This window comes from Syngnathus scovelli, unplaced genomic scaffold (assembly GCF_024217435.2).
Source record: "Syngnathus scovelli strain Florida unplaced genomic scaffold, RoL_Ssco_1.2 HiC_scaffold_44, whole genome shotgun sequence".
Lineage (NCBI taxonomy): Eukaryota > Metazoa > Chordata > Actinopteri > Syngnathiformes > Syngnathidae > Syngnathus > Syngnathus scovelli.
The window spans coordinates 11,690-82,658 of NW_026061538.1; the positions used below are offsets into that span (position 1 = coordinate 11,690).

The window sequence follows — 70,969 nt, forward strand, 5'->3', positions numbered from 1 at the left end:
TCGGTGCTCCCAATAATTCAACGTAATGGTGACTTTTATTTTTATGTGGTTTATATTTGTTTTTATGCCAGTCGTATCATTTTATTTAATCCTATTTATATATATTTATTATAAATGTAGTATTTATTTATATAGATTTATTGTTTATTTATATATATAAAGGCAGGTCCGCAAAAATATTTCTGACGCGTAGCCGGTCCGTGGCGCAAGAAAGTTTGGGGACCACTAGTCTAAAAGAATCTGGCCGTAACTGGAATAGGGTTCTACGCGAATGCCCAACGGAAAAGTGAAGTGCACAAAACCTGCATTTGGCTGTATCAAAATAAATGTCATGAAAAAGGTAAAAACACTACATGGAAGCGCAATGTGTTGTGCTGGGTTCTTTTAAAAGTAAAGACTGCTGCTTTGAGTTCACAGGGAGCCATGCTCTTTATTCACTGTACATAGTCTGTCCTCTAGCGGTAAAAACGTGAACTGCAATGCTATGGCTGTCGCCACACAATGTAGGTTTTAAACTCGTGTTGTAGTTTCAGTGTCGGAGTTCAAACTAGGCTTGCAGTTTCCGAATGCCATTCGTGATGGGTGCTGTAAAAAGTTCTTGGCTTAAACGATTGAAGTGCACATAAGAAAAAAAAAAAAAAAAAAAAAGCTTACGGTAACTGGTATTCCCAGGCGGTCTCCCATCCAAGTACTAACCAGGCCCGACCCTGCTTAGCCTCCGAGATCGGACGAGAGCGGGCGCTCTCAGGGTAGTATTGCCGTAAGCCGTGAGACCGCTCAGAATTTTTCATTTTATAGACACAATCGCCCCTGAAACCATGCCAAGCAGCGGCGGGACTTGATGGCTGTGGTAAAAGTTTCCTTTCACAATTGACGTGGGAAAAAAAAAAAAAAAAAAGGCTTTCAGCACCTGGTATTCCCGGACGGTCACCCTTCCCTTTTGTTTTTCTTTTTTTTTTTACAACCAGGGCCCCCCTCCGCGAGTCGTCACCTTATCGTGGTGGAGGGGTTTGCGTGCCCCTATGATCCTAGGAGCCATGCTGTCGGGGGCTTCATGCCCCTGGTAGGGTCACCCATGGCAAACGGGTCCTAGGTGAGGGGCCAGACAAAGCACGGCTCACAAGCCTCTTATGATGAGTAATATAAATGGACTTAGTTTTCCCTCGCCCGGACGCGGGTCACCGGGGCCTCCCTCTGGAGCCAGGCCTGGAGGCGGGGCTCGAAGGCGAGCGTCTGGTGGCCGGGCCTTCGCCCATGGGGCCCGGCCGGGCATAGCCCGAAATGGAAACGTGGGTCCCCCTTCCCATGGGCTCACCACCTGTGGGAGGGGCCGAAGGGGTCGGGTGCAATGTTAGCTGGGCGGCAGCCAAAGGCGGGGACCTTGGCGGTCTGATCCCCGGCTGCAGAAGCTGGCTCTTGGGACATGGAATGTCACCTCTCTGGCTGGAAAGGAGCCCGAGCTGGTGTGCGAGGCAGAAAGATTCCGACTAGATATAGTCGGACTAGCCTCCACACACAGTTTGGGTTCCGGTACAAGCCCTCTCGAGAGGGGTTGGACTCTCTTCCACTCTGGAGTTGCCCACGGTGAGAGGCGTCGAGCAGGTGTGGGTATACTTATTGCCCCCCGGCTGGGCGCCTGCACATTGGGGTTCACCCCGGTGAACGAGAGGGTAGCCTCCCTCCGCCTTCGGGTGGGGGGACGGGTCCTGACTGTTGTTTGTGTCTATGCACCAAACAGCAGCTCAGAGTACCCACCCTTCTTGGGGTCCCTGGAGGAAGTGCTGGAGAGCGCTCCTTCTGGGGACTCTATCGTTCTACTGGGTGACTTCAATGCTCACGTGGGCAATGACAGTGAGACCTGGAAGGGCGTGATTGGGAGGAACGGCCCCCCTGATCTGAACCCGAGCGGTGTTCTATTGTTGGACTTCTGTGCTCGACACGGATTTTCAATAATGAACACCATGTTCAAACATAAGGGTGTCCATGTGTGCACTTGGCACCAGGACACCCTAGGCCGCAGTTCGATGATCGACTTTGTAGTCGTGTCATCGGATTTGCGGCCGCATGTTTTGGACACTCGGGTGAAGAGAGGGGCGGAGCTGTCAACTGATCACCACCTGGTGGTGGGTTGGCTCCGATGGTGGGGGAAGATGCCGGTCCGACCTGGCAGACCCAAACGCTCTGTGAGGGTCTGCTGGGAACGTCTGGCAGAATCTCCTGTCAGGAAGAGCTTCAACTCCCACCTCCGGCAGAGCTTTTCCCACGTCCCGGGGGAGGCGGGGGACATTGAGTCCGAGTGGACCATGTTCCGCGCCTCCATTGTTGAGGCGGCCGACCGGAGCTGTGGCCGTAAGGTCGTTGGTGCCTGTCGTGGCGGCAACCCCCGAACCCGCTGGTGGACACCGGCGGTAAGGGATGCCGTCAAGCTGAAGAAGGAGTCCTATCGGGCCGTTTTGGCCTGCGGGACTCCGGAGGCAGCTGACAGGTACCGGATGGCCAAGCGGAACGCGGCTTCGGCGGTTGCTGAGGCAAAAACCCGGGCGTGGGAGGAGTTCGGTGAGGCCATGGAGAATGACTTTCGGACGGCTTCGAGGAAATTCTGGTCCACCATCCGGCGTCTCAGGAGGGGGAAGCAGTGCAACGTCAACACTGTTTACAGTGGGGATGGCGTGCTGCTGACCTCGACTCGGGACGTCGTGAGTCGGTGGGGAGAATACTTCGAAGACCTCCTCAATTCCACCTACACGCCTTCCATTGAGGAAGCAGGGCCTAGAGACTCTGAGGCGGATTCTCCAATCTCTGGAGGTGGTCGCGGCGCCTCATTCGACTTCCAGCGGCCGGCGAGCTCGCGCACCCGCCCGGCACATCCGGGAGGCCGTGCGCACGAGCCAAGTGGCCGAAAATAGCCCCCGCCGAGCGGATCGGCTGTTTATAAGCACCGCGGAGGTGGTCGCGGCGCCTCATTCGACTTCCAGCGGCCAGCGAGCTCGCGCACCCGCCCGGCACATCCGGGAGGCCGTGCGCACGAGCCAAGTGGCCGAAAATAGCCCCCGCCGAGCGGATCGGCTGTTTATAAGCACCGCGGAGGTGGTCGCGGCGCCTCATTCGACTTCCAGCGGCCGGCGAGCTCGCGCACCCGCCCGGCACATCCGGGAGGCCGTGCGCACGAGCCAAGTGGCCGAAAATAGCCCCCGCCGAGCGGATCGGCTGTTTATAAGCACCGCGGAGGTGGTCGCGGCGCCTCATTCGACTTCCAGCGGCCGGCGAGCTCGCGCACCCGCCCGGCACATCCGGGAGGCCGTGCGCACGAGCCAAGTGGCCGAAAATAGCCCCCGCCGAGCGGATCGGCTGTTTATAAGCACCGCGGAGGTGGTCGCGGCGCCTCATTCGACTTCCAGCGGCCGGCGAGCTCGCGCACCCGCCCGGCAACTCCGGGAGGCCGTGCGCACGAGCCAAGTGGCCGAAAATAGCCCCCGCCGAGCGGATCGGCTGTTTATAAGCACCGCGGAGGTGGTCGCGGCGCCTCATTCGACTTCCAGCGGCCGGCGAGCTCGCGCACCCGCCCGGCACATCCGGGAGGCCGTGCGCACGAGCCAAGTGGCCGAAAATAGCCCCCGCCGAGCGGATCGGCTGTTTATAAGCACCGCGGAGGTGGTCGCGGCGCCTCATTCGACTTCCAGCGGCCGGCGAGCCCGCGCACCCGCCCGGCACATCCGGGAGGCCGTGCGCACGAGCCAAGTGGCCGAAAATAGCCCCCGCCGAGCGGATCGGCTGTTTATAAGCACCGCGGAGGTGGTCGCGGCGCCTCATTCGATTTCCAGCGGCCGGCGAGCTCGCGCACCCGCCCGGTACATCCGGGAGGCCGTGCGCACGAGCCAAGTGGACGAAAATAGCCCCCGCCGAGCCGATCGGCTGTTTGTAAGCACCGCGGAGGTGGTCGCGGCGCCTCATTCGACTTCCAGCGGCCGGCGAGCTCGCGCACCCGCCCGGCACATCCGGGAGGCCGTGCGCACGAGCCAAGTGGCCGAAAATAGCCCCCGCCGAGCGGATCGGCTGTTTATAAGCACCGCGGAGGTGGTCGCGGCGCCTCATTCGACTTCAAGCGGCCGGCAAGCTCGCGCACCCGCCCGGCACATCCGGGAGGCCGTGCGCACGAGCCAAGTGGCCGAAAATAGCCCCCGCCGAGCGGATCGGCTGTTTATAAGCACCGCGGAGGTGGTCGCGGCGCCTCATTCGACTTCCAGCGGCCGGCGAGCTCGCGCACCCGCCCGGCACATCCGGGAGGCCGTGCGCACGAGCCAAGTGGCCGAAAATAGCCCCCGCCGAGCGGATCGGCTGTTTATAAGCACCGCGGAGGTGGTCGCGGCGCCTCATTCGACTTCCAGCGGCCGGCGAGCTCGCGCACCCGCCCGGCACATCCGGGAGGCCGTGCGCACGAGCCAAGTGGCCGAAAATAGCCCCCGCCGAGCGGATCGGCTGTTTGTAAGCACCGCGGAGGTGGTCGCGGCGCCTCATTCGACTTCCAGCGGCCGGCGAGCTCGCGCACCAGCCCGGCAACTCCGGGAGGCCGTGCGCACGAGCCAAGTGGCCGAAAATAGCCCCCGCCGAGCGGATCGGCTGTTTATAAGCACCGCGGAGGTGGTCGCGGCGCCTCATTCGACTTCCAGCGGCCGGCGAGCTCGCGCACCCGCCCGGCACATCCGGGAGGCCGTGCGCACGAGCCAAGTGGCCGAAAATAGCCCCCGCCGAGCGGATCGGCTGTTTATAAGCACCGCGGAGGTGGTCGCGGCGCCTCATTCGACTTCCAGCGGCCAGCGAGCTCGCGCACCCGCCCGGCACATCCGGGAGGCCGTGCGCACGAGCCAAGTGGCCGAAAATAGCCCCCGCCGAGCGGATCGGCTGTTTATAAGCACCGCGGAGGTGGTCGCGGCGCCTCATTCGACTTCCAGCGGCCGGCGAGCTCGCGCACCCGCCCGGCACATCCGGGAGGCCGTGCGCACGAGCCAAGTGGCCGAAAATAGCCCCCGCCGAGCGGATCGGCTGTTTATAAGCACCGCGGAGGTGGTCGCGGCGCCTCATTCGACTTCCAGCGGCCGGCGAGCTCGCGCACCCGCCCGGCACATCCGGGAGGCCGTGCGCACGAGCCAAGTGGCCGAAAATAGCCCCCGCCGAGCGGATCGGCTGTTTATAAGCACCGCGGAGGTGGTCGCGGCGCCTCATTCGACTTCCAGCGGCCGGCGAGCTCGCGCACCCGCCCGGCACATCCGGGAGGCCGTGCGCACGAGCCAAGTGGCCGAAAATAGCCCCCGCCGAGCGGATCGGCTGTTTATAAGCACCGCGGAGGTGGTCGCGGCGCCTCATTCGACTTCCAGCGGCCGGCGAGCTCGCGCACCCGCCCGGCACATCCGGGAGGCCGTGCGCACGAGCCAAGTGGCCGAAAATAGCCCCCGCCGAGCGGATCGGCTGTTTATAAGCACCGCGGAGGTGGTCGCGGCGCCTCATTCGACTTCCAGCGGCCGGCGAGCCCGCGCACCCGCCCGGCACATCCGGGAGGCCGTGCGCACGAGCCAAGTGGCCGAAAATAGCCCCCGCCGAGCGGATCGGCTGTTTATAAGCACCGCGGAGGTGGTCGCGGCGCCTCATTCGACTTCCAGCGGCCGGCGAGCTCGCGCACCCGCCCGGCACATCCGGGAGGCCGTGCGCACGAGCCAAGTGGCCGAAAATAGCCCCCGCCGAGCGGATCGGCTGTTTATAAGCACCGCGGAGGTGGTCGCGGCGCCTCATTCGACTTCCAGCGGCCGGCGAGCCCGCGCACCCGCCCGGCACATCCGGGAGGCCGTGCGCACGAGCCAAGTGGCCGAAAATAGCCCCCGCCGAGCGGATCGGCTGTTTATAAGCACCGCGGAGGTGGTCGCGGCGCCTCATTCGACTTCCAGCGGCCGGCGAGCTCGCGCACCCGCCCGGCACATCCGGGAGGCCGTGCGCACGAGCCAAGTGGCCGAAAATAGCCCCCGCCGAGCGGATCGGCTGTTTATAAGCACCGCGGAGGTGGTCGCGGCGCCTCATTCGACTTCCAGCGGCCGGCGAGCTCGCGCACCCGCCCGGCACATCCGGGAGGCCGTGCGCACGAGCCAAGTGGCCGAAAATAGCCCCCGCCGAGCGGATCGGCTGTTTATAAGCACCGCGGAGGTGGTCGCGGCGCCTCATTCGACTTCCAGCGGCCAGCGAGCTCGCGCACCCGCCCGGCACATCCGGGAGGCCGTGCGCACGAGCCAAGTGGCCGAAAATAGCCCCCGCCGAGCGGATCGGCTGTTTATAAGCACCGCGGAGGTGGTCGCGGCGCCTCATTCGACTTCCAGCGGCCGGCGAGCTCGCGCACCCGCCCGGCACATCCGGGAGGCCGTGCGCACGAGCCAAGTGGCCGAAAATAGCCCCCGCCGAGCGGATCGGCTGTTTATAAGCACCGCGGAGGTGGTCGCGGCGCCTCATTCGACTTCAAGCGGCCGGCAAGCTCGCGCACCCGCCCGGCACATCCGGGAGGCCGTGCGCACGAGCCAAGTGGCCGAAAATAGCCCCCGCCGAGCGGATCGGCTGTTTATAAGCACCGCGGAGGTGGTCGCGGCGCCTCATTCGACTTCCAGCGGCCGGCGAGCTCGCGCACCCGCCCGGCACATCCGGGAGGCCGTGCGCACGAGCCAAGTGGCCGAAAATAGCCCCCGCCGAGCGGATCGGCTGTTTATAAGCACCGCGGAGGTGGTCGCGGCGCCTCATTCGACTTCCAGCGGCCGGCGAGCTCGCGCACCCGCCCGGCACATCCGGGAGGCCGTGCGCACGAGCCAAGTGGCCGAAAATAGCCCCCGCCGAGCGGATCGGCTGTTTATAAGCACCGCGGAGGTGGTCGCGGCGCCTCATTCGATTTCCAGCGGCCGGCGAGCTGGCGCACCCGCCCGGCACATCCGGGAGGCCGTGCGCACGAGCCAAGTAGACGAAAATAGCCGAGCGGATCGGCTGTTTGTAAGCACCGCGGAGGTGGTCGCGGCGCCTCATTCGACTTCCAGCGGCCGGCGAGCTCGCGCACCCGCCCGGCAACTCCGGGAGGCCGTGCGCACGAGCCAAGTGGCCGAAAATAGCCCCCGCCGAGCGGATCGGCTGTTTATAAGCACCGCGGAGGTGGTCGCGGCGCCTCATTCGACTTCCAGCGGCCGGCGAGCTCGCGCACCCGCCCGGCACATCCGGGAGGCCGTGCGCACGAGCCAAGTGGCCGAAAATAGCCCCCGCCGAGCGGATCGGCTGTTTATAAGCACCGCGGAGGTGGTCGCGGCGCCTCATTCGACTTCCAGCGGTCGGCGAGCTCGCGCACCCGCCCGGCACATCCGGGAGGCCGTGCGCACGAGCCAAGTGGCCGAAAATAGCCCCCGCCGAGCGGATCGGCTGTTTATAAGCACCGCAGAGGTGGTCGCGGCGCCTCATTCGACTTCCGGCGGGCGGCGAGCTCGCGCACCCGCCCGGCACATCCGGGAGGCCGTGCGCACGAGCCAAGTGGCCGAAAATAGCCCCCGCCGAGCGGATCGGCTGTTTATAAGCACCGCGGAGGTGGTCGCGGCGCCTCATTCGACTTCAAGCGGCCGGCGAGCTCGCGCACCCGCCCGGCACATCCGGGAGGCCGTGCGCACGAGCCAAGTGGCCGAAAATAGCCCCCGCCGAGCGGATCGGCTGTTTATAAGCACCGCGGAGGTGGTCGCGGCGCCTCATTCGACTTCCAGCGGCCGGCGAGCTCGCGCACCCGCCCGGCACATCCGGGAGGCCGTGCGCACGAGCCAAGTGGCCGAAAATAGCCCCCGCCGAGCGGATCGGCTGTTTATAAGCACCGCGGAGGTGGTCGCGGCGCCTCATTCGACTTCCAGCGGCCGGCGAGATCGCGCACCCGCCCGGCACATCCGGGAGGCCGTGCGCACGAGCCAAGTGGCCGAAAATAGCCCCCGCCGAGCGGATCGGCTGTTTATAAGCACCGCGGAGGTGGTCGCGGCGCCTCATTCGACTTCCAGCGGGCCGCGCACTCGCGCACGCCGCCCGGTTCAAATTTTCTAAGTGCAACGCACAATGAGATGCATGAGAAACGGCCTTGGTTACCATCACATTTGAAGCGATGAATACGAAGTTAAATTTTATGACTCGGTGTATAAGTCGAGGTCGATTTTTTTCGGTCGATTTTGGATCGAAAAAGGTCGACCAATACACCGGCAAATACGGTATATATACTTATTATAAATGTAGTATTTATTTATATAGATTTATTGTTTATTTATATATATAAAGGCAGGTCCGCAAAAATATTTCTGACGCGTAGCCGGTCCGTGGCGCAAGAAAGGTTGGGGACCACTAGTCTAAAAGAATCTGGCCGTAACTGGAATAGGGTTCTACGCGAATGCCCAATGGAAAAGTGAAGTGCACAAAACCTGCATTTGGCTGTATCAAAATAAATGTCATGAAAAAGGTAAAAACACTACATGGAAGCGCAATGTGTTGTGCTGGGTTCTTTTACAAGTAAAGACTGCTGCTTTGAGTTCACAGGGAGCCATGCTCTTTATTCACTGTACATAGAGGTTTTGAACTCGTGTTGTAGTTTCAGTGTCGGAGTTCAAACTAGGCTTGCAGTTTCCGAATGCCATTCGTGATGGGTGTTGTAAAAAGGTCTTGGCTTAAACGATTGAAGTGCACATAAGAAAAAAAAAAAAAAAAAAGAGCTTGAAGTGCACATAAGAAAAAGAAAAAGCTTACAGCACCTCGTATTCCCAGGCAGTCTCCCATCCAAGTACTAACCAGGCCCGACCCTGCTTAGCTTCCGAGATAAGACGAGATCAGGCGTTCTCAGGGTAGTATGGCCGTAAGCCGTGAGGTGACCCAACATTTTGCATTTTATAGACACAATCGCCCCTGAAACTAGCGAGCAAGCCAATGAAGCCTTCAAAACTGCTTCGGCACATGGAGACCAAGCATCCTGCATTAAAAGACAAACCTTAACCACTTCGGGTTTCATTGTCTCCGATTACGCCTGGATGGGACCGGCTCGTTTCTGAGAAACAAGCTCGGTGCTCCCAATAATTCAACGTAATGGTGACTTTTATTTTTATGTGGTTTATATTTGTTTTTATGCCAGTCGTATCATTTTATTTAATCCTATTTATATATATTTATTATAAATGTAGTATTTATTTATATAGATTTATTGTTTATTTATATATATAAAGGCAGGTCCGCAAAAATATTTCTGACGCGTAGCCGGTCCGTGGCGCAAGAAAGTTTGGGGACCACTAGTCTAAAAGAATCTGGCCGTAACTGGAATAGGGTTCTACGCGAATGCCCAACGGAAAAGTGAAGTGCACAAAACCTGCATTTGGCTGTATCAAAATAAATGTCATGAAAAAGGTAAAAACACTACATGGAAGCGCAATGTGTTGTGCTGGGTTCTTTTAAAAGTAAAGACTGCTGCTTTGAGTTCACAGGGAGCCATGCTCTTTATTCACTGTACATAGTCTGTCCTCTAGCGGTAAAAACGTGAACTGCAATGCTATGGCTGTCGCCACACAATGTAGGTTTTAAACTCGTGTTGTAGTTTCAGTGTCGGAGTTCAAACTAGGCTTGCAGTTTCCGAATGCCATTCGTGATGGGTGCTGTAAAAAGTTCTTGGCTTAAACGATTGAAGTGCACATAAGAAAAAAAAAAAAAAAAAAAAGCTTACGGTAACTGGTATTCCCAGGCGGTCTCCCATCCAAGTACTAACCAGGCCCGACCCTGCTTAGCCTCCGAGATCGGACGAGAGCGGGCGCTCTCAGGGTAGTATTGCCGTAAGCCGTGAGACCGCTCAGAATTTTTCATTTTATAGACACAATCGCCCCTGAAACCATGCCAAGCAGCGGCGGGACTTGATGGCTGTGGTAAAAGTTTCCTTTCACAATTGACGTGGGAAAAAAAAAAAAAAAAAAGGCTTTCAGCACCTGGTATTCCCGGACGGTCACCCTTCCCTTTTGTTTTTCTTTTTTTTTTTACAACCAGGGCCCCCCTCCGCGAGTCGTCACCTTATCGTGGTGGAGGGGTTTGCGTGCCCCTATGATCCTAGGAGCCATGCTGTCGGGGGCTTCATGCCCCTGGTAGGGTCACCCATGGCAAACGGGTCCTAGGTGAGGGGCCAGACAAAGCACGGCTCACAAGCCTCTTATGATGAGTAATATAAATGGACTTAGTTTTCCCTCGCCCGGACGCGGGTCACCGGGGCCTCCCTCTGGAGCCAGGCCTGGAGGCGGGGCTCGAAGGCGAGCGTCTGGTGGCCGGGCCTTCGCCCATGGGGCCCGGCCGGGCATAGCCCGAAATGGAAACGTGGGTCCCCCTTCCCATGGGCTCACCACCTGTGGGAGGGGCCGAAGGGGTCGGGTGCAATGTTAGCTGGGCGGCAGCCAAAGGCGGGGACCTTGGCGGTCTGATCCCCGGCTGCAGAAGCTGGCTCTTGGGACATGGAATGTCACCTCTCTGGCTGGAAAGGAGCCCGAGCTGGTGTGCGAGGCAGAAAGATTCCGACTAGATATAGTCGGACTAGCCTCCACACACAGTTTGGGTTCCGGTACAAGCCCTCTCGAGAGGGGTTGGACTCTCTTCCACTCTGGAGTTGCCCACGGTGAGAGGCGTCGAGCAGGTGTGGGTATACTTATTGCCCCCCGGCTGGGCGCCTGCACATTGGGGTTCACCCCGGTGAACGAGAGGGTAGCCTCCCTCCGCCTTCGGGTGGGGGGACGGGTCCTGACTGTTGTTTGTGTCTATGCACCAAACAGCAGCTCAGAGTACCCACCCTTCTTGGGGTCCCTGGAGGAAGTGCTGGAGAGCGCTCCTTCTGGGGACTCTATCGTTCTACTGGGTGACTTCAATGCTCACGTGGGCAATGACAGTGAGACCTGGAAGGGCGTGATTGGGAGGAACGGCCCCCCTGATCTGAACCCGAGCGGTGTTCTATTGTTGGACTTCTGTGCTCGACACGGATTTTCAATAATGAACACCATGTTCAAACATAAGGGTGTCCATGTGTGCACTTGGCACCAGGACACCCTAGGCCGCAGTTCGATGATCGACTTTGTAGTCGTGTCATCGGATTTGCGGCCGCATGTTTTGGACACTCGGGTGAAGAGAGGGGCGGAGCTGTCAACTGATCACCACCTGGTGGTGGGTTGGCTCCGATGGTGGGGGAAGATGCCGGTCCGACCTGGCAGACCCAAACGCTCTGTGAGGGTCTGCTGGGAACGTCTGGCAGAATCTCCTGTCAGGAAGAGCTTCAACTCCCACCTCCGGCAGAGCTTTTCCCACGTCCCGGGGGAGGCGGGGGACATTGAGTCCGAGTGGACCATGTTCCGCGCCTCCATTGTTGAGGCGGCCGACCGGAGCTGTGGCCGTAAGGTCGTTGGTGCCTGTCGTGGCGGCAACCCCCGAACCCGCTGGTGGACACCGGCGGTAAGGGATGCCGTCAAGCTGAAGAAGGAGTCCTATCGGGCCGTTTTGGCCTGCGGGACTCCGGAGGCAGCTGACAGGTACCGGATGGCCAAGCGGAACGCGGCTTCGGCGGTTGCTGAGGCAAAAACCCGGGCGTGGGAGGAGTTCGGTGAGGCCATGGAGAATGACTTTCGGACGGCTTCGAGGAAATTCTGGTCCACCATCCGGCGTCTCAGGAGGGGGAAGCAGTGCAACGTCAACACTGTTTACAGTGGGGATGGCGTGCTGCTGACCTCGACTCGGGACGTCGTGAGTCGGTGGGGAGAATACTTCGAAGACCTCCTCAATTCCACCTACACGCCTTCCATTGAGGAAGCAGGGCCTAGAGACTCTGAGGCGGATTCTCCAATCTCTGGAGGTGGTCGCGGCGCCTCATTCGACTTCCAGCGGCCGGCGAGCTCGCGCACCCGCCCGGCACATCCGGGAGGCCGTGCGCACGAGCCAAGTGGCCGAAAATAGCCCCCGCCGAGCGGATCGGCTGTTTATAAGCACCGCGGAGGTGGTCGCGGCGCCTCATTCGACTTCCAGCGGCCAGCGAGCTCGCGCACCCGCCCGGCACATCCGGGAGGCCGTGCGCACGAGCCAAGTGGCCGAAAATAGCCCCCGCCGAGCGGATCGGCTGTTTATAAGCACCGCGGAGGTGGTCGCGGCGCCTCATTCGACTTCCAGCGGCCGGCGAGCTCGCGCACCCGCCCGGCACATCCGGGAGGCCGTGCGCACGAGCCAAGTGGCCGAAAATAGCCCCCGCCGAGCGGATCGGCTGTTTATAAGCACCGCGGAGGTGGTCGCGGCGCCTCATTCGACTTCCAGCGGCCGGCGAGCTCGCGCACCCGCCCGGCACATCCGGGAGGCCGTGCGCACGAGCCAAGTGGCCGAAAATAGCCCCCGCCGAGCGGATCGGCTGTTTATAAGCACCGCGGAGGTGGTCGCGGCGCCTCATTCGACTTCCAGCGGCCGGCGAGCTCGCGCACCCGCCCGGCAACTCCGGGAGGCCGTGCGCACGAGCCAAGTGGCCGAAAATAGCCCCCGCCGAGCGGATCGGCTGTTTATAAGCACCGCGGAGGTGGTCGCGGCGCCTCATTCGACTTCCAGCGGCCGGCGAGCTCGCGCACCCGCCCGGCACATCCGGGAGGCCGTGCGCACGAGCCAAGTGGCCGAAAATAGCCCCCGCCGAGCGGATCGGCTGTTTATAAGCACCGCGGAGGTGGTCGCGGCGCCTCATTCGACTTCCAGCGGCCGGCGAGCCCGCGCACCCGCCCGGCACATCCGGGAGGCCGTGCGCACGAGCCAAGTGGCCGAAAATAGCCCCCGCCGAGCGGATCGGCTGTTTATAAGCACCGCGGAGGTGGTCGCGGCGCCTCATTCGATTTCCAGCGGCCGGCGAGCTCGCGCACCCGCCCGGTACATCCGGGAGGCCGTGCGCACGAGCCAAGTGGACGAAAATAGCCCCCGCCGAGCCGATCGGCTGTTTGTAAGCACCGCGGAGGTGGTCGCGGCGCCTCATTCGACTTCCAGCGGCCGGCGAGCTCGCGCACCCGCCCGGCACATCCGGGAGGCCGTGCGCACGAGCCAAGTGGCCGAAAATAGCCCCCGCCGAGCGGATCGGCTGTTTATAAGCACCGCGGAGGTGGTCGCGGCGCCTCATTCGACTTCAAGCGGCCGGCAAGCTCGCGCACCCGCCCGGCACATCCGGGAGGCCGTGCGCACGAGCCAAGTGGCCGAAAATAGCCCCCGCCGAGCGGATCGGCTGTTTATAAGCACCGCGGAGGTGGTCGCGGCGCCTCATTCGACTTCCAGCGGCCGGCGAGCTCGCGCACCCGCCCGGCACATCCGGGAGGCCGTGCGCACGAGCCAAGTGGCCGAAAATAGCCCCCGCCGAGCGGATCGGCTGTTTATAAGCACCGCGGAGGTGGTCGCGGCGCCTCATTCGACTTCCAGCGGCCGGCGAGCTCGCGCACCCGCCCGGCACATCCGGGAGGCCGTGCGCACGAGCCAAGTGGCCGAAAATAGCCCCCGCCGAGCGGATCGGCTGTTTGTAAGCACCGCGGAGGTGGTCGCGGCGCCTCATTCGACTTCCAGCGGCCGGCGAGCTCGCGCACCAGCCCGGCAACTCCGGGAGGCCGTGCGCACGAGCCAAGTGGCCGAAAATAGCCCCCGCCGAGCGGATCGGCTGTTTATAAGCACCGCGGAGGTGGTCGCGGCGCCTCATTCGACTTCCAGCGGCCGGCGAGCTCGCGCACCCGCCCGGCACATCCGGGAGGCCGTGCGCACGAGCCAAGTGGCCGAAAATAGCCCCCGCCGAGCGGATCGGCTGTTTATAAGCACCGCGGAGGTGGTCGCGGCGCCTCATTCGACTTCCAGCGGCCAGCGAGCTCGCGCACCCGCCCGGCACATCCGGGAGGCCGTGCGCACGAGCCAAGTGGCCGAAAATAGCCCCCGCCGAGCGGATCGGCTGTTTATAAGCACCGCGGAGGTGGTCGCGGCGCCTCATTCGACTTCCAGCGGCCGGCGAGCTCGCGCACCCGCCCGGCACATCCGGGAGGCCGTGCGCACGAGCCAAGTGGCCGAAAATAGCCCCCGCCGAGCGGATCGGCTGTTTATAAGCACCGCGGAGGTGGTCGCGGCGCCTCATTCGACTTCCAGCGGCCGGCGAGCTCGCGCACCCGCCCGGCACATCCGGGAGGCCGTGCGCACGAGCCAAGTGGCCGAAAATAGCCCCCGCCGAGCGGATCGGCTGTTTATAAGCACCGCGGAGGTGGTCGCGGCGCCTCATTCGACTTCCAGCGGCCGGCGAGCTCGCGCACCCGCCCGGCACATCCGGGAGGCCGTGCGCACGAGCCAAGTGGCCGAAAATAGCCCCCGCCGAGCGGATCGGCTGTTTATAAGCACCGCGGAGGTGGTCGCGGCGCCTCATTCGACTTCCAGCGGCCGGCGAGCTCGCGCACCCGCCCGGCACATCCGGGAGGCCGTGCGCACGAGCCAAGTGGCCGAAAATAGCCCCCGCCGAGCGGATCGGCTGTTTATAAGCACCGCGGAGGTGGTCGCGGCGCCTCATTCGACTTCCAGCGGCCGGCGAGCCCGCGCACCCGCCCGGCACATCCGGGAGGCCGTGCGCACGAGCCAAGTGGCCGAAAATAGCCCCCGCCGAGCGGATCGGCTGTTTATAAGCACCGCGGAGGTGGTCGCGGCGCCTCATTCGACTTCCAGCGGCCGGCGAGCTCGCGCACCCGCCCGGCACATCCGGGAGGCCGTGCGCACGAGCCAAGTGGCCGAAAATAGCCCCCGCCGAGCGGATCGGCTGTTTATAAGCACCGCGGAGGTGGTCGCGGCGCCTCATTCGACTTCCAGCGGCCGGCGAGCCCGCGCACCCGCCCGGCACATCCGGGAGGCCGTGCGCACGAGCCAAGTGGCCGAAAATAGCCCCCGCCGAGCGGATCGGCTGTTTATAAGCACCGCGGAGGTGGTCGCGGCGCCTCATTCGACTTCCAGCGGCCGGCGAGCTCGCGCACCCGCCCGGCACATCCGGGAGGCCGTGCGCACGAGCCAAGTGGCCGAAAATAGCCCCCGCCGAGCGGATCGGCTGTTTATAAGCACCGCGGAGGTGGTCGCGGCGCCTCATTCGACTTCCAGCGGCCGGCGAGCTCGCGCACCCGCCCGGCACATCCGGGAGGCCGTGCGCACGAGCCAAGTGGCCGAAAATAGCCCCCGCCGAGCGGATCGGCTGTTTATAAGCACCGCGGAGGTGGTCGCGGCGCCTCATTCGACTTCCAGCGGCCAGCGAGCTCGCGCACCCGCCCGGCACATCCGGGAGGCCGTGCGCACGAGCCAAGTGGCCGAAAATAGCCCCCGCCGAGCGGATCGGCTGTTTATAAGCACCGCGGAGGTGGTCGCGGCGCCTCATTCGACTTCCAGCGGCCGGCGAGCTCGCGCACCCGCCCGGCACATCCGGGAGGCCGTGCGCACGAGCCAAGTGGCCGAAAATAGCCCCCGCCGAGCGGATCGGCTGTTTATAAGCACCGCGGAGGTGGTCGCGGCGCCTCATTCGACTTCCAGCGGCCAGCGAGCTCGCGCACCCGCCCGGCACATCCGGGAGGCCGTGCGCACGAGCCAAGTGGCCGAAAATAGCCCCCGCCGAGCGGATCGGCTGTTTATAAGCACCGCGGAGGTGGTCGCGGCGCCTCATTCGACTTCCAGCGGCCGGCGAGCTCGCGCACCCGCCCGGCACATCCGGGAGGCCGTGCGCACGAGCCAAGTGGCCGAAAATAGCCCCCGCCGAGCGGATCGGCTGTTTATAAGCACCGCGGAGGTGGTCGCGGCGCCTCATTCGACTTCCAGCGGCCGGCGAGCTCGCGCACCCGCCCGGCACATCCGGGAGGCCGTGCGCACGAGCCAAGTGGCCGAAAATAGCCCCCGCCGAGCGGATCGGCTGTTTATAAGCACCGCGGAGGTGGTCGCGGCGCCTCATTCGACTTCCAGCGGCCGGCGAGCTCGCGCACCCGCCCGGCAACTCCGGGAGGCCGTGCGCACGAGCCAAGTGGCCGAAAATAGCCCCCGCCGAGCGGATCGGCTGTTTATAAGCACCGCGGAGGTGGTCGCGGCGCCTCATTCGACTTCCAGCGGCCGGCGAGCTCGCGCACCCGCCCGGCACATCCGGGAGGCCGTGCGCACGAGCCAAGTGGCCGAAAATAGCCCCCGCCGAGCGGATCGGCTGTTTATAAGCACCGCGGAGGTGGTCGCGGCGCCTCATTCGACTTCCAGCGGCCGGCGAGCCCGCGCACCCGCCCGGCACATCCGGGAGGCCGTGCGCACGAGCCAAGTGGCCGAAAATAGCCCCCGCCGAGCGGATCGGCTGTTTATAAGCACCGCGGAGGTGGTCGCGGCGCCTCATTCGATTTCCAGCGGCCGGCGAGCTCGCGCACCCGCCCGGTACATCCGGGAGGCCGTGCGCACGAGCCAAGTGGACGAAAATAGCCCCCGCCGAGCCGATCGGCTGTTTGTAAGCACCGCGGAGGTGGTCGCGGCGCCTCATTCGACTTCCAGCGGCCGGCGAGCTCGCGCACCCGCCCGGCACATCCGGGAGGCCGTGCGCACGAGCCAAGTGGCCGAAAATAGCCCCCGCCGAGCGGATCGGCTGTTTATAAGCACCGCGGAGGTGGTCGCGGCGCCTCATTCGACTTCAAGCGGCCGGCAAGCTCGCGCACCCGCCCGGCACATCCGGGAGGCCGTGCGCACGAGCCAAGTGGCCGAAAATAGCCCCCGCCGAGCGGATCGGCTGTTTATAAGCACCGCGGAGGTGGTCGCGGCGCCTCATTCGACTTCCAGCGGCCGGCGAGCTCGCGCACCCGCCCGGCACATCCGGGAGGCCGTGCGCACGAGCCAAGTGGCCGAAAATAGCCCCCGCCGAGCGGATCGGCTGTTTATAAGCACCGCGGAGGTGGTCGCGGCGCCTCATTCGACTTCCAGCGGCCGGCGAGCTCGCGCACCCGCCCGGCACATCCGGGAGGCCGTGCGCACGAGCCAAGTGGCCGAAAATAGCCCCCGCCGAGCGGATCGGCTGTTTGTAAGCACCGCGGAGGTGGTCGCGGCGCCTCATTCGACTTCCAGCGGCCGGCGAGCTCGCGCACCAGCCCGGCAACTCCGGGAGGCCGTGCGCACGAGCCAAGTGGCCGAAAATAGCCCCCGCCGAGCGGATCGGCTGTTTATAAGCACCGCGGAGGTGGTCGCGGCGCCTCATTCGACTTCCAGCGGCCGGCGAGCTCGCGCACCCGCCCGGCACATCCGGGAGGCCGTGCGCACGAGCCAAGTGGCCGAAAATAGCCCCCGCCGAGCGGATCGGCTGTTTATAAGCACCGCGGAGGTGGTCGCGGCGCCTCATTCGACTTCCAGCGGCCAGCGAGCTCGCGCACCCGCCCGGCACATCCGGGAGGCCGTGCGCACGAGCCAAGTGGCCGAAAATAGCCCCCGCCGAGCGGATCGGCTGTTTATAAGCACCGCGGAGGTGGTCGCGGCGCCTCATTCGACTTCCAGCGGCCGGCGAGCTCGCGCACCCGCCCGGCACATCCGGGAGGCCGTGCGCACGAGCCAAGTGGCCGAAAATAGCCCCCGCCGAGCGGATCGGCTGTTTATAAGCACCGCGGAGGTGGTCGCGGCGCCTCATTCGACTTCCAGCGGCCGGCGAGCTCGCGCACCCGCCCGGCACATCCGGGAGGCCGTGCGCACGAGCCAAGTGGCCGAAAATAGCCCCCGCCGAGCGGATCGGCTGTTTATAAGCACCGCGGAGGTGGTCGCGGCGCCTCATTCGACTTCAAGCGGCCGGCGAGCTCGCGCACCCGCCCGGCACATCCGGGAGGCCGTGCGCACGAGCCAAGTGGCCGAAAATAGCCCCCGCCGAGCGGATCGGCTGTTTATAAGCACCGCGGAGGTGGTCGCGGCGCCTCATTCGACTTCCAGCGGCCGGCGAGCTCGCGCACCCGCCCGGCACATCCGGGAGGCCGTGCGCACGAGCCAAGTGGCCGAAAATAGCCCCCGCCGAGCGGATCGGCTGTTTATAAGCACCGCGGAGGTGGTCGCGGCGCCTCATTCGACTTCCAGCGGCCGGCGAGCTCGCGCACCCGCCCGGCACATCCGGGAGGCCGTGCGCACGAGCCAAGTGGCCGAAAATAGCCCCCGCCGAGCGGATCGGCAGTTTATAAGCACCGCGGAGGTGGTCGCGGCGCCTCATTCGACTTCCAGCGGACGGCGAGCCCGCGCACCCGCCCGGCACATCCGGGAGGCCGTGCGCACGAGCCAAGTGGCCGAAAATAGCCCCCGCCGAGCGGATCGGCTGTTTATAAGCACCGCGGAGGTGGTCGGGCGCCTCATTCGACTTCCAGCGGCCGGCGAGCTCGCGCACCCGCCCGGCACATCCGGGAGGCCGTGCGCACGAGCCAAGTGGCCGAAAATAGCCCCCGCCGAGCGGATCGGCTGTTTATAAGCACCGCGGAGGTGGTCGCGGCGCCTCATTCGACTTCCAGCGGCCGGCGAGCTCGCGCACCCGCCCGGCACATCCGGGAGGCCGTGCGCACGAGCCAAGTGGACGAAAATAGCCCCCGCCGAGCGGATCGGCTGTTTGTAAGCACCGCGGAGGTGGTCGCGGCGCCTCATTCGACTTCCAGCGGCCGGCGAGCTCGCGCACCCGCCCGGCAACTCCGGGAGGCCGTGCGCACGAGCCAAGTGGCCGAAAATAGCCCCCGCCGAGCGGATCGGCTGTTTATAAGCACCGCGGAGGTGGTCGCGGCGCCTCATTCGACTTCCAGCGGCCGGCGAGCTCGCGCACCCGCCCGGCACATCCGGGAGGCCGTGCGCACGAGCCAAGTGGCCGAAAATAGCCCCCGCCGAGCGGATCGGCTGTTTATAAGCACCGCGGAGGTGGTCGCGGCGCCTCATTCGACTTCCAGCGGCCGGCGAGCTCGCGCACCCGCCCGGCAACTCCGGGAGGCCGTGCGCACGAGCCAAGTGGCCGAAAATAGCCCCCGCCGAGCGGATCGGCTGTTTATAAGCACCGCGGAGGTGGTTGCGGCGCCTCATTCGACTTCCAGCGGCCGGCGAGCTCGCGCACCCGCCCGGCACATCCGGGAGGCCGTGCGCACGAGCCAAGTGGCCGAAAATAGCCCCCGCCGAGCGGATCGGCTGTTTATAAGCACCGCGGAGGTGGTCGCGGCGCCTCATTCGACTTCAAGCGGCCGGCGAGCTCGCGCACCCGCCCGGCACATCCGGGAGGCCGTGCGCACGAGCCAAGTGGCCGAAAATAGCCCCCGCCGAGCGGATCGGCTGTTTATAAGCACCGCGGAGGTGGTCGCGGCGCCTCATTCGACTTCAAGCGGCCGGCAAGCTCGCGCACCCGCCCGGCACATCCGGGAGGCCGTGCGCACGAGCCAAGTGGCCGAAAATAGCCCCCGCCGAGCGGATCGGCTGTTTATAAGCACCGCGGAGGTGGTCGCGGCGCCTCATTCGACTTCCAGCGGCCGGCGAGCTCGCGCACCCGCCCGGCACATCCGGGAGGCCGTGCGCACGAGCCAAGTGGCCGAAAATAGCCCCCGCCGAGCGGATCGGCTGTTTATAAGCACCGCGGAGGTGGTCGCGGCGCCTCATTCGACTTCCAGCGGCCGGCGAGCTCGCGCACCCGCCCGGCACATCCGGGAGGCCGTGCGCACGAGCCAAGTGGCCGAAAATAGCCCCCGCCGAGCGGATCGGCTGTTTATAAGCACCGCGGAGGTGGTCGCGGCGCCTCATTCGATTTCCAGCGGCCGGCGAGCTGGCGCACCCGCCCGGCACATCCGGGAGGCCGTGCGCACGAGCCAAGTAGACGAAAATAGCCGAGCGGATCGGCTGTTTGTAAGCACCGCGGAGGTGGTCGCGGCGCCTCATTCGACTTCCAGCGGCCGGCGAGCTCGCGCACCCGCCCGGCAACTCCGGGAGGCCGTGCGCACGAGCCAAGTGGCCGAAAATAGCCCCCGCCGAGCGGATCGGCTGTTTATAAGCACCGCGGAGGTGGTCGCGGCGCCTCATTCGACTTCCAGCGGCCGGCGAGCTCGCGCACCCGCCCGGCACATCCGGGAGGCCGTGCGCACGAGCCAAGTGGCCGAAAATAGCCCCCGCCGAGCGGATCGGCTGTTTATAAGCACCGCGGAGGTGGTCGCGGCGCCTCATTCGACTTCCAGCGGTCGGCGAGCTCGCGCACCCGCCCGGCACATCCGGGAGGCCGTGCGCACGAGCCAAGTGGCCGAAAATAGCCCCCGCCGAGCGGATCGGCTGTTTATAAGCACCGCAGAGGTGGTCGCGGCGCCTCATTCGACTTCCGGCGGGCGGCGAGCTCGCGCACCCGCCCGGCACATCCGGGAGGCCGTGCGCACGAGCCAAGTGGCCGAAAATAGCCCCCGCCGAGCGGATCGGCTGTTTATAAGCACCGCGGAGGTGGTCGCGGCGCCTCATTCGACTTCAAGCGGCCGGCGAGCTCGCGCACCCGCCCGGCACATCCGGGAGGCCGTGCGCACGAGCCAAGTGGCCGAAAATAGCCCCCGCCGAGCGGATCGGCTGTTTATAAGCACCGCGGAGGTGGTCGCGGCGCCTCATTCGACTTCCAGCGGCCGGCGAGCTCGCGCACCCGCCCGGCACATCCGGGAGGCCGTGCGCACGAGCCAAGTGGCCGAAAATAGCCCCCGCCGAGCGGATCGGCTGTTTATAAGCACCGCGGAGGTGGTCGCGGCGCCTCATTCGACTTCCAGCGGCCGGCGAGATCGCGCACCCGCCCGGCACATCCGGGAGGCCGTGCGCACGAGCCAAGTGGCCGAAAATAGCCCCCGCCGAGCGGATCGGCTGTTTATAAGCACCGCGGAGGTGGTCGCGGCGCCTCATTCGACTTCCAGCGGGCCGCGCACTCGCGCACGCCGCCCGGTTCAAATTTTCTAAGTGCAACGCACAATGAGATGCATGAGAAACGGCCTTGGTTACCATCACATTTGAAGCGATGAATACGAAGTTAAATTTTATGACTCGGTGTATAAGTCGAGGTCGATTTTTTTCGGTCGATTTTGGATCGAAAAAGGTCGACCAATACACCGGCAAATACGGTATATATACTTATTATAAATGTAGTATTTATTTATATAGATTTATTGTTTATTTATATATATAAAGGCAGGTCCGCAAAAATATTTCTGACGCGTAGCCGGTCCGTGGCGCAAGAAAGGTTGGGGACCACTAGTCTAAAAGAATCTGGCCGTAACTGGAATAGGGTTCTACGCGAATGCCCAATGGAAAAGTGAAGTGCACAAAACCTGCATTTGGCTGTATCAAAATAAATGTCATGAAAAAGGTAAAAACACTACATGGAAGCGCAATGTGTTGTGCTGGGTTCTTTTACAAGTAAAGACTGCTGCTTTGAGTTCACAGGGAGCCATGCTCTTTATTCACTGTACATAGAGGTTTTGAACTCGTGTTGTAGTTTCAGTGTCGGAGTTCAAACTAGGCTTGCAGTTTCCGAATGCCATTCGTGATGGGTGTTGTAAAAAGGTCTTGGCTTAAACGATTGAAGTGCACATAAGAAAAAAAAAAAAAAAAAAGAGCTTGAAGTGCACATAAGAAAAAGAAAAAGCTTACAGCACCTCGTATTCCCAGGCAGTCTCCCATCCAAGTACTAACCAGGCCCGACCCTGCTTAGCTTCCGAGATAAGACGAGATCAGGCGTTCTCAGGGTAGTATGGCCGTAAGCCGTGAGGTGACCCAACATTTTGCATTTTATAGACACAATCGCCCCTGAAACTAGCGAGCAAGCCAATGAAGCCTTCAAAACTGCTTCGGCACATGGAGACCAAGCATCCTGCATTAAAAGACAAACCTTAACCACTTCGGGTTTCATTGTCTCCGATTACGCCTGGATGGGACCGGCTCGTTTCTGAGAAACAAGCTCGGTGCTCCCAATAATTCAACGTAATGGTGACTTTTATTTTTATGTGGTTTATATTTGTTTTTATGCCAGTCGTATCATTTTATTTAATCCTATTTATATATATTTATTATAAATGTAGTATTTATTTATATAGATTTATTGTTTATTTATATATATAAAGGCAGGTCCCCAAAAATATTTCTGACGCGTAGCCGGTCCGTGGCGCAAGAAAGTTTGGGGACCACTAGTCTAAAAGAATCTGGCCGTAACTGGAATAGGGTTCTACGCGAATGCCCAACGGAAAAGTGAAGTGCACAAAACCTGCATTTGGCTGTATCAAAATAAATGTCATGAAAAAGGTAAAAACACTACATGGAAGCGCAATGTGTTGTGCTGGGTTCTTTTAAAAGTAAAGACTGCTGCTTTGAGTTCACAGGGAGCCATGCTCTTTATTCACTGTACATAGTCTGTCCTCTAGCGGTAAAAACGTGAACTGCAATGCTATGGCTGTCGCCACACAATGTAGGTTTTAAACTCGTGTTGTAGTTTCAGTGTCGGAGTTCAAACTAGGCTTGCAGTTTCCGAATGCCATTCGTGATGGGTGCTGTAAAAAGTTCTTGGCTTAAACGATTGAAGTGCACATAAGAAAAAAAAAAAAAAAAAAAAAGCTTACGGTAACTGGTATTCCCAGGCGGTCTCCCATCCAAGTACTAACCAGGCCCGACCCTGCTTAGCCTCCGAGATCGGACGAGAGCGGGCGCTCTCAGGGTAGTATTGCCGTAAGCCGTGAGACCGCTCAGAATTTTTCATTTTATAGACACAATCGCCCCTGAAACCATGCCAAGCAGCGGCGGGACTTGATGGCTGTGGTAAAAGTTTCCTTTCACAATTGACGTGGGAAAAAAAAAAAAAAAAAAGGCTTTCAGCACCTGGTATTCCCGGACGGTCACCCTTCCCTTTTGTTTTTCTTTTTTTTTTTACAACCAGGGCCCCCCTCCGCGAGTCGTCACCTTATCGTGGTGGAGGGGTTTGCGTGCCCCTATGATCCTAGGAGCCATGCTGTCGGGGGCTTCATGCCCCTGGTAGGGTCACCCATGGCAAACGGGTCCTAGGTGAGGGGCCAGACAAAGCACGGCTCACAAGCCTCTTATGATGAGTAATATAAATGGACTTAGTTTTCCCTCGCCCGGACGCGGGTCACCGGGGCCTCCCTCTGGAGCCAGGCCTGGAGGCGGGGCTCGAAGGCGAGCGTCTGGTGGCCGGGCCTTCGCCCATGGGGCCCGGCCGGGCATAGCCCGAAATGGAAACGTGGGTCCCCCTTCCCATGGGCTCACCACCTGTGGGAGGGGCCGAAGGGGTCGGGTGCAATGTTAGCTGGGCGGCAGCCAAAGGCGGGGACCTTGGCGGTCTGATCCCCGGCTGCAGAAGCTGGCTCTTGGGACATGGAATGTCACCTCTCTGGCTGGAAAGGAGCCCGAGCTGGTGTGCGAGGCAGAAAGATTCCGACTAGATATAGTCGGACTAGCCTCCACACACAGTTTGGGTTCCGGTACAAGCCCTCTCGAGAGGGGTTGGACTCTCTTCCACTCTGGAGTTGCCCACGGTGAGAGGCGTCGAGCAGGTGTGGGTATACTTATTGCCCCCCGGCTGGGCGCCTGCACATTGGGGTTCACCCCGGTGAACGAGAGGGTAGCCTCCCTCCGCCTTCGGGTGGGGGGACGGGTCCTGACTGTTGTTTGTGTCTATGCACCAAACAGCAGCTCAGAGTACCCACCCTTCTTGGGGTCCCTGGAGGAAGTGCTGGAGAGCGCTCCTTCTGGGGACTCTATCGTTCTACTGGGTGACTTCAATGCTCACGTGGGCAATGACAGTGAGACCTGGAAGGGCGTGATTGGGAGGAACGGCCCCCCTGATCTGAACCCGAGCGGTGTTCTATTGTTGGACTTCTGTGCTCGACACGGATTTTCAATAATGAACACCATGTTCAAACATAAGGGTGTCCATGTGTGCACTTGGCACCAGGACACCCTAGGCCGCAGTTCGATGATCGACTTTGTAGTCGTGTCATCGGATTTGCGGCCGCATGTTTTGGACACTCGGGTGAAGAGAGGGGCGGAGCTGTCAACTGATCACCACCTGGTGGTGGGTTGGCTCCGATGGTGGGGGAAGATGCCGGTCCGACCTGGCAGACCCAAACGCTCTGTGAGGGTCTGCTGGGAACGTCTGGCAGAATCTCCTGTCAGGAAGAGCTTCAACTCCCACCTCCGGCAGAGCTTTTCCCACGTCCCGGGGGAGGCGGGGGACATTGAGTCCGAGTGGACCATGTTCCGCGCCTCCATTGTTGAGGCGGCCGACCGGAGCTGTGGCCGTAAGGTCGTTGGTGCCTGTCGTGGCGGCAACCCCCGAACCCGCTGGTGGACACCGGCGGTAAGGGATGCCGTCAAGCGACCACCTCCGCGGTGCTTATAAACAGCCGATCCGCTCGGCGGGGGCTATTTTCGGCCACTTGGCTCGTGCGCACGGCCTCCCGGATGTGCCGGGCGGGTGCGCGAGCTCGCCGGCCGCTGGAAGTCCAATGAGGCGCCGCGATCTCCTCCGCGGTGCTTATAAAGTGCCGATCCGCTCGGCTTGGAGCTATTTCCGGCCTCCCGTTGGTGCCGGGCGGCGTGCGCGAGCTCGCCAGCCGCGATCTCCTCCGCGGTGCTTATAAACAGCAGCATGCGCACGGCCTACCAGAATTTGAAGACATTTCGTCAATAAATTTCGCATATTGAATTTTGAAGTCTAATATAATGCAACAATTGAGCTCGACTTATACAAAGGATATATCATAAAATCGTAAATTTCCGTCGAATTTTAGGGGGTCGACTTATACACCGAGTCGACCTGTACACCGGAAAATACGGTAAATACGATTAAATAAAATGATACGACTGGCATAAAAACAAATATAAACCACATAAAAATAAAAGTCACCATTACGTTGAATTATTGGGAGCACCGAGCTTGTTTCTCAGAAACGAGCCGGTCCCATCCAGGCGTAATCGGAGACAATGAAACCCGAAGTGGTTAAGGTTTGTCTTTTAATGCAGGATGCTTGGTCTCCATGTGCCGAAGCAGTTTTGAAGGCTTCATTGGCTCGCTCGCTAGTTTCAGGGGCGATTGTGTCTATAAAATGCAAAATGTTGGGTCACCTCACGGCTTACGGCCATACTACCCTGAGAACCTCCGATCTCGGAAGCTAAGCAGGGTCGGGCCTGGTTAGTACTTGGATGGGAGACCGCCTGGGAATAACAGGTGCTGTAAGCTTTTTCTTTTTCTTATGTGCACTTCAATCGTTTAAGAAGCTATTTTTTACAACACCCATCACGAATGGCATCTGGAAACAGCAAGCCTAATTTAAACTCCGACATTAAAACTATAACACGAGTTTGAAAGCTATATTATGTGGTGACATCCACAGCATTGTAGTTAAATTTTTTACCGCTAGAGAGCAGACTATGTACAGTGAGCATGGCTCCCTGTGAACTCAAAGCAGCAGGCTTGACTTGTAAAAGAACCCAACACAACACTTCCATGAAGTGTTTTTAAACTTTTCAAGGCATTTATTTTGATTCAGCAAAATGCAGGTCGCAACGGCAAATTCGTGCTACCGCATAAAAAGCTGTCAATAACTTTTCATGATAGCCATGTTTCCAGAAAACACCAAAAGCCTTGGAAGAAAGCCTGTTTCGGCCCTGGTTGTCCATCCATCCATCCATCTTCTTCCGCTTATCCGGGGTCGGGTCGCGGGGGCAACAGCTTCAGGAGGGACTCCCAGACTTCCCTCTCCCCAGCCACTTCATCCAGCTCATCCCGGGGGATCCCAAGGCGTTCCCAGGCCAGCTGAGAGACATAGTCTCTCCAGCGCGTCCTGGGTCGTCCCTGGGGTCTCCTACCGGTGGGACATGCCCGGAACACCTCCCCAGGGAGGCGTCCAGGAGGCATCCTGATAAGATGCCCGAGCCACCTCATCTGGCTCCTCTCAACGTGGAGGAGTAGCGACTCTACTCCGAGTCTCTCCCGGATGACCGAGCTTCTCACCCTATCTCTAAGGGAGAGCCCGGACATCCTGCGGAGAAAACTCATTTCGGCCGCTTGTATCCGAGATCTCGTTCTTTCGGTCACGACCCATAGCTCGTGACCATAGGTGAGGGTAGGAGCGTAAATCGACCGGTAAATTGAGAGCTTTGCCTTTTGGCTCAGCTCTCTCTTCACCACAACGGACCGGTACAGGGTCCGCATTACTGCCGACGCTGCACCGATCCGCCTGTCGATCTCACGCTCCATCCTCCCCTCACTCGTGAACAAGACTCCAAGATACTTGAACTCCTCCACTTGGGGCAGGATCTCATCCCCGATCCGGAGAGGGCATTCCACCCTTTTCCGATCGAGGACCATGGACTCGGATTTGGAGGTGCTGACCCTCATCCCGACCGCTTCACACTCGGCTGCGAACCGTTCCAGCGAGAGCTGGAGATCACGGCCTGAAGAAGCCAACAGCACCACGTCATCTGCAAAAAGCAGAGACGCGATGCTGAGGTCCCCAAACCGGACCCCCTCAACGCCTCGGCTGCGCCTAGAAATTCTGTCCATAAAAATTATGAACAGAATCGGTGACAAAGGGCAGCCTTGGCGGAGTCCAACCCTCACTGGGAACGAATCCGACTTACTGCCGGAAATGCGGACCAGACTCTGGCATCGGTGATACAGGGACCGAACCGCCCTTATCAGTTGGCTCGGCACCCCGTACTCCCGAAGCACCCTCCACAGAACCTCCCGAGGGACACGGTCGAACGCCTTCTCCAAGTCCACAAAACACATGTGGACTGGTTGGGCAAACTCCCATGCACCCTCGAGGATCCTGCCGAGGGTGTAGAGCTGGTCCACTGTTCCACGGCCAGGACGAAAGCCACACTGCTCCTCCTGAATCCGAGGTTCGACCTCCCGACGGACCCTCCTCTCCAGCACCCCTGAATAGACCTTACCAGGGAGGCTGAGGAGTGTGATTCCCCTGTAATTGGAACACACCCTCCGGTCCCCCTTCTTAAAGAGGGGAACCACCACCCCAGTCTGCCAATCCAGAGGCACTGTCCCCGATATCCACGCAACGTTGTAGAGGCGTGTCAGCCATGACAGCCCCACAACATCCAGAGCCTTTAAGAACTCTGGGCGGATCTCATCCACCCCCGGGGCCTTGCCACCGAGGAGTTTTTTAACTACCTCAGTGACTTCGACCCCAGAGATTGGAGAATCCGCCTCAGAGTCTCTAGGCCCTGCTTCCTCAATGGAAGGCGTGTAGGTGGAATTGAGGAGGTCTTCGAAGTATTCTCCCCACCGACTCACGACGTCCCGAGTCGAGGTCAGCAGCCCGCCATCCCCACTGTAAACAGTGTTGACGTTGCACTGCTTCCCCCTCCTGAGACGCCGGATGGTGGACCAGAATTTCCTCGAAGCCGTCCGAAAGTCATTCTCCATGGCCTCACCGAACTCCTCCCACGCCCGGGTTTTTGCCTCAGCAACCGCCGAAGCCGCGTTCCGCTTGGCCATCCGGTACCTGTCAGCTGCCTCCGGAGTCCCGCAGGCCAAAACGGCCCGATAGGACTCCTTCTTCAGCTTGACGGCATCCCTTACCGCCGGTGTCCACCAGCGGGTTCGGGGGTTGCCGCCACGACAGGCACCAACGACCTTACGGCCACAGCTCCGGTCGGCCGCCTCAACAATGGAGGCGCGGAACATGGTCCACTCGGACTCAATGTCCCCCGCCTCCCCCGGGACGTGGGAAAAGCTCTGCCGGAGGTGGGAGTTGAAGCTCTTCCTGACAGGAGATTCTGCCAGACGTTCCCAGCAGACCCTCACAGAGCGTTTGGGTCTGCCAGGTCGGACCGGCATCTTCCCCCACCATCGGAGCCAACCCACCACCAGGTGGTGATCAGTTGACAGCTCCGCCCCTCTCTTCACCCGAGTGTCCAAAACATGCGGCCGCAAATCCGATGACACGACTACAAAGTCGATCATCGAACTGCGGCCTAGGGTGTCCTGGTGCCAAGTGCACACATGGACACCCTTATGTTTGAACATGGTGTTCATTATTGAAAATCCGTGTCGAGCACAGAAGTCCAACAATAGAACACCGCTCGGGTTCAGATCAGGGGGGCCGTTCCTCCCAATCACGCCCTTCCAGGTCTCACTGTCATTGCCCACGTGAGCATTGAAGTCACCCAGTAGAACGATAGAGTCCCCAGAAGGAGCGCTCTCCAGCACTTCCTCCAGGGACCCCAAGAAGGGTGGGTACTCTGAGCTGCTGTTTGGTGCATAGACACAAACAACAGTCAGGACCCGTCCCCCCACCCGAAGGCGGAGGGAGGCTACCCTCTCGTTCACCGGGGTGAACCCCAATGTGCAGGCGCCCAGCCGGGGGGGCAATAAGTATACCCACACCTGCTCGACGCCTCTCACCGTGGGCAACTCCAGAGTGGAAGAGAGTCCAACCCCTCTCGAGAGGGCTTGTACCGGAACCCAAACTGTGTGTGGAGGCTAGTCCGACTATATCTAGTCGGAATCTTTCTGCCTCGCACACCAGCTCGGGCTCCTTTCCAGCCAGAGAGGTGACATTCCATGTCCCAAGAGCCAGCTTCTGCAGCCGGGGATCAGACCGCCAAGGTCCCCGCCTTTGGCTGCCGCCCAGCTAACATTGCACCCGACCCCTTCGGCCCCTCCCACAGGTGGTGAGCCCATGGGAAGGGGGACCCACGTTTCCATTTCGGGCTATGCCCGGCCGGGCCCCATGGGCGAAGGCCCGGCCACCAGACGCTCGCCTTCGAGCCCCGCCTCCAGGCCTGGCTCCAGAGGGAGGCCCCGGTGACCCGCGTCCGGGCGAGGGAAAACTAAGTCCATTTATATTACTCATCATAAGAGGCTTGTGAGCCGTGCTTTGTCTGGCCCCTCACCTAGGACCCGTTTGCCATGGGTGACCCTACCAGGGGCATGAAGCCCCCGACAGCATGGCTCCTAGGATCATAGGGGCACGCAAACCCCTCCACCACGATAAGGTGACGACTCGCGGAGGGGGGCCCTGGTTGTAAAAAAAAAAAGAAAAACAAAAGGGAAGGGTGACCGTCCGGGAATACCAGGTGCTGAAAGCCTTTTTTTTTTTTTTTTTTCCCACGTCAATTGTGAAAGGAAACTTTTACCACAGCCATCAAGTCCCGCCGCTGCTTGGCATGGTTTCAGGGGCGATTGTGTCTATAAAATGAAAAATTCTGAGCGGTCTCACGGCTTACGGCAATACTACCCTGAGAGCGCCCGCTCTCGTCCGATCTCGGAGGCTAAGCAGGGTCGGGCCTGGTTAGTACTTGGATGGGAGACCGCCTGGGAATACCAGTTACCGTAAGCTTTTTTTTTTTTTTTTTTTTTCTTATGTGCACTTCAATCGTTTAAGCCAAGAACTTTTTACAGCACCCATCACGAATGGCATTCGGAAACTGCAAGCCTAGTTTGAACTCCGACACTGAAACTACAACACGAGTTTAAAACCTACATTGTGTGGCGACAGCCATAGCATTGCAGTTCACGTTTTTACCGCTAGAGGACAGACTATGTACAGTGAATAAAGAGCATGGCTCCCTGTGAACTCAAAGCAGCAGTCTTTACTTGTAAAAGAACCCAGCACAACACATTGCGCTTCCATGTAGTGTTTTTACCTTTTTCATGACATTTATTTTGATACAGCCAAATGCAGGTTTTGTGCACTTCACTTTTCCGTTGGGCATTCGCGTAGAACCCTATTCCAGTTACGGCCAGATTCTTTTAGACTAGTGGTCCCCAAACTTTCTTGCGCCACGGACCGGCTACGCGTCAGAAATATTTTTGCGGACCTGCCTTTATATATATAAATAAACAATAAATCTATATAAATAAATACTACATTTATAATAAATATATATAAATAGGATTAAATAAAATGATACGACTGGCATAAAAACAAATATAAACCACATAAAAATAAAAGTCACCATTACGTTGAATTATTGGGAGCACCGAGCTTGTTTCTCAGAAACGAGCCGGTCCCATCCAGGCGTAATCGGAGACAATGAAACCCGAAGTGGTTAAGGTTTGTCTTTTAATGCAGGATGCTTGGTCTCCATGTGCCGAAGCAGTTTTGAAGGCTTCATTGGCTTGCTCGCTAGTTTCAGGGGCGATTGTGTCTATAAAATGCAAAATGTTGGGTCACCTCACGGCTTACGGCCATACTACCCTGAGAACGCCTGATCTCGTCTTATCTCGGAAGCTAAGCAGGGTCGGGCCTGGTTAGTACTTGGATGGGAGACTGCCTGGGAATACGAGGTGCTGTAAGCTTTTTCTTTTTCTTATGTGCACTTCAAGCTCTTTTTTTTTTTTTTTTTTCTTATGTGCACTTCAATCGTTTAAGCCAAGACCTTTTTACAACACCCATCACGAATGGCATTCGGAAACTGCAAGCCTAGTTTGAACTCCGACACTGAAACTACAACACGAGTTCAAAACCTCTATGTACAGTGAATAAAGAGCATGGCTCCCTGTGAACTCAAAGCAGCAGTCTTTACTTGTAAAAGAACCCAGCACAACACATTGCGCTTCCATGTAGTGTTTTTACCTTTTTCATGACATTTATTTTGATACAGCCAAATGCAGGTTTTGTGCACTTCACTTTTCCGTTGGGCATTCGCGTAGAACCCTATTCCAGTTACGGCCAGATTCTTTTAGACTAGTGGTCCCCAACCTTTCTTGCGCCACGGACCGGCTACGCGTCAGAAATATTTTTGCGGACCTGCCTTTATATATATAAATAAACAATAAATCTATATAAATAAATACTACATTTATAATAAGTATATATACCGTATTTGCCGGTGTATTGGTCGACCTTTTTCGATCCAAAATCGACCGAAAAAAATCGACCTCGACTTATACACCGAGTCATAAAATTTAACTTCGTATTCATCGCTTCAAATGTGATGGTAACCAAGGCCGTTTCTCATGCATCTCATTGTGCGTTGCACTTAGAAAATTTGAACCGGGCGGCGTGCGCGAGTGCGCGGCCCGCTGGAAGTCGAATGAGGCGCCGCGACCACCTCCGCGGTGCTTATAAACAGCCGATCCGCTCGGCGGGGGCTATTTTCGGCCACTTGGCTCGTGCGCACGGCCTCCCGGATGTGCCGGGCGGGTGCGCGATCTCGCCGGCCGCTGGAAGTCGAATGAGGCGCCGCGACCACCTCCGCGGTGCTTATAAACAGCCGATCCGCTCGGCGGGGGCTATTTTCGGCCACTTGGCTCGTGCGCACGGCCTCCCGGATGTGCCGGGCGGGTGCGCGAGCTCGCCGGCCGCTGGAAGTCGAATGAGGCGCCGCGACCACCTCCGCGGTGCTTATAAACAGCCGATCCGCTCGGCGGGGGCTATTTTCGGCCACTTGGCTCGTGCGCACGGCCTCCCGGATGTGCCGGGCGGGTGCGCGAGCTCGCCGGCCGCTTGAAGTCGAATGAGGCGCCGCGACCACCTCCGCGGTGCTTATAAACAGCCGATCCGCTCGGCGGGGGCTATTTTCGGCCACTTGGCTCGTGCGCACGGCCTCCCGGATGTGCCGGGCGGGTGCGCGAGCTCGCCGCCCGCCGGAAGTCGAATGAGGCGCCGCGACCACCTCTGCGGTGCTTATAAACAGCCGATCCGCTCGGCGGGGGCTATTTTCGGCCACTTGGCTCGTGCGCACGGCCTCCCGGATGTGCCGGGCGGGTGCGCGAGCTCGCCGGCCGCTGGAAGTCGAATGAGGCGCCGCGACCACCTCCGCGGTGCTTATAAACAGCCGATCCGCTCGGCGGGGGCTATTTTCGGCCACTTGGCTCGTGCGCACGGCCTCCCGGATGTGCCGGGCGGGCGCGCGAGCTCGCCGGCCGCTTGAAGTCGAATGAGGCGCCGCGACCACCTCCGCGGTGCTTATAAACAGCCGATCCGCTCGGCGGGGGCTATTTTCGGCCACTTGGCTCGTGCGCACGGCCTCCCGGATGTGCCGGGCGGGTGCGCGAGCTCGCCGGCCGCTGGAAGTCGAATGAGGCGCCGCGACCACCTCCGCGGTGCTTATAAACAGCCGATCCGCTCGGCGGGGGCTATTTTCGGCCACTTGGCTCGTGCGCACGGCCTCCCGGATGTGCCGGGCGGGTGCGCGAGCTCGCCGGCCGCTGGAAGTCGAATGAGGCGCCGCGACCTCCTCCGCGGTGCTTATAAACAGCCGATCCGCTCGGCGGGGCTATTTTCGGCCACTTGGCTCGTGCGCACGGCCTCCCGGATGTGCCGGGCGGGTGCGCGAGCTCGCCGGCCGCTGGAAGTCAAATGAGGCGCCGCGACCACCTCCGCGGTGCTTATAAACAGCCGATCCGCTCGGCGGGGGCTATTTTCGGCCACTTGGCTCGTGCGCACGGCCTCCCGGATGTGCCGGGCGGGTGCGCGAGCTCGCCGGCCGCTGGAAGTCGAATGAGGCGCCGCGACCACCTCCGCGGTGCTTATAAACAGCCGATCCGCTCGGCGGGGGCTATTTTCGGCCACTTGGCTCGTGCGCACGGCCTCCCGGATGTGCCGGGCGGGTGCGCGAGCTCGCCGGCCGCTGGAAGTCGAATGAGGCGCCCGACCACCTCCGCGGTGCTTATAAACAGCCGATCCGCTCGGCGGGGGCTATTTTCGGCCACTTGGCTCGTGCGCACGGCCTCCCGGATGTGCCGGGCGGGTGCGCGAGCTTGCCGGCCGCTGGAAGTCGAATGAGGCGCCGCGACCACCTCCGCGGTGCTTATAAACAGCCGATCCGCTCGGCGGGGGCTATTTTCGGCCACTTGGCTCGTGCGCACGGCCTCCCGGATGTGCCGGGCGGGTGCGCGAGCTCGCCGGCCGCTGGAAGTCGAATGAGGCGCCCGACCACCTCCGCGGTGCTTATAAACAGCCGATCCGCTCGGCGGGGGCTATTTTCGGCCACTTGTCTCGTGCGCACGGCCTCCCGGATGTGCCGGGCGGGTGCGCGAGCTCGCCGGCCGCTGGAAGTCGAATGAGGCGCCGCGACCACCTCCGCGGTGCTTATAAACAGCCGATCCGCTCGGCGGGGGCTATTTTCGGCCACTTGGCTCGTGCGCACGGCCTCCCGGATGTGCCGGGCGGGTGCGCGAGCTCGCCGGCCGCTGGAAGTCCAATGAGGCGCCGCGATCTCCTCCACGGTGCTTATAAAGTGCCGATCCGCTCGGCTTGGAGCTATTTCCGGCCTCCCGTTGGTGCCGGGCGGCGTGCGCGAGCTCGCCGGCCGCGATCTCCTCCGCGGTGCTTATAAACAGCAGCATGCGCACGGCCTCCCAGAATTTGAAGACATTTCGTCAATAAATTTCGCATATTGAATTTTGAAGTCTAATATAATGCAACAATTGAGCTCGACTTATACAAAGGATATATCATAAAATCGTAAATTTCCGTCGAATTTTAGGGGGTCGACTTATACACCGAGTCGACCTGTACACCGGAAAATACGGTAAATACGATTAAATAAAATGATACGACTGGCATAAAAACAAATATAAACCACATAAAAATAAAAGTCACCATTACGTTGAATTATTGGGAGCACCGAGCTTGTTTCTCAGAAACGAGCCGGTCCCATCCAGGCGTAATCGGAGACAATGAAACCCGAAGTGGTTAAGGTTTGTCTTTTAATGCAGGATGCTTGGTCTCCATGTGCCGAAGCAGTTTTGAAGGCTTCATTGGCTCGCTCGCTAGTTTCAGGGGCGATTGTGTCTATAAAATGCAAAATGTTGGGTCACCTCACGGCTTACGGCCATACTACCCTGAGAACCCCCGATCTCGTCCGATCTCGGAAGCTAAGCAGGGTCGGGCCTGGTTAGTACTTGGATGGGAGACCGCCTGGGAATAACAGGTGCTGTAAGCTTTTTCTTTTTCTTATGTGCACTTCAATCGTTTAAGAAGCTATTTTTTACAACACCCATCACGAATGGCATCTGGAAACAGCAAGCCTAATTTAAACTCCGACATTAAAACTATAACACGAGTTTGAAAGCTATATTATGTGGTGACATCCACAGCATTGTAGTTAAATTTTTTACCGCTAGAGAGCAGACTATGTACAGTGAGCATGGCTCCCTGTGAACTCAAAGCAGCAGGCTTGACTTGTAAAAGAACCCAACACAACACTTCCATGAAGTGTTTTTAAACTTTTCAAGGCATTTATTTTGATTCAGCAAAATGCAGGTCGCAACGGCAAATTCGTGCTACCGCATAAAAAGCTGTCAATAACTTTTCATGATAGCCATGTTTCCAGAAAACACCAAAAGCCTTGGAAGAAAGCCTGTTTCGGCCCTGGTTGTCCATCCATCCATCCATCTTCTTCCGCTTATCCGGGGTCGGGTCGCGGGGGCAACAGCTTCAGGAGGGACTCCCAGACTTCCCTCTCCCCAGCCACTTCATCCAGCTCATCCCGGGGGATCCCAAGGCGTTCCCAGGCCAGCTGAGAGACATAGTCTCTCCAGCGCGTCCTGGGTCGTCCCTGAGGTCTCCTACCGGTGGGACATGCCCGGAACACCTCCCCAGGGAGGCGTCCAGGAGGCATCCTGATAAGATGCCCGAGCCACCTCATCTGGCTCCTCTCAACGTGGAGGAGTAGCGACTCTACTCCGAGTCTCTCCCGGATGACCGAGCTTCTCACCCTATCTCTAAGGGAGAGCCCGGACATCCTGCGGAGAAAACTCATTTCGGCCGCTTGTATCCGAGATCTCGTTCTTTCGGTCACGACCCATAGCTCGTGACCATAGGTGAGGGTAGGAGCGTAAATCGACCGGTAAATTGAGAGCTTTGCCTTTTGGCTCAGCTCTCTCTTCACCACAACGGACCGGTATCATCCCGACCGCTTCACACTCGGCTGCGAACCGTTCCAGCGAGAGCTGGAGATCACGGCCTGAAGAAGCCAACAGCACCACGTCATCTGCAAAAAGCAGAGACGCGATGCTGAGGTCCCCAAACCGGACCCCCTCAACGCCTCGGCTGCGCCTAGAAATTCTGTCCATAAAAATTATGAACAGAATCGGTGACAAAGGGCAGCCTTGGCGGAGTCCAACCCTCACTGGGAACGAATCCGACTTACTGCCGGAAATGCGGACCAGACTCTGGCATCGGTGATACAGGGACCGAACCGCCCTTATCAGTTGGCTCGGCACCCCGTACTCCCGAAGCACCCTCCACAGAACCTCCCGAGGGACACGGTCGAACGCCTTCTCCAAGTCCACAAAACACATGTGGACTGGTTGGGCAAACTCCCATGCACCCTCGAGGATCCTGCCGAGGGTGTAGAGCTGGTCCACTGTTCCACGGCCAGGACGAAAGCCACACTGCTCCTCCTGAATCCGAGGTTCGACCTCCCGACGGACCCTCCTCTCCAGCACCCCTGAATAGACCTTACCAGGGAGGCTGAGGAGTGTGATTCCCCTGTAATTGGAACACACCCTCCGGTCCCCCTTCTTAAAGAGGGGAACCACCACCCCAGTCTGCCAATCCAGAGGCACTGTCCCCGATATCCACGCAACGTTGTAGAGGTGTGTCAGCCATGACAGCCCCACAACATCCAGAGCCTTTAAGAACTCTGGGCGGATCTCATCCACCCCCGGGGCCTTGCCACCGAGGAGTTTTTTAACTACCTCAGTGACTTCGACCCCAGAGATTGGAGAATCCGCCTCAGAGTCTCTAGGCCCTGCTTCCTCAATGGAAGGCGTGTAGGTGGAATTGAGGAGGTCTTCGAAGTATTCTCCCCACCGACTCACGACGTCCCGAGTCGAGGTCAGCAGCACGCCATCCCCACTGTAAACAGTGTTGACGTTGCACTGCTTCCCCCTCCTGAGACGCCGGATGGTGGACCAGAATTTCCTCGAAGCCGTCCGAAAGTCATTCTCCATGGCCTCACCGAACTCCTCCCACGCCCGGGTTTTTGCCTCAGCAACCGCCGAAGCCGCGTTCCGCTTGGCCATCCGGTACCTGTCAGCTGCCTCCGGAGTCCCGCAGGCCAAAACGGCCCGATAGGACTCCTTCTTCAGCTTGACGGCATCCCTTACCGCCGGTGTCCACCAGCGGGTTCGGGGGTTGCCGCCACGACAGGCACCAACGACCTTACGGCCACAGCTCCGGTCGGCCGCCTCAACAATGGAGGCGCGGAACATGGTCCACTCGGACTCAATGTCCCCCGCCTCCCCCGGGACGTGGGAAAAGCTCTGCCGGAGGTGGGAGTTGAAGCTCTTCCTGACAGGAGATTCTGCCAGACGTTCCCAGCAGACCCTCACAGAGCGTTTGGGTCTGCCAGGTCGGACCGGCATCTTCCCCCACCATCGGAGCCAACCCACCACCAGGTGGTGATCAGTTGACAGCTCCGCCCCTCTCTTCACCCGAGTGTCCAAAACATGCGGCCGCAAATCCGATGACACGACTACAAAGTCGATCATCGAACTGCGGCCTAGGGTGTCCTGGTGCCAAGTGCACACATGGACACCCTTATGTTTGAACATGGTGTTCATTATTGAAAATCCGTGTCGAGCACAGAAGTCCAACAATAGAACACCGCTCGGGTTCAGATCAGGGGGGCCGTTCCTCCCAATCACGCCCTTCCAGGTCTCACTGTCATTGCCCACGTGAGCATTGAAGTCACCCAGTAGAACGATAGAGTCCCCAGAAGGAGCGCTCTCCAGCACTTCCTCCAGGGACCCCAAGAAGGGTGGGTACTCTGAGCTGCTGTTTGGTGCATAGACACAAACAACAGTCAGGACCCGTCCCCCCACCCGAAGGCGGAGGGAGGCTACCCTCTCGTGCACCGGGGTGAACCCCAATGTGCAGGCGCCCAGCCGGGGGGCAATAAGTATACCCACACCTGCTCGACGCCTCTCACCGTGGGCAACTCCAGAGTGGAAGAGAGTCCAGCCCCTCTCGAGAGGGCTTGTACCGGAACCCAAATTGTGTGTGGAGGCTAGTCCGACTATATCTAGTCGGAATCTTTCTGCCTCGCACACCAGCTCGGGCTCCTTTCCAGCCAGAGAGGGGACATTCCATGTCCCAAGAGCCAGCTTCTGCAGCAAATAAGCACTATTTGAGACCAAAAGGCAGTTAAAAGTAAATACTTACCTCAAATAAAATCACAATACTCACCCAAAACAAAAAAATGTGCATACCTATTGTCAAACGCACCTCTCGGATTAAGGTGCCCCAGGCTTCCCAGTAACGGGTTTATTTTAGCCGGGTTCGGAGATTCGTCCGTAATCTAACCACCCGAGTTAAATTAACTCCTCCGGAATCAATCTAATTTCTGTACGACGCCAATCCCTCTCAAGTCACCCGAAGCGCGTGCCGAGTAACTCAATTCGAGGCAGGACTTCGAAGTGACCGCATCGTATTGATGGCTCCCCGCTAATGTTTGAAGTTCTTATTCGTTACGGATATTTTTTAGATGTCTTTGTTAAGACCTCAGGGATTCGTTTGTATAGCGCACCCAAGCACTAGTTTCGCCGAAGTAAATGTTAATATGGGTCCGTTCCACTTGGTCGCTCATGCAGCGAGCCGACCAACTTTTTTATTCGAAGGAGAATCGAATTAATAAAAGCGTGACAATAATAGCATTTAAGAAGAAAATTAATACACCCTATATGATTAATTCTAACTTCGTATACGTAGATCTAGCACTTGACTGTCGGAGTTCTTCACCCCACTTAATTGCTTTGAAAAGAATAGCGACTCTCTTAAACCGAATAAAAATGTCGTGCTGTATTTAGATTTGCCCAATAATTAATTTGGAAGGCAAGTCTATTTTTTGATCGTGTCCTATTTAACTTTTGACGCGGCCCGACAAAAAGGGGAACTGGGCCGCGTCCGACGGACAATCGAAATACTTTTATCCTCCACCAACTTCACTGATTTATTTTAATCATCGTCGTTATGTTATTTAAAGGAAGTAAATTCTCAACCGAATTCACTTTCAACGAACTCAACTCTTCCGTTAAATATTTACGAAAGTTATTTAATTCTCTAACTTGCTCAGAGTTACTTTTTACACGGCCCGTCAAAAAAGGGGAACTGAACCGCGCCCGACGGACAATTGAAATATTTTTATTCTCCTCCAACTCCACTGATCCATCTCAGCCGTCGTCGTTAATTTATTTAGAAGAAGTAAATTTCCAACAATTCACTTCTAACGAAATCCACTCCTCCTTTAAATATTTACGAAAGTTATTTAATTCTCTAACTGGCTCAGAGTTACTTTTTACACGGCCCGTCAAAAAAGGGGAACTGAGCCGCGCCCGACGAAAAGGGGAAGCGGGCCTGAGCCTTTCAAATAGTCAAACAACTTTTCGTTCTACACAAAACCAATAATCTGATTTAAACACTTCCTTTAATTTTATTCAGACGAAACAACTTTCGAACAGATCGAAATTCACTCGTGGCTCAAATAACTACGGAAGTTATTTAAGTCTCTAACTTGTTCGGAGTTCCTTTTTACGCGGCCCGTCAAAAAGGGGAAGCGGGCCTGAGCCTTCGGTTGCATATTTAGTACAAATCCGCGCACAACGAAGTAAGTAATATACAAAACACATTTATTAAAGAAACATGAAATAGAATTACAAATCTCAATTACTCCAGAAACTGAACAATTTCACTCACTGATACCCGTGTTAATAAAATCATTCAATCCCAGAACAATTCGATTGCAAAACACAGTTCATAAAAAAGGGAAGAGGTAAATACCAGTTGCGTGCTATTTTTGGTGGAAGCAAAGTCGAGTGATCAGTTCGATCTTGCTTCTAAAATCCAAATTAGAGAAACAGGCTGGCCACGAGGAAGCCGGCGGCCCGATGACTATTCCCCCCTCTCGCTAAAATACATAAAAACGGTCATCCTCACCAATTTCTCGTTTAAAGTTGTCCAGTCCAATTTTTAGGAGTAAATCCAAGTTAATTTCAGTCCAGTGATCCTGCGTCTCACACAAAAATCTTTGGGACTTTGGAAAAAATCTTGAAACTCCTCCGGGCCTCTTCACGTATCAGAGCTCTTTTGGGGGGAAAAGCCTTGAAGCTTCTCCAGCAGGACCTTTTATAGACCTCTCCGTCTCCCCCCCTCCCCTTTCTTTTCTCCTGTACTTTCCCTATAGGGTAAGACTGCCCAGTTTTCTCACGCGTATAGAAGGGACTGTCCAGAAATCCCACGCCTATGGAGGGACTGGCCTTTAGCAGCTGTTTCCGCCCTGACCACGCAGTACTTTCCACCAAATGCACAGCTAGTGGCAAAACCTTTCACTTCCCCTTTTCACCTTTGACCTACTTTCTGTTACATGACTTGTTTTCACCTTTGACCTACTTTCTGTTACATGACTTGTTTTCACCTTTGACCTACTTTCTGTTACATGACTTGTTTTCACCTTTGACCTACTTTCTGTTACATGACTTGTTTTCACCTTTGACCTACTTTCTGTTACATGACTTGTTTTCACCTTTGACCTACTTTCTGTTACATGAATTGATTGAATTGACAAATAATATTGCTTAAAGCGGTTACAGAGTACATTTTTAGCCAAGCAAAAAAATCAAAAAATTAAAATCACATAATAAACATTTCATTTGTGCTTCTCCAAACAATCTATGTCACGCCACTATTTTCAGTGACGGGTCCCTTGATCGAATTGACAAATAATATTGCTTAAAGCGGTTACAGAGTACATTTTTAGCCAAGCAAAAAATCAAAAATAAAAAACACATAATAAAAATTTCATTTGTGCCTCCATGCGTGACTTACACTCTGACACCGTGTTCCTCTTTTCTATTTTAACTGGTCTAGCTTATCCTGGCCTCTCTTTTGGTCTCATGTTTTGGTCTGGCGCCATCTTTTGGACAAATTTGGAAATATCAGCTCTGTCAATTTATCCCTGTGAACAATCCATATTCTACCATTTGGACCATCTCTATCTCCATGTTACATGACACCCCCTCCTTGGATTGAAAAACAGGTATAAATTTTCTCTGCTCACTCCCTCCCCCGTTACGAGCTAGGCAGTCATGTCGTCGTCTCCGTCTGAGATATTCACAACCTCAGCGGTTGTTGAAGTAGGGCAGGCCGCTGCCATGTCTCCCTGCCGGGCGATCTCTGCGAGGGCGTTGATCAGGCGCGACAACCGACTAGCAGCGTTGTCGTCGTCAGCGTGGTTCTCCACGGCGAGGGCTCTCAGCTCCGGTGTTGAACGCCCCGTGGCCACACTCTCGACATCTGCCTCCTCATTTTCAGCCTCGCTCCCGCGTCCTCCGTCCCGAGCCTCATCGTCGTCCTCAGACTCAGAAGGAGCTGCATCCACATCCAGCGGGCTTATCAGATGCAGACGGACCTGGTTCCTCGGGCCTGGTGTCTACCGCGTCATTCGACATGTTGTTCTCTTGGCTACCGGCTTGTTTCCTGGTTTCGGAGGCTTTGCGCTTCATTTCTGCCAGCACTGGACATGTCTTAAGGGTGCGGTGACGCTCCGGACCCCATCTGGTGTTTCCTTTTCCATCACATCCAGGCGTGGGACACACCTCGAGGCTCCCCACATACACCGGGCAAGCTCTAAATGAGCGGTGGTGTGTTGCCCCTGGTCGGGCGCTACCGCTCCCGTCGCAGCCAGGAGTAGGGCAATTTGCCGGATACAACTTCGTCCAATCAAAAGGGGTCCAGTCTTGTAGAATCCTCCTGGGTTGGTCACTTACGCCACCGCCCTCCGCTTTTGGACATGATAAGTTTCCCTCCTGGACTTTTGCTTCTGGCAGGAGTGAAGTGGGTTGACTTTCCACTCGGACTTCTGGTTCTGGCGGGAGAAAAGTTGTTTGAATTTCCACTTGGGCTCCTGCTTCTGGCGGGAGAGAAGTGGTTGAATTTTCCTCCGTCACCACCGATTGGAACATGCTTCCTCCAGCTGGACATCCCTGTGCCAACTCCTGGCTGGGACCTTTATCCCATTCTCTTGCTTCCGACCGGTCAAGGTCATCTGCCTCCTTGGCCTTTTCTTGAGGTTCTATCTCCGCTACTGTGCCGTGCTCCTTTCTCGTTTGTATTTGTTCCCTAAAAATATCCCGTATCTGGGACCCGGTGTTTCTTATGGCTACAAATTGGCTAAGCCTTTTGGCCTCCAATTTGATTCCCAGTGAATATATTCCTTCGTAAGGAATGATGGCCATTTTCACTGTAATCCCTACCAGTGCTGCTTCACCCTTATTCACTATAAGGACTGATCCGACTTTATTCCCAGGGGCAAAACAGTATATTCCCTTTTTGGTCACATACTGAAAGTCTTTGTTACTTGTGTCCAAAACACTTCGATAGCAGTACATGTTGCTCACGGTCGGGCTTGTTTCCGCAGGGGCTGCCTCCACTTTGACCAATGGTGCGTCCTTGCACGCCAACAACTGGGCTACAGCCCGAGCCCAAGTCATGGGCCTCCAGGGTCCCTCAAGCAGGTCCCCAAGGACTGCGGTTCCTCCTGCGGAAAGAACCGACTCACGAGCAAACAAGGCCATTTCGTCGGCCTCTTCTGTATAACTGTCGGGGGCAGGCCGGCCGACTGGCCTTGGCCAAGGCCAACAATGGCCCAAGGCCAGATAAAGGTTCTTCATGGCCTGATTATTATCATATGCCGGCCAAGACGCTCCTCCCAACACTGGATAGAGGGTCGCCAGGGGGGTCATTGCCCTGGTGATTTGCCATCCCTCTGCTTCTCCGACTTTCAATAATTTTCCTCTTGCCATGCGATCTAAACACATGAGGCAATATTTCAGCTCATCGCCGTCCCAAACACACGTGCACGAGCTAATTTGTCGAGCCCGTACATCCGTAGTTGGTCCGATCTCCCACTGTGAAAAGAACACCATTCGTGCCAAGATGGTAATTCGACACTGGTGGCATACCATGGCATCTAATACTTTGACTGGAAGCTTGTCCTCATTTCTCTGGGCAAATTCCAGCTCTCTTACTTCGGTGGTCAGTACAGGTGGCATCATGAAGCCTACTCCCGACCACATAGTAGGCAACAGGTTGGGTGTCAAACAAATGACACAAGCTTCGTTGACCCATGTCCAGTGAAAATGTTCTGGTCCACCGGGTGTGCAACCCCGCTTGGCCAATCTCACCAGATTTAGGGCCCTTCCGGTCTGGATCCCATTTGGTGTTCTTCTTACGATGACCGCACCTTTGTGTGCGGCCATGCGCACGAAGGCTGGGATTGTTCCGTGGTCCGTTGCCATATGTTATTTAAATTACTTCTTGGCTTGACTCGGGTCAGCCGATAACGGCTTCAGCTGTTCAACTCCTTGGATACCTTTCTTCTTTAGTCGTACTGTGTTTCTATCCAAAACTTCACTAACTATGTCCGAGCAGTCGTACTTGGCCTTCACTGCCGTGTTGCTGTTCAGGTCCCTCGACTTGATCCACACCTTCTGTCCAACGCTGATCCGACACTTCTCTTTATTCTGGGACAGCCGTCTTGGGTTCTGCCCACTTCTTGTGACACAAAAAGTCGTTGGTTCAGTTCTTCGGGCGGGGAGGGCCGGCTGCTTCTGCTCCTCCCGTTTAGGTCTGCAACCAAATCAAGCAATTTAGTACTCCACTCTTTTGGGATTCCTAGCCACATGCACCCATCTTCTAGTGTCTTGATCACACTGTTTGCATTGGCTTTTCTCACTGCTTTCAGCCCGACGTGTCCTGACATCGAGTCAACCAGCACAACAAGGTATTTCTCACCCTTTGCGCCACTTATTCCCATGGGGCCAGCTACGTCCATACAAACCGAGCCCCACGGCACAGTACTCCTAATCTTCACTCCATCCGTGCGTCGTCCTCTTCGCCCTGCGTTGTTTTTGTTGCACGGATTACAATCCCGCAGGACCGCACGAATCGTCCGGTCAGGGACCCAGAGTTCCAGCATCTCTAACTTTTTTCGCGTAGGCAGTGGACCCGCGTGGCCTAGTGCTTCATGCACTGCCGACACGACTTGCCTCACGCTCTCATCTGGGACCACTTTTCCGCGAGGGGTCTTGTCCCATTTTTCTGCTCCTACAACTTTTATTCTTCTTTTCTGGACGTATCAATCAACTTCGTTATTACCTCTCCAATAAGCTCCTTCTTTCACATGAGATTTCTGGTGAACCACATCCAGACTCAAATTTAGCCGTAACTCGGCTATCTTTTTCCACACTTCATAGTGGGCCACTAGTTTTCCTTTCGCGCCCTCGAAGCCATTCTCTTCCCAAATGGCTAGATCGAATTTGAGAGCTTGCTCACAATAATGACTATCAGTTATAAGTCTTACGCGTCCAGCGTGATTTTTTTTTTTTTTTTTTTCTAACAGTCCTTCCAACACTGCCGTGGCCTCTCCTGTTTGCGCGCTGCCGGGTGTCTTTCCTTTGCGGCGGCAACGCTCCACTCCATTTTGCTTCAGAACAAAACCCCAGTGGGCATTCTGCTCTCCTTCCTTTTTTGACCCATCGGTGTAAAGAGTCCATTCATAGGGCTTCTCTTCATCCGCGTTGAGAGGCATCCTGCCTCTATCGACGGGTTTGATCCCACTATGTACTCAGTCCATTTCTGAGGCCACTTCTCTAAGCCTCCTCCATACAATATTACACATGCTGGTTCTTCATGTCGTCTTGGAGAGTCTGGATTAGACCCCTCCTTTCCGGTTCCTTTCATAGGATTTCCAGGTTCGGGATCCAATCTCCTTCCACCGCTAGCCATCCTTTCAATGAGTAGCAGTTTCTCTAGTTGTAGGGTCGAGCTGTCTCCTTTCGAAGCCTTTCCGTGCGCATTCGGAACAGGGTCGATTCAGCTCTTAGTTACTCAGCGGCGCCCTTTGCGTCGCCTCTACTCAGAACACCAATATGAGAACTTTTGCCTCGCTTATTGATGCTCTCAACGGTGGGATGCACTTCTTTTTCTTTTTCTTTTTTCCCCACCAGGTTTTCTACTGACAGGAAATTCTAACAAGGGTACATTCAATTGCAAATTCTAATTCAAACGTTATTGTAGCGAACAGGAAATGACGACTAATCATCAGCCCGAAGCCACTCAGCCTTTCAATTCTTGGGAACCTGTAAGTCACAGAAGGTCTCCAACAGTTAAGAATCATGTACCATACTAGCCTTAAAAAAATTATCTTGGCTGTTTTTCTTCTGCCTGGAGAGTAAGTATAGTTACTACTCCTGGTCAGCCTTTACTGTAGTCTTCAACAGCAGGAAAAAAGAAAAAAGAGAAAAGGGCGGAAAAAAGAAAAATCCTTTTGTGAGTTCAGCGGACAAAAATCTGTAATCCTCTGATGCGTCCGGGAACAAAAATCCTTGTAATCCACACAGGTGTCCAAAAACAAAAAAAATTGTAATCGACACAAGTGTCCGGGAACAAAAATGTTGTAATCCACACAGGTGTCCAAAAACAAAAAAATTTGTAATGACACAAATGTCCGGGAACAAAAATGTTGTAATCCACACAGGTGTCCAAAAACAAAAAAAAATTTGTAATCGACACAAGTGTCCGGGAACAAAAATGTTGTAATCCACACAGGTGTCCAAAAACAAAAAAAATTTGTAATCGACACAAGTGTCCGGGAACAAAAATGTTGTAATCCACACAGGTGTCCGGGAACAAAAAAAAAAAAAATTGTAAGGGAGAAATGAAGGTTTTTTATTATAAAGTTAAATTGAGAAAGAAAAAGGAAAAGGAAGAGGGGAGACAAGTCTTCTCTTTTTATCTTTCAAAATAAAAAGGCCTCTCTTCAGACGGTCTCCTAATTGGTTGCCTTCTCTTTGGCCTTGGCTTTGGCATGAAATCTAAAACATTTGCAGGCTCCTCATCGACTGGTTCATCTTCTGTATTTATACCCAATATCCGTGCCCATGTACCGGCCCCTCTTTCTCTTGCAAGTTCTGCCGCATACTCTGCGTACACTACAAACATTACTTTCAGCACCCCATACAAGTACAAGCTGTGAAGGATCTCCTCCTTACTCATGCTTAAAGTAATGTGCTGAGGGGCAACGGTCACCGTTTACTATGACACAATACAGTTCTAATCCTCCCGTGCTAATAAGGTTCTTTTCTAGGAAACTCTATTCCTTAAAGAGACTGTACTTATGTCACTCAAGGCCGTTCTGACATTTATTTGTATCAGTGAGCGGAATTAGGACAGTTTCTGGGAAGAAAAAACTGAAAAACTCCACACAGGTTCGTTTTGGAGCTGTGAGCAAAACAAAAAAACAAATGTTCTTCTATTGTCTCATTTGTATTTTTTTTTTTTTTTTCTAAACTTTTACTCACAACCCCCCTCCTACTCGTTGGGCGCCAAAATGTCAAACGCACCTCTCGGATTAAGGTGCCCCAGGCTTCCCAGTAACGGGTTTATTTTAGCCGGGTTCGGAGATTCGTCCGTAATCTAACCACCCGAGTTAAATTAACTCCTCCGGAATCAATCTAATTTCTGTACGACGCCAATCCCTCTCAAGTCACCCGAAGCGCGTGCCGAGTAACTCAATTCGAGGCAGGACTTCGAAGTGACCGCATCGTATTGATGGCTCCCCGCTAATGTTTGAAGTTCTTATTCGTTACGGATATTTTTTAGATGTCTTTGTTAAGACCTCAGGGATTCGTTTGTATAGCGCACCCAAGCACTAGTTTCGCCGAAGTAAATGTTAATATGGGTCCGTTCCACTTGGTCGCTCATGCAGCGAGCCGACCAACTTTTTTATTCGAAGGAGAATCGAATTAATAAAAGCGTGACAATAATAGCATTTAAGAAGAAAATTAATACACCCTATATGATTAATTCTAACTTCGTATACGTAGATCTAGCACTTGACTGTCGGAGTTCTTCACCCCACTTAATTGCTTTGAAAAGAATAGCGACTCTCTTAAACCGAATAAAAATGTCGTGCTGTATTTAGATTTGCCCAATAATTAATTTGGAAGGCAAGTCTATTTTTTGATCGTGTCCTATTTAACTTTTGACGCGGCCCGACAAAAAGGGGAACTGGGCCGCGTCCGACGGACAATCGAAATACTTTTATCCTCCACCAACTTCACTGATTTATTTTAATCATCGTCGTTATGTTATTTAAAGGAAGTAAATTCTCAACCGAATTCACTTTCAACGAACTCAACTCTTCCGTTAAATATTTACGAAAGTTATTTAATTCTCTAACTTGCTCAGAGTTACTTTTTACACGGCCCGTCAAAAAAGGGGAACTGAACCGCGCCCGACGGACAATTGAAATATTTTTATTCTCCTCCAACTCCACTGATCCATCTCAGCCGTCGTCGTTAATTTATTTAGAAGAAGTAAATTTCCAACAATTCACTTCTAACGAAATCCACTCCTCCTTTAAATATTTACGAAAGTTATTTAATTCTCTAACTGGCTCAGAGTTACTTTTTACACGGCCCGTCAAAAAAGGGGAACTGAGCCGCGCCCGACGAAAAGGGGAAGCGGGCCTGAGCCTTTCAAATAGTCAAACAACTTTTCGTTCTACACAAAACCAATAATCTGATTTAAACACTTCCTTTAATTTTATTCAGACGAAACAACTTTCGAACAGATCGAAATTCACTCGTGGCTCAAATAACTACGGAAGTTATTTAAGTCTCTAACTTGTTCGGAGTTCCTTTTTACGCGGCCCGTCAAAAAGGGGAAGCGGGCCTGAGCCTTCGGTTGCATATTTAGTACAAATCCGCGCACAACGAAGTAAGTAATATACAAAACACATTTATTAAAGAAACATGAAATAGAATTACAAATCTCAATTACTCCAGAAACTGAACAATTTCACTCACTGATACCCGTGTTAATAAAATCATTCAATCCCAGAACAATTCGATTGCAAAACACAGTTCATAAAAAAGGGAAGAGGTAAATACCAGTTGCGTGCTATTTTTGGTGGAAGCAAAGTCGAGTGATCAGTTCGATCTTGCTTCTAAAATCCAAATTAGAGAAACAGGCTGGCCACGAGGAAGCCGGCGGCCCGATGACTATTCCCCCCTCTCGCTAAAATACATAAAAACGGTCATCCTCACCAATTTCTCGTTTAAAGTTGTCCAGTCCAATTTTTAGGAGTAAATCCAAGTTAATTTCAGTCCAGTGATCCTGCGTCTCACACAAAAATCTTTGGGACTTTGGAAAAAATCTTGAAACTCCTCCGGGCCTCTTCACGTATCAGAGCTCTTTTGGGGGGAAAAGCCTTGAAGCTTCTCCAGCAGGACCTTTTATAGACCTCTCCGTCTCCCCCCCTCCCCTTTCTTTTCTCCTGTACTTTCCCTATAGGGTAAGACTGCCCAGTTTTCTCACGCGTATAGAAGGGACTGTCCAGAAATCCCACGCCTATGGAGGGACTGGCCTTTAGCAGCTGTTTCCGCCCTGACCACGCAGTACTTTCCACCAAATGCACAGCTAGTGGCAAAACCTTTCACTTCCCCTTTTCACCTTTGACCTACTTTCTGTTACATGACTTGTTTTCACCTTTGACCTACTTTCTGTTACATGACTTGTTTTCACCTTTGACCTACTTTCTGTTACATGACTTGTTTTCACCTTTGACCTACTTTCTGTTACATGACTTGTTTTCACCTTTGACCTACTTTCTGTTACATGACTTGTTTTCACCTTTGACCTACTTTCTGTTACATGAATTGATTGAATTGACAAATAATATTGCTTAAAGCGGTTACAGAGTACATTTTTAGCCAAGCAAAAAAATCAAAAAATTAAAATCACATAATAAACATTTCATTTGTGCTTCTCCAAACAATCTATGTCACGCCACTATTTTCAGTGACGGGTCCCTTGATCGAATTGACAAATAATATTGCTTAAAGCGGTTACAGAGTACATTTTTAGCCAAGCAAAAAATCAAAAATAAAAAACACATAATAAAAATTTCATTTGTGCCTCCATGCGTGACTTACACTCTGACACCGTGTTCCTCTTTTCTATTTTAACTGGTCTAGCTTATCCTGGCCTCTCTTTTGGTCTCATGTTTTGGTCTGGCGCCATCTTTTGGACAAATTTGGAAATATCAGCTCTGTCAATTTATCCCTGTGAACAATCCATATTCTACCATTTGGACCATCTCTATCTCCATGTTACATGACACTATCAAATTTGAATGTAAACAATTGCAAATAAGCATTATTTGGGACAAAAAAAAGCAAAAAAAGCAGTTAAAAGTAAATACTTACCCAAAACAAAAATATACTTACCTAATCCGGAGATCACAAATCCACGCCCAATCGGTGACTGCAAGAAAACAAGTTACTATGCTAAAGAAACAAGCGCAAATCGCTGGCTCCGCCCACTTGGAGGAGTGTATATAAGCACCGTTCAGAGCAGGAGCTCTCAGTCTCGATGCGGCCGTGGAGGAGGAAGCAGCTCCCCATGTGATGAAACTAAACTAAATTTAGATGCAATTCCTGTGTGCCAGACCCGAAGAAGGCACAAAAGATGCCGAAACGTTGTCGATGGCCACACAGATGAACAAAATTTAGCGCAAAATGACGCCGGTACAAAACCAATTGGAAACAAATAGTAATTTACCCACGCTCTACCCAGATAGGAGAGCGCATGGATGCCGCACAGAGCAAGATTCTCTCGCTCCACCCAGATAGGGGAGTCGATGAATTAGGTGCGAGGTACGAATATTTAGTTGAACGCAAGCGCAGCTGTCAATCTTACATGCCAAATCGAGACTCACTTATTAAATATATAACAAAGGCGACCGGATAGGTAAAGTGCAATCAAAAACAAGCATACAATAAGCACAAACACGTGTTCAAGGTCGAAAACGATCTTTATTAAGCCCTAATTAGTCCTGGCCAGCATGGCGGGTGCGGCCGCAACAGGCAGGATGCTCTGGAGCTGGTTGTGGGGTGCGGGCCAGGATGGTAGGACCGTGCCTTTGTTCCTCTCCTTCGGGGGAGGAACTCTTTACCTAATCCTTTCCCTCCTCCAGGAGGGGGGGCTCCCACCATAATCCTAACCCTAACCCTAACCCTAACCTAACCTAACCCTAACCCTAACCCTAAACCCTAACCCTAACCCCAACCCTAACCCTAACCCTAACCCTAACCTGACCCCATTTCCCGATAAGACAAAAACGTCAACCTGCAAGTTAAAATTTGAAAATAAACAAGTCAAAATTTGAACGTAAACACAAATTTGAATAATAATTGCAAATAAGCACTATTTGAGACCAAAAGGCAGTTAAAAGTAAATACTTACCTCAAATAAAATCACAATACTCACCCAAAACAAAAAAATGTGCATACCTATCAAATTTGAATGTAAACAATTGCAAATAAGCATTATTTGGGACAAAAAAAAGCAAAAAAAGCAGTTAAAAGTAAATACTTACCCAAAACAAAAATATACTTACCTAATCCGGAGATCACAAATCCACGCCCAATCGGTGCCTGCAAGAAAACAAGTTACTATGCTAAAGAAACAAGCGCAAATCTTTGGCTCCGCCCACTTGGAGGAGTGTATATAAGCACCGTTCGGAGCAGGAGCTCTCAGTCTCGATGCGGCCGTTCAGGAGGAAGCAGCTCCCCATGTGATGAAACTAAACTAAATTTAGATGCAATTCCTGTGTGCCAGACCTGAAGAAGCCACAAAAGATGCCGAAACGTTGTCGATGGCCACACAGATGAACAAAATTTAGCGCAAAATGACGCCGGTACAAAACCAATTGGAAACAAATAGTAATTTACCCACGCTCTACCCAGATAGGAGAGCGCATGGATGCCGCACAGAGCAAGATGCTCTCGCTCCACCCAGATAGGGGAGTCGATGAATTAGGTGCGAGGTACGAATATTTAGTTGAACGCAAGCGCAGCTGTCAATCTTACATGCCAAATCGAGACTCACTTATTAATTATATAACAAAGGCGACCGGATAGGTAAAGTGCAATCAAAAACAAGCATACAATAAGCACAAACACGTGTTCAAGGTCAAAAATGATCTTTATTAAGCCCTAATTAGTCCTGGCCAGCATGGCGGGTGCGGCCGCAACGGGCAGGATGCTCTGGAGCTGGTTGTGGGGTGCGGGCCAGGATGGTAGGACCGTGCCTTTGTTCCTCTCCTTCGGGGGAGGAACTCTTTACCTAATCCTAACTCGCCTGTGCCACCTCCAGTGGCCCCCCCACGTTTCCGGTTTCCATCGAGCTCCTGTTACGTCTGTGTGCTGGTGCTGTCCCCTAAACTGGTCCTATCCCAGCCCTAATCCTAACCTATCCCCCATCCTAACCCTAACCATAACCCTAACCCTAACCCTAATCCTAACCCTAACCCTAACCCTAACCTGACCCCATTTCCCGATAAGACAAAAACGTCAACCTGCAAGTTAAAATTTGAAAATAAACAAGTCAAAATTTGAACGTAAACACAAATTTGAATAATAATTGCAAATAAGCACTATTTGAGACCAAAAGGCAGTTAAAAGTAAATACTTACCTCAAATAAAATCACAATACTCACCCAAAACAAAAAAATGTGCATACCTATCAAATTTGAATGTAAACAATTGCAAATAAGCATTATTTGGGACAAAAAAAAGCAAAAAAAGCAGTTAAAAGTAAATACTTACCCAAAACAAAAATATACTTACCTAATCCGGAGATCACAAATCCACGCCCAATCGGTGCCTGCAAGAAAACAAGTTACTATGCTAAAGAAACAAGCGCAAATCTTTGGCTCCGCCCACTTGGAGGAGTGTATATAAGCACCGTTCGGAGCAGGAGCTCTCAGTCTCGATGCGGCCGTGGAGGAGGAAGCAGCTCCCCATGTGATGAAACTAAACTAAATTTAGATGCAATTCCTGTGTGCCAGACCTGAAGAAGGCACAAAAGATGCCGAAACGTTGTCGATGGCCACACAGATGAACAAAATTTAGCGCAAAATGACGCCGGTACAAAACCAATTGGAAACAAATAGTAATTTACCCACGCTCTACCCAGATAGGAGAGCGCATGGATGCCGCACAGAGCAAGATGCTCTCGCTCCACCCAGATAGGGGAGTCGATGAATTAGGTGCGAGGTACGAATATTTAGTTGAACGCAAGCGCAGCTGTCAATCTTACATGCCAAATCGAGACTCACTTATTAATTATATAACAAAGGCGACCGGATAGGTAAAGTGCAATCAAAAACAAGCATACAATAAGCACAAACACGTGTTCAAGGTCAAAAATGATCTTTATTAAGCCCTAATTAGTCCTGGCCAGCATGGCGGGTGCGGCCGCAACGGGCAGGATGCTCTGGAGCTGGTTGTGGGGTGCGAGCCAGGATGGTAGGACCGTGCCTTTGTTCCTCTCCTTCGGGGGAGGAACTCATTACCTAATCCTAACTCGCCTGTGCCACCTCCAGTGCCCCCCCCCCCCACGTTTCCGGTTTCCATCGAGCTCCTGTTACGTCTGTGTGCTGTCCCCTAAACTGGTCCTATCCCAGCCCTAATCCTAACCTATCCCCCATCCTAACCCTAACCATAACCCTAACCCTAACCCTAATCCTAACCCTAACCCTAACCCTAACCCTAACCCTAACCTGACCCCATTTCCCGATAAGACAAAAACGTCAACCTGCAAGTTAAAATTTGAAAATAAACAAGTCAAAATTTGAACGTAAACACAAATTTGAATAATAATTGCAAATAAGCACTATTTGAGACCAAAAGGCAGTTAAAAGTAAATACTTACCTCAAATAAAATCACAATACTCACCCAAAACAAAAAAAATGTGCATACCTATCAAATTTGAATGTAAACAATTGCAAATAAGCATTATTTGGGACAAAAAAAAGCAAAAAAAGCAGTTAAAAGTAAATACTTACCCAAAACAAAAATATACTTACCTAATCCGGAGATCACAAATCCACGCCCAATCGGTGCCTGCAAGAAAACAAGTTACTATGCTAAAGAAACAAGCGCAAATCTTTGGCTCCGCCCACTTGGAGGAGTGTATATAAACACCGTTTGGAGCAGGAGCTCTCAGTCTCGATGCGGCCGTGGAGGAGGAAGCAGCTCCCCATGTGATGAAACTAAACTAAATTTAGATGCAATTCCTGTGTGCCAGACCTGAAGAAGGCACAAAAGATGCCGAAACGTTGTCGATGGCCACACAGATGAACAAAATTTAGCGCAAAATGACGCCGGTACAAAACCAAATGGAAACAAATAGTAATTTACCCACGCTCTACCCAGATAGGAGAGCGCATGGATGCCGCACAGAGCAAGATGCTCTCGCTCCACCCAGATAGGGGAGTCGATGAATTAGGTGCGAGGTACGAATATTTAGTTGAACGCAAGCGCAGCTGTCAATCTTACATGCCAAATCGAGACTCAGTTATTAATTATATAACAAAGGCGACCGGATAGGTAAAGTGCAATCAAAAACAAGCATACAATAAGCACAAACACGTGTTCAAGGTCAAAAATGATCTTTATTAAGCCCTAATTAGTCCTGGCCAGCATGGCGGGTGCGGCCGCAACGGGCAGGATGCTCTGGAGCTGGTTGTGGGGTGCGGGCCAGGATGGTAGGACCGTGCCTTTGTTCCTCTCCTTCGGGGGAGGAACTCTTTACCTAACCCTAACCCTAACCCTAACCCCTAACCCTAACCCTAACCCCTAACCCTAACCCTAACCCTAACCCTAAACCCTAAACCCTAAACCCTAACCCTAACCCTGACCCTGACCCTAACCCTAACCCTAACACAAAAATATGAACAAAAGTCACCAAATGTTTTCAATAATATAATTACAAATTTGCAAAAACCCAATACACATATATAATCCACCTACCTATGTATTATTTACCTGTAGTTTGAACAGCAATCCGAGATCCTAGACCACGTCTACTTGAAAAACAAAATACATCAAAAACATTAAAAAAAACAATTAAAAAACATTAAAAAACAAAAAACAAAATTAGTATGTTTACATTATTCTACAATACCAATTCCAAGTTGACCAAATTATAATTATTTTGTTTAAACCCAATATGAAGGCTAGTTTAATTATGAAAATTAATTGGAAAATGCAAATATAAGCTAAAACACGTTACATTTCTAAAACGAAATTTCGAAAAACAAAAAAGATTTAAAACTTCAACCGAGCTGAGGGTATAAAAGGAATCCGCAAGGCAAAGAGCCTTTAGTGCGAATTTGGACTGCAAGCAAGACACATTGTTGCACCTTACAAAACAAAAATAGTTTTTCATATAATACATGTGTGCCAGACCTGATGAAGGCTTGAGATAGCCGAAACGTTGTCAGGGCACACATTGCATATTGGCCAGAATAAATCAAAAAAGAAACTTTATTTTTTTTAAAAAACAACTTTATTAAATATATAACAAAGGCAAATTCTAGATCCACAGCCATGGATCAGGGTTGGACGACGGTCCACTATGGCCGACGTCACCGCGTTGCCCGCCGGAACCGTGAGCTGGGGGCTGATTGGAATCCCGGATGGATGGACCGTGCTTTTGCCTTTCCCTCCTCCAGGAGGGGGGCTCCCACCATAATCCTAACCAGCCTGTGCCTCCTCCGGATCCCTCCAGACCTCCTGGCTCTAGGTTCGATTCCTATGCGACAGTAGTTCGCCAAGGCCGCAGGCAACCGCGTCAGGACCAACGTGGTCCCCCTCCAGCTGCAACCCGGACCTCCAAGTGGAGACCAGCAGAGGCCGGATTTGGTCGCCTGATCCGCAAAATCTATAACTTGATTAAGGTCTACCACCACCTGAACAATGTAGACCCCCAGCAGTGGGCTACACAACCTCGGATGATCACCAGGATGGAGGAGGTGTTGTCCACAATGATCAAGCCGGCATTCCTAGATAGCGGGGTTGTGCGGGACATTGTGGACAATGCCAAGACCTGGGGCAAGACCACCTGCCAGATCCTCAAACGTCATTACGAGTCCCACCTACCGTTCTGCCGGTCCGACATGGAATTTGCACTCCAAGACAACAATCTAGAATGGGAGGCTGCTTTCCAAGTGGCGGTTGGTTGGGCCAAGCGAAATTTTCCACGCCTACTACCAGACACAATTTCGGAGGTTGAGAACGAGATTTTGGACTTTCTGGAAGACTTGCCGCGCTCCGATCCCAACCCTGACCCCCACCCTACTCCTAGCCCCAGTCCTATTCTCGCCCCCAACCCTAACCCTAACCCCAACCCTAACCCTATCCCAAACCCTAACCTGGAGCTGCGGTTTCCCGCTCCCACTCCGCTCCCACAGCGACCTAGACTCACACCTGTCGCCAAAAAGAAGACCCAAGATTCGGAGCCAGGGGAAGTGGTTGAGATCCAAACCCAAAAATTGACAGTGTCCCTACGCCCGCAGAGGAAGATCGCAGTGGTGGCCAGTAAGCCCAGCCACTTCCCTCCCCACCAGGACCGCCCAAGAGGGGTGTCTACACAAGGGAGTCGGGCTTTGTCCCCTAACCCCAATCCTAACCCTGCCCTCAACCCTAACCCCAACCCTGACCCTACCCCCAACCCTAAACCTAACCCCAACCCTAACCCCAACCCATACCCCAATCCCAGTCCCTATCTACGTCCCACCAGGAACAGAACTTCCAAACAGTAGGACAATTAACATAATTAGGACAAATTGGTTTTATTTTATTTAGACCCACTTACATCTAATACCTACCTGGATACTTACCTCCAATTGGAACCACGCGTCTGGTCCCCGGACCACGCCCACCTGAAAAAAAGCAGAAAAAATTGACAAAACGGAATAACACAAAAATATGAACAAAAGTCACCAAATGTTTTCAATAATATAATTACAAATTTGCAAAAACCCAATACACATATATAATCCACCTACCTATGTATTATTTACCTGTAGTTTGAACAGCAATCCGAGATCCTAGACCACGTCTACTTGAAAAACAAAATACATCAAAAACATTAAAAAAAACAATTAAAAAACATTAAAAAACAAAAAACAAAATTAGTATGTTTACATTATTCTACAATACCAATTCCAAGTTGACCAAATTATAATTATTTTGTTTAAACCCAATATGAAGGCTAGTTTAATTATGAAAATTAATTGGAAAATGCAAATATAAGCTAAAACACGTTACATTTCTAAAACGAAATTTCGAAAAACAAAAAAGATTTAAAACTTCAACCGAGCTGAGGGTATAAAAGGAATCCGCAAGGCAAAGAGCCTTTAGTGCGAATTTGGACTGCAAGCAAGACACATTGTTGCACCTTACAAAACAAAAATAGTTTTTCATATAATACATGTGTGCCAGACCTGATGAAGGCTTGAGATAGCCGAAACGTTGTCAGGGCACACATTGCATATTGGCCAGAATAAATCAAAAAAGAAACTTTATTTTTTTAAAAAAACAACTTTATTAAATATATAACAAAGGCAAATTCTAGATCCACAGCCATGGATCAGGGTTGGACGACGGTCCACTATGGCCGACGTCACCGCGTTGCCCGCCGGAACCGTGAGCTGGGGGCTGATTGGAATCCCGGATGGATGGACCGTGCTTTTGCCTTTCCCTCCTCCAGGAGGGGGGGCTCCCACCATAATCCTAACCCTAACCCTAACCCTAACCCTAACCTGACCCCATTTCCCGATAAGGCAAAAACGTCAACCTGCAAGTTAAAATTTGAAAATAAACAAGTCAAAATTTGAACGTAAACACAAATTTGAACAATAATTGCAAATAAGCACTATTTGAGACCAAAAGTCAAGTCCCAAAGTCCCAATGATCATCGTCACACACACATCTGGGTGTGGTGAAATTTGTCCTCTGCATTTAACCCATCCCCATGTGATTTTGATCCATCCCCTGGGGGAGAGGGGAGCAGTGAGCAGCAGCGGTGCCGCGCTCGGGAATCATTTGGTGATCTAACCCCCCAATTCCAACCCTTAATGCTGAGTGCCAAGCAGGGAGGCAATGGGTCCCATTTTTATAGTCTTTGGTATGACCCGGCCGGGGTTTGAACCCACAACCTTCCAGTCTCAGGGCGGACACTCTACTACTAGGCCACTGAGCTGACAGTTAAAAGGCAGTTAAAAGTAAATACTTACCTCAAATAAAATCACAATACTCACCCAAAACAAAAAAATGTGCATACCTATCAAATTTGAATGTAAACAATTGCAAATAAGCATTATTTGGGACAAAAAAAGCAAAAAAAGCAGTTAAAAGTAAATACTTACCCAAAACAAAAATATACTTACCTAATCCGGAGATCACAAATCCACGCCCAATCGGTGCCTGCAAGAAAACAAGTTACTATGCTAAAGAAACAAGCGCAAATCGCTGGCTCCGCCCACTTGGAGGAGTGTATATAAGCACCGTTCGGAGCAGGAGCTCTCAGTCTCGATGCGGCCGTGGAGGAGGAAGCAGCTCCCCATGTGATGAAACTAAACTAAATTTAGATGCAATTCCTGTGTGCCAGACCTGAAGAAGGCACAAAAGATGCCGAAACGTTGTCGATGGCCACACAGATGAACAAAATTTAGCGCAAAATGACGGCGGTATAAAACCAATTGGAAACAAATAGTAATTTACCCACGCTCTACCCAGATAGGAGAGCGCATGGATGCCGCACAGAGCAAGATGCTCTCGCTCCACCCAGATAGGGGAGTCGATGAATTAGGTGCGAGGTACGAATATTTAGTTGAACGCAAGCGCAGCTGTCAATCTTACATGCCAAATCGAGACTCACTTATTAAATATATAACAAAGGCGACCGGATAGGTAAAGTGCAATCAAAAACAAGCATACAATAAGCACAAACACGTGTTCAAGGTTGAAAACGATCTTTATTAAGCCCTAATTAGTCCTGGCCAGCATGGCGGGTGCGGCCGCAACGGGCAGGATGCTCTGGAGCTGGTTGTGGGGTGCGGGCCAGGATGGTAGGACCGTGCCTTTGTTCCTCTCCTTCGGGGGAGGAACTCTTTACCTAATCCTAACTCGCCTGTGCCACCTCCAGTGCGCCCCCCCCCCCCCCCCACACACACACACGTTTCCGGTTTCCATCGAGCTCCTGTTACGTCTGTGTGCTGTCCCCTAAACTGGTCCTATCCCAGCCCTAATCCTAACCTATCCCCCATCCTAACCTAACCCCTAACCCTAATCCTAACCCTAACCCTAACCCTAACCTGACCCCATTTCCCGATAAGACAAAAACGTCAACCTGCAAGATTAAAATTTGAAAATAAACAAGTCAAAATTTGAACGTAAACACAAATTTGAACAATAATTGCAAATAAGCACTATTTGAGACCAAAAGGCAGTTAAAAGTAAATACTTACCGCAAATAAAATCACAATACTCACCCAAAACAAAAAAATGTGCATACCTATCAAATTTGAATGTAAACAATTGCAAATAAGCATTATTTGGGACAAAAAAAAGCAAAAAAAGCAGTTAAAAGTAAATACTTACCCAAAACAAAAATATACTTACCTAATCCGGAGATCACAAATCCACGCCCAATCGGTGCCTGCAAGAAAACAAGTTACTATGCTAAAGAAACAAGCGCAAATCGCTGGCTCCGCCCACTTGGAGGAGTGTATATAAGCACCGTTCGGAGCAGGAGCTCTCAGTCTCGATGCGGCCGTGGAGGAGGAAGCAGCTCCCCATGTGATGAAACTAAACTAAATTTAGATGCAATTCCTGTGTGCCAGACCTGAAGAAGGCACAAAAGATGCCGAAACGTTGTCGATGGCCACACAGATGAACAAAATTTAGCGCAAAATGACGCCGGTACAAAACCAATTGGAAACAAATAGTAATTTACCCACGCTCTACCCAGATAGGAGAGCGCATGGATGCCGCACAGAGCAAGATGCTCTCGCTCCACCCAGATAGGGGAGTCGATGAATTAGGTGCGAGGTACGAATATTTAGTTGAACGCAAGCGCAGCTGTCAATCTTACATGCCAAATCGAGACTCACTTATTAATTATATAACAAAGGCGACCGGATAGGTAAAGTGCAATCAAAAACAAGCATACAATAAGCACAAACACGTGTTCAAGGTCAAAAACGATCTTTATTAAGCCCTAATTAGTCCTGGCCAGCATGGCGGGTGCGGCCGCAACGGGCAGGATGCTCTGGAGCTGGTTGTGGGGTGCGGGCCAGGATGGTAGGACCGTGCCTTTGTTCCTCTCCTTCGGGGGAGGAACTCTTTACCTAACCCTAACCCTAACCCAAACCCTGGGGGCTGATTGGAATCCCGGATGGATGGACCGTGCTTTTGCCTTTCCCTCCTCCAGGAGGGGGAGCTCCCACCATAACCCTAACCCAAAACAAAAAGATTTAAAACTTCAACCGAGCTGAGGGTATAAGAGGAATCCGCAAGGCAAAGAGCCTTTAGTGCGAATTTGGACTGCAAGCAAGACACATTGCTGCACCTTACAAAACAAAAATACTTTTTCATATAATACATGTGTGCCAGACCTGATGAAGGCTTGAGATAGCCGAAACGTTGTCAGGGCACACATTGCATATTGGCCAGAATAAATCAAAAAAGAAACTTTATTTTTTTAAAAAAACAACTTTATTAAATATATAACAAAGGCAAATTCTAGCTCCACAGCCATGGATCAGGGTTGGACGACGGTCCACTATGGCCGACGCCACCGCGTTGCCCGCCGGAACCGTGAGCTGGGGGCTGATTGGAATCCCGGATGGATGGACCGTGCTTTTGCCTTTCCCTCCTCCAGGAGGGGGGGCTCCCACCATAACCCTAACCCTAACCCCTAACCCTAAACCCTAACCCTTAACCCTAACCCTATTCCACCCAAAGTAAGGCTCCGGCCAATGGGTGGCGACAAGCTGATGCTCATTTTGGCCTCGTAGTCCGGAAGTTGCACAGCATCATTAAGGTGACCCACCATCTGCGGAATGTGAACCCTGAGGGAGGAGCCCCGCAACCGCGAATGATTGCAAGGATGGTGGAGGTGTTGTCGACCATGGTCAGGCCAGCGTTCCCTACCGGGGATGCGTTGGACCTGATCATGGGCAATGCTCTGAATTGGGGTCACACAACATGCCAAATCCTCACCGACCATTACCTGACCTGCCTTACCCAATTATTGGATGACCTGCTGGTACTCATTACGCCGGAATGGGACGCTGCCTTTGCGGTGGCGACGAGGTGGGCCAGACGGAATTTTCCGCGGCTCTCGCAGGACACTTTGGACTATGTAGCGGGGCAGATCAAGGCAAGCATGGTGGATCTACCTCCTGATTCACCTAGCCCCACTTCCCCTCCAACACCACGTCCGGATCTGGAGCCCGTGACTCCAAAGACGGAGCCCGTGACTCTATTGACGCCAATTCGGACCCAGTCGTCGCCGGCACCAAGTCGAGTTCCGGTGCCCGTGGCTCTGTTGACGCCAGTCCTGGCCCAGACTTCACCGACACCGAGTTTAGTTTCGGTGCCCTTGGCATCTTCCATGCCAGTCCAGGCCCAGAGGACGGTGGCTCGAGAGGGTGGGAAGAACCAAAAATCGGTCTTCTGTATGCCATCGCATTCGCGTAGCTCTACTGCACGTTGGGTTGACGGTCGAGGTCCGACTTCATATGAGGTCGGAGTGCTGAACCCGAACCCCAATCTGGACCCCATCATTGACCCTTTGGGGGAACCTGAACTCGGGTCCTTCTCCGATGAGTCAACTGATTCCGATGATTCAACTAATTGGGAGCCCGAAGAACTCCCTAACATTCAACCTCGATATAATCTTCGTTCTAAGCCCCACCCAAGGGGGACCTAGGCCCACTCCATGTCCTAACACCCAACCCTACCCCCAATCCTAACCCTAACCCCAACCCTAACCCCAACCCTAATCCTTACCTCAATCCAATTCCCTTTTTATGTCCTACTAGGAACAGAAATTCCGAACAGCAGGCTCAATTAACATAATTAGGACAAATTTAATAAAATCAATTCGGACTCACTTACCTTAGATACCTACCTTGGATACTTACCTCAAATTGGTACCACGCCTCTGGTCCCCGGACCATGCCCACCTAAAAAATTAGAAAAGACAAAAATCAAAAAAATATATACGTAAATACCTACCTCAACTAACCACTTACTTGCAGTAAGAAAAATGAGAAACAAAAATTTAAAAAACAAAACAAAAACAAAACAATAAAAATTCAAAATTACAATTCACAAAATATATACGTAAATACCTACCTGAATAATCTACTTACCTGCAGTAAGAAAAATGAGAAACAAAAAATTAAATAACAAAAATTAAAAAACAAAAAACAAAAAACAAAACAATAAAATATTCAAAATCATAATTCATAATATCAAATCGTAATTGGAAAACATTCAATGAGGCTAAAACCAATTTTATTTCCAAAAAAGAAAAAGTCAGAAACAAAAACTAAAATTTGAAAATAGAAACTCTAACCAAACAGAGACTATAAAAGGACGCGCGGCGCAACAGACGCTCAGTGCGTGGAGAGAGAGCAAAGAGAAAACAACTCAGCAGCAATTACAACAGTGGATATCAGCATCAATTTCATTCATTTTTTTTTTGTTTGTGTGCCAGACCTGAGGAAGGCCCTAGCGGCCGAAACGTTGTCAAGGCACACTTACATTATATACTGGCCAAACAAAATCTAACAAAAGAAATTTTATTGAAAACTATTTCAATAAAAACAACCATATTAAAAACAATTTTTTTTGATAAAAACAAATTTATTATATATATAACAAAGGCGAATTCCAGCCATGGAGCAAGGTTGGACCACAGTCCACTATGGCTGACGCCGCCGCTTTGCTCATCAGAACCCTGGGCTGGGAGCTGGGAGGTGTGCCGGATGGATGGACCGTGCTTTTGCCCCTGCTTCCAACAGGAAGGGGGGCTCCTACCGCAATCCTAACCCTAACCCCTAACCCTAACCCACAACCCTAACCCTAACCCCAACCCTAACCCTAAACCCTAACCCTACCCCTAACCCTGGTCCCCGGACCATGCCCACCTAAAAAATTAGAAAAGACAAAAATCAAAAAAATATATACGTAAATACCTACCTCAACTAACCACTTACTTGCAGTAAGAAAAATGAGAAACAAAAATTTAAAAAACAAAACAAAAACAAAACAATAAAAATTCAAAATTACAATTCACAAAATATATACGTAAATACCTACCTGAATAATCTACTTACCCGCAGTAAGAAAAATGAGAAACGGAAAATGAGAAACAAAAAATTAAATAACAAAAATTAAAAAAAACAAAACAAAAAACAAAACAATAAAATATTCAAAATCATAATTCATAATATCAAATCGTAATTGGAAAACATTCAATGAGGCTAAAACCAATTTTATTTCCAAAAAAGAAAAAGTCAGAAACAAAAACTAAAATTTGAAAATAGAAACTCTAACCAAACAGAGACTATAAAAGGACACGCGGCGCAACAGACGCTCAGTGCGTGGAGAGAGAGCAAAGAGAAAACAACTCAGCAGCAATTACAAACAGTGGATATCAGCATCAATTTCATTTTTTTGTTTGTGTGCCAGACCTGAGGAAGGCCCTAGCGGCCGAAACGTTGTCAAGGCACACTTACATTATATACTGGCCAAACAAAATCTAACAAAAGAAATTTTATTAAAAACTATTTCAATAAAAACAACCATATTAAAAACATTTTTTTTTTGATAAAAACACATTTATTATATATATAACAAAGGCGAATTCCAGCCATGGAGCAAGGTTGGACCACGGTCCACTATGGCCGACGCCGCCGCTTTGCTCATCAGAACCCTGGGCTGGGAGCTGGGAGGTGTGCCGGATGGATGGACCGTGCTTTTGCCCCTGCTTCCAACAGGAAGGGGGGCTCCTACCGCAACCCTAACCCCTAACCCCTAACCCCTAACCCTAACCCTAACCCCTAACCCTAACCCCTAACCCTAACCCCTAACCCTAACCCACCACCGTTGTGTCGTCTGCGAACTTCACGATGTGATTGGTGGTGAACCTGGGGACGCAGTCGTGTGTCATCAGGGTGAACAGCAGGGGGCTCAGGACGCAGCCCTGAGGGGAGCCTGTGCTGAGGGTGATGACATCAGAGGTGTTCTGTCCGACCCGGACTGACTGAGGTCTGTTGGTGAGGAAGTCTAGCAGCCAGTTGCGAAGGGGGGTGTTGAAGCCCAGGTGTTCCAATTTTCCTACTAGATGCTGTGGGATGATGGTGTTAAACGCTGAGCTGAAGTCCAGGAACAGCATCCGAACATGGGTGTTCTTCTCCTCCAGGTGAGCCAGGCTCAGGTGAAGAACGGAGGAGATGGCGTCCTGAGTGGAGCGGTTTTGCCGGTCGGCAAACTGGAACGGGTCAAATAATGGGGGGAGTCTGGAAACGATGTGATCTTTAAGCAGCCTTTCGAAGCACTTCATCATGACCGGAGTCAGTGCAACAGGCCGGTAATCATTAAATGAGGTGATTTGAGGTTTCTTCGGCACCGGAATGATGGAGGCAGTCTTAAAGCACGCTGGCACTGTGGCTTGGCCCAGCGAGGTGTTAAAAATGTCTGTGATGACCCCAGCCAGCTGACTTGCACATTCCCTGAACACACGCCCAGGAATGTTGTCGGGGCCAGGGGCCTTACGGGGGTTGACTCTCCTCAGGGTCTTCAACACATCGGCGGAGTCAAGGCAGAGTACCTCCTCTTCCTGATGGGGGACAGTTTTAACTGCTGGAGTGCCGTTTAGTGCCTCGAACCTCCCAAAGAAGTTATTTAGACCATTTAGAAAGTCAGCATCAACTTCACCCACCGGGGGGGGAGGGTGAGTTGTAGTCTGTAATCGCCCGTATGCCTTGCCACATACTCCTGGTGTTGTTGGCGTCGTGGAAACGATCCTGAATTTTTCGACTGTGGTCTCGCTTCGCTACCCTGATGGCACGGTTCAAGTTGGCTCTCGCTGTCCTCAGTGTCTCCTTGTCGCCAGACTTGAAGGCAGAGTTCCGCGCTCGCAGCGTTTGACGTACCTCCTCAGTCATCCAGGGTCGTTGGTTGCCCCGGGTGATGATATTCTTAGTGGTGCTGACGTCCTCGGTGCATTTGTTGACGTAGGCTGACACAGTCATGGCACACGCATGTCAAATCTACATCGGGAAAACTGGGAGGGAGGGCGGGAGGGAGGCAAGCAGGGAGGCAGGCAGGCAGGGAGGCAGGCAGGGAGGCAGGCAGGGAAGCAGGCAGGGAGGAAGGCAGTGTCTGTCTGTTGAGGTTTTCACCTTGTTCTTCTCCTGCTGAAGTTATAACTGGACGTCCATCAGTTTGGCTCTCAGCTCGTCATTGGCGGCCTGAAAGGCGTCCGTTCGCTCCGCCTTGACCCGCCCTGCCGGAGCTCGTTTGGACATCTCTTACTCGAGTCTCGCCCGGTCGTCAGTCAGAGATCACAACATTTGTACCTGGAGAGCACAAACGCACCGCTGTTTTCCACTGGCTTCGGACTCAACTTCAATCGGTACCGTAACGTGCAACATCATAAACATAGATCTAGCTTGACTTATTCATTGAATAAATGCATTTGGTTCTTCAAAACTGCATCACGCAACATAGCGTGACCGAGACGGCCGTTATCCACCTGTGTGAAGTTATTTCGTGAAATGAATGAGATGTTTAAGACACCATCGTTCTGTCTCTATGTAGATGAAGGGAAATAATCGATTGCTGAAGGTCCAAAGGTGTTGTGATAAACAAATAAACATATTAGTGATTAGTGACATATTTGTGATAAACATATTTGGCAGGATAATCACATATGTTAACTTGACTGCCCACACTGTATTTATTTATGGTTATTTGTTAAATCGAGTACTGTTAGACATGAAATAGGAAGTGTTTAACATAAATGGACGACGAAAGGGGTACTCACCATTGTAGCTCCTGCTGGTCAATGATACGAGCCTTGTTAGGGTTTTCCAGGTTATCTTTATCATAGGATTATGTTGGAATGCAACAGGTAATAAATACCTTACCTTGTCCTCCTTATCACAAGATCGTAAAACATCCCCTGAGATGTTTAGACTAGAGGACAAGGGCTTTCTATTCAGCCCACTCATACCCCCACTCTGTTCCTCCTAATAAATATGCCCTTGCAGGAAGGAGACCTTTCAGACTTCATTCGATAATCGCTGTTCAGACAGCGACGAATGGACTCTCCACCTGCAGGTGTCTAAAAGAACTTCCTTGTCTTCTGTTTGGTTCTTGCAAAATAAGTTGGAGTGAGCAAATCTCTAACATTTTGGTGCCGAAACCCGGGATCCTCATACCCACCATCTGACCGGCGAAGGAGGACGTGCTGCATTGTCGACAAGCCAGCGTCCATTAGGAGGACCTGGAAAAGAAAGTCCTGGGAAGAGAATTCTTCGCTGGGCCAGCATCTTAGGTCTGCCTTCGTCTGACAGAGGTGGATTGACGGGATCCGGCGGTGCAACGAACCAGGGGACAAGTAAGTTAAAGCGCTAAAGATTCGGCTTTGGTTTGTCCGAGCTATGAGATTCGGCTTTGGTTTGTCCGAGCAATGAGATTCGGCTTTGGTTTGTCCGAGCTATGAGATACGGCTTTGGTTTGTCCGAGCTATGAGATTCGGCTTTGGTTTGTCCGAGCTATGAGATTCGGCTTTGGTTTGTCCGAGCTATGAGATACGGCTTTGGTTTGTCCGAGCTATGAGATACGGCTTTGGTTTGTCCGAGCCATGAGGCCTAAAAAAGCGCTGGAGTTTGTGTGATTGAGTGTGTGACTGGTAGGATAAATTGACTAAGAAGCAGTTCTAGCGTTGATCCATGGCAATAAAACAGGCTAGTAATTTGTTGAAAGGTCAATTTAAACCTGCATTGAGGATCCTCAAAGAAAAAAAAATAAATAAATAAATTGAAAAAAAATTGTAAAACCTTAAGCTACTAAAATTAAGATGGGAAATAAGAACGGTAAATATCTTGCTCTGCTCTTCTTTAAAACAAGAAGTTCATGGCAAGTAGATTTCTTAATTGTATGCAATACATGCTGAAGTGGAAGAAAATGTATGGAGTACAAGGAAATTTGAAATGTGGAAGAAGTGGTAGAAGTGCTAGAGTGTGGTTGAAAGCTTCACAAGAAAGAAGAGAACAAATCCAAAAGACAAAAGATAGAAAGTTGAAAAGTGATGAGGCCGCCATTCAATTGAGATTTGAAAAAGAATTCTGGGTACATAGTGGCATCCCATTCAATGATACAGCTGAGAGTGCTTATCAACAACAGCTTAAAAATGCGCTCCTCACTAATTTCCGCCCTGAAATAGGCAACTGGGTGAGGAAACATTTGGTGGAAGTGGATGTTGCAAGTGTGACAACAACTATGCAATGGGCCAGACATGCTGAAAAAGTGATAAAAAAAAAAAAGGCAAAAGTTCTGATGTATTTCATCTAGATAATGATGATGATGAACTAGATGAAGATACAAGAGTCTTCTTCCAAGGGTCCCAGCTAGGCAGAGGGAGAGGTAGAGGCCAACAAGGTCGCAGGCCGCCATATAATTCAAAACCCCCACGGGATTCTGACAACTGTTGGAACTGTGGGAGACGAGGACACTTCGCACGAGAGTGTCGTTTTGCAAAACAATATCAATCAAAGGGTGGAGGAAGGAGCAGAAGAAAAGCAAAATTTTTAGCATGACAAGCTTCCTCCTCTTTGACCGCTTATGCTCATACAGAGAAAGAAAGAATAGATGCCCATATGACAGCAAAACATGTCATTGTCAGATTATTAGAATTTTTTTTAAGATTATTAGAAGTCCTGTCCATCCAAGAAGTATGACAATGCTGTTTGTATGCCCAAATTACAAATGACTAGAGCTCAAATTGTGTTACACTGAAGTTAAAATGTGCAAATCAAGTGGTAAAGGAATGCAACTTGCTTCTAGAAGATAAATAAATAAAATTAGAATGTGCTGTCCTCGTGTGCATGGGAGGGACCAGCTCATGATCGACCACAGGAAATGGCCAGCCTGTGACGAATCATTGTTGCTGGGAACTACCTTTTGCATGCGAGAGCTGTGCATGTGTGTGCGTATATGTTAAAATGATGAACATTGGCTAAAGTTTTAGTATAAAAAAATTTGCTAGACTGTGGTCTATCCAATTTGCACCGCAGAACAGAAATGATTTCGAAAGATAAAAATGAGAGGAAAAAGAGAGAAATCTGTTTGCAAGCAGAAACTAATCCACACTAGTGCATGTAAAGTGTCGAGCCCACATGAGAAATTCGAAGAAAAAAAATGACAGAACATGCTTTCAGGAATTGGAAGAAGCTAAATTGTGAATTTAAGATTTTGCAATGCTACATTTAATAGGAATAATTGATTGGTTGTGTTATAAGATTATACAAAATTCTAAATGCAAGCTAAATCTGAGAGATTGAGTTCTTCAAATTTAAAAACAAAGAAAAACTTCAGATTAATTTGCCAATTGTTTGTTTTAGTTAAGTTTTTTTTAAATTGGTGGATTGTTCTACCAGGAAACCTAAGTTGAAAATGATATATGAATGTTGTGTGGTGAGCTTGGATGAATTGGGACCAATGTGATAGAAAGACTCCTTTTTGGAGACTGCGTGTGAGATGCAAATGAACATTGATGAATGATAGCCTGAATGAAAAGAAATTACAGGTTGAATGGTTGAAGTTGTTGGCGACTACTATAGAAAATTAGTAGAGCGACTTTGATGAGAGAGTGATTTTGAGCAGGTTGAATGTTAGAAAGAAACACGTAGCTTTTGGATTGATAATTAACTACAAAAAAACTGGAGAACCAGTAACACATGTAGAAGATGTGTGAACTGAGAAATTGAGAAGCGTTTTGGAAAGAAAGTCAAATTAAATGATGATGGAATCGTATGTAGTAAAGAACGCATTCTCCCAAAAAGTTTGTCAAGGTGTGAGGCATGGGCGTTGCCCAGCCTCAGAAGGGGGGGAGTGAGTAGGACTAGGACAGATAGTGGAAGATAGTAATAATACAACACTTTATGACAATGAATTTTCGAATACATTTGGTGTTATATTGTGGTAAATTTTTTGTTCTGGTGTAGATAGTTTAGCAACACGAGAGATTTAGAGGTTCAAAAGAAAGACAGTTAAAAGAAAACATTTTTGATTTGGACAATTGCAGGCTAACAGGAACATGAGAAAGATAAGAACTACGAGGTGGGATCCAATTTCATTGGGGAGATTGAGAATTCACAGCACCATACTCTAAGTCACATTTTTGAGCAAGCATGACAATAACATGTGAGAGGTCAAGACATACAGATCAGGGCTTGATGTGGAAAGCAGACCTCGATGAGTTGATTTTCAATAATGATACTGAAGACAACATACTGTCCGATTAAATTGGAACTATAGATAAAATGTAGCTCAAAAATAGGATGAGTTGCAGGATTTACGATATAAAAACGAGACCGCTGTTATTAGGAGAATTTGAAGTTTGGTAAATAAATGTTACCAGCAAATTGATGGAAGCAGCTACATTTGGAAATAGTCTTACAAGTTTTTATGTCCCAGCTTGTCATTCTCAGTGTCAGAGTCCCTGAAACCCAATCCAAGACTTCGCCTGCAGCCGTGAACAACCACAAAATGGTGCCTGGCTCTGAAGCACCTTTGACCTTTGGCGAAGGACAAGAAAAGACTGCTGTTGTGCTTGGAGGAGGACAAGTACATTCCGGAGGAAATACAACATCCTCGGGGACGAGAAAAGACAGTGAAAAGCGGAGGAACTCACAATGATGAAAATTGACTCATTTGAACAATAGACTCATTCAAGAGTGATGGATGGGGTCACTCTGAAGCAACAACAAAAGAACACCAACTTGATAGGGTGAAGTGTGGCAAAAAGATATGGACTTGGAGTGTCTGACAACCAAATCGCACTCCTTGCTACGGCGTTCCCAAATTTGGTGGAGCTTTGTTCAAAGTGGAAGGGAGGTTCATTGTGCACTGAGTTTGACAGAACTGAGGAGATTTGATAAATAAATAATTAAAAATTTGAAAAATACGTAGGGGTACAGATTATAATCAGAGATTGAACGGATTTGGATAAAACAAATAGGCTAAAACGGTAGGAAACAAGAGCAAGATCTTATATTTTGGCTCATCAAGCTTAAGACGTAGAGGTCGAGTTCTATAAATTTTAGAACAGGACATTTGGCAGTCAGGAGGAAGCTAGGTTGCTCAATGTACCTACTCAATACAATAGTAAGTTTTTTTTGCACCACAGTGGAGGTTGGATGGTCAGAAAGTTAGGTACGTTCAATTTTTGACATTCACACAATCATGCATAGGAGTCACAAGGCGACAGTTAACAAAACAATGACTGCAATAGGGGCCACCTACGACTGCACCGACATGGAAAAGTAGAAGTGAGAGAGCAGAGTATGGGATTATATGCTAAAACGTCTGCTATACAGTTACCAATAGGAGATTCTATCAAAAGAAGCTACATGAGAGATGGATTAGAATCTCTTTGTCTGCGTGGGTGCGTGTGTGTGTGTGTGTGTGTGTGTGTGTGTGTGTGTGTGTGTGTGTTCACACCCTGTGTGGGTGCGAGCGTGTGAGGAGAAAGAAGGCATGGGTAAGACAATCTCTTTTAAACCAGGAGGCAATAAATGGGAACGCCCCTGTCATAAATAGTTTTTGGTTAAAGGGAATCATTAGGAAGTGTTCAAACTCTTCCCGCAAACATTCCTATTTGCCCGTTAAATGGGCACTACAATTGACTACGAGAGTTGCAAACAACAGATGAAGAGCAGTCCTTGGCAGATTATATGATCAGGACGCTCAAACTGTGTCAAAGACAAATTTACTGCCGCTTGATCTTTCCTCCTCACAGGTCGACAACCCCATCAATCCAGGAGACTGGGGCTACATCGAGGTCATTAAAGGAAGGAACTGGGCCAGCCACGACGGGAGGGACCATTCCAAGTCTTGCTGACTACACATGTTGCACCCAAGGTTGCAGGACCCACAAATGCATTAACGATGACTGCTCTCCAGGAGGAAACTGGATGGGAGCTTTGGACATCACCGCTGTGTGCCAGGATGAGAGAGCCGTTTTCAAGGAGTAAGGGCTCTACTACCAACATGGCTGCACCATCGGACGGGACCTACTTCATTCAGAAGTTCAGAGGCACTGCCTCACCTGCATCCTATGAGTGCACGTGCCTGTTCAGTACGGCTCATGGTTTTGTGGTCACGAGAGTTGTCCGATGCTGCCTGCCAACTGGACACGAGTGTGTGCGCCAGTGTGTGTGACAGACCTCACCTACAGACTAGAACATCAGCAGCTGACGAAAATGCGAGCACATATACAACTTCTTAGACGTGACAGATGTGATAATGATAATGAGACGTGGATTGCGTAGATGCTGTTCTGTTGAGCATGTATTACGGAAACTTGTTGATTTGACCATCAAATATGCTTCGCAAGTAATGGATACGCTGATGTACTGTTTCTTTGTTTTTCTTTTTGTTTTTATTGATAGCATTCTGGTCGCCTTAAGGCAAAGGGACCGTGTAAGAATTTTCCTGCTAATAACATCTGGCCAGCAGGTTTTTCGCTTACACAATAAGTTTGATCTGGGGTATTAAGGTAATGCCTCATCTTCACTGGAAAGTGTTGCTATCATTGTTTGTTGTTTTTATTTTTCCTATTCTTCTTTCTTCATTATACATATATATGTGTTTTTTTCTTACTTGTCTTTGTTGTTTGGGGTAGCATAATCATATGATAAAACAGGAGGGAGATGTTAGGGTTTTCCAGGTTATCTTTATCATAGGATTATGTTGGAATGCAACAGGTAATAAATACCTTACCTTGTCCTCCTTATCACAAGATCGTAAAACATCCCCTGAGATGTTTAGACTAGAGGACAAGGGCTTTCTATTCAGCCCACTCATACCCCCACTCTGTTCCTCCTAATAAATATGCCCTTGCAGGAAGGAGACCTTTCAGACTTCATTCGATAATCGCTGTTCAGACAGCGACGAATGGACTCTCCACCTGCAGGTGTCTAAAAAACTTCCTTGTCTTCTGTTTGGTTCTTGCAAAATAAGTTGGAGTGAGCAAATCTCTAACAAGCCTCTTCTTGCAGTGGAAAACATACAGCCAACAAACACCGTAGAACCTAAAGGAAGGAAATTAAACATTAACATTTAGCCTCAACCAACATTCACAGATACAACGCAACGCAAACTACACAAACGTAAATCTTTTTAAACACAATGAGTTGTACTTACCGTGTACGCTCTAGACGGTCCACTTGCAAGCAGAAAATAAAGATATTTCTGTTGATAATCGTCGTGTTTGTATCCGTTGTCTCGCTCAAGGCCATTGCGCCCACAGATTTGAATTTTGGCGAGAGTTCAGCCTATTGACGTCATTTCCGCGGTGTAATACCCGCATATCTGAAACGGCAAAGTTAAGAGTAGAGTTAAATAAAGTTTTTAATCAACGCAATAATTTACAAACGTTGACCAGTCGAAATAATCGTCGAAATTTGGCGTCTGTGGCTGGAAGCAGACGCCGAGTTCGACGTTCCTCCCAAATGCCACACTCCCTCGCTTTTCAGGGCTACAAAAAAACATATTTCAAAACAATGAGTTGTAATTACCTTGTACGCTCTAGACGGTCAAGTTGCAAGCTGAAAACAAAAATATTTGTCTTGTTAGTCGTCGTGTTACTAACCGCTGTGTCTTGTTTGCCAGCATTGCCGCTTTCCTACTTCCTGTTGCAAGCCACGCCCACGGATTATAATTTTGCCGTGGGTTCCGCCTATTGACATCATGTCCGCGTCACATGACTGCGACGTAATATCTAAAACTGTTTGTGCGGC

General features: G+C 52.4%; 1 long non-coding RNA gene, 1 other non-coding gene and 8 pseudogenes across 2 annotated transcripts in view; 4 read left to right on the forward strand and 6 right to left on the reverse strand.

The window, feature by feature from the left end:
• Positions 1 to 647: 647 nt before the first annotated feature.
• On the reverse strand, positions 648 to 766 carry LOC125968102 (5S ribosomal RNA; annotated as a pseudogene).
• Positions 767 to 8,771: 8,005 nt separating this feature from the next.
• Positions 8,772 to 8,890, reverse strand: LOC125968108 (5S ribosomal RNA; annotated as a pseudogene).
• Positions 8,891 to 9,732: 842 nt separating this feature from the next.
• LOC125968103 (5S ribosomal RNA) lies at positions 9,733 to 9,851 on the reverse strand (annotated as a pseudogene).
• Positions 9,852 to 21,662: 11,811 nt separating this feature from the next.
• On the reverse strand, positions 21,663 to 21,781 carry LOC125968109 (5S ribosomal RNA; annotated as a pseudogene).
• Positions 21,782 to 22,624: 843 nt separating this feature from the next.
• On the reverse strand, positions 22,625 to 22,743 carry LOC125968104 (5S ribosomal RNA; annotated as a pseudogene).
• A 2,415-nt stretch (positions 22,744 to 25,158) lies between these two features.
• On the forward strand, positions 25,159 to 25,267 carry LOC125968106 (5S ribosomal RNA; annotated as a pseudogene).
• Positions 25,268 to 29,274: 4,007 nt separating this feature from the next.
• On the forward strand, positions 29,275 to 29,393 carry LOC125968105 (5S ribosomal RNA; annotated as a pseudogene).
• An 843-nt stretch (positions 29,394 to 30,236) lies between these two features.
• LOC125968110 (5S ribosomal RNA) lies at positions 30,237 to 30,355 on the forward strand (annotated as a pseudogene).
• A 3,474-nt stretch (positions 30,356 to 33,829) lies between these two features.
• Positions 33,830 to 33,948, forward strand: LOC125968101 (5S ribosomal RNA). The gene has a single exon (XR_007481063.1). It is a non-coding gene; the product is annotated as a 5S ribosomal RNA (ribosomal RNA).
• A 35,631-nt stretch (positions 33,949 to 69,579) lies between these two features.
• LOC125968100 (uncharacterized) overlaps positions 69,580 to 70,969 on the reverse strand; it is a 7,361-nt gene continuing 5,971 nt past the window's right edge. Inside the window, exons 4-6 of the long non-coding RNA XR_007481062.2 lie at positions 70,748 to 70,777; positions 70,374 to 70,541; positions 69,580 to 70,261 (exon numbers count right to left, since the gene is read on the reverse strand). This is a non-coding gene — a long non-coding RNA (uncharacterized lncRNA). The remainder of the gene's footprint in view (positions 70,262 to 70,373; positions 70,542 to 70,747; positions 70,778 to 70,969) is intronic.